The following is a 70,109-nucleotide window of genomic DNA, read 5'->3' as shown; positions in this document are numbered from 1 at the left end:
GCTCCTTCCACTCTGGCACAATCATGATGGGTGCTGTGGTCAATGCCGTCTTGATCTTTTCAAATGCCTGCAAACAATCATCATCAAAAATTAATGTAGAATCTTTTTCAAGTAAATTACACAGAGGTTTTGTGATTTTAGAAAAATCCTTGATGAAACGCCGATAAAACCCTGCATGGCCTAAAAAACTTCTGATGCCCTTGATATTCTTCGGAGGTGGAAGCTTCTCTATTGCAACCACTTTGGCTCGATCCACATCTAATCCATTGGATGACACTTTATGTCCAAGGACAATGCCCTCTTGAACCATGAAGTGACATTTTTCCCAGTTAAGAACTAAATTCTTTTCTTGGCACCTCTGCAAAACAAGAGACAGATTATGCAAGCAATGATCAAAAGAGGAACCAAATACTGAAAAGTCATCCATAAACACTTCCATCACGTCCTCCACCATATCTGCAAAAATTGCCATCATACACCTCTGAAAAGTTGCAGGTGCATTACACAGTCCAAACGGCATCCTCTTGAAAGCAAACGTGTCATAGGGACACGTAAAGGTAGTCTTCTCCTGATCTTCCGGTGCTATAGCAATTTGATTATAGCCTGAATAACCATCTAAGAAACAGTAATAGCAATAACCAGCAAGTCTATCAAGCATTTGATCAATAAAAGGAAGTGGAAAATGATCTTTACGAGTAGCTTTATTCAACTTCCTATAATCTATACAAACTCGCCAGCCAGTTACTGTACGTGTGGAGATTAACTCATTATTCTCGTTCTTAACCACAGTAATCCCACCCTTCTTAGGCACCACTTGAACAGGAGATATCCAACTACTGTCAGAAATAGCATAAATCACTCCCGCATTCAACAGCTTTAAAACCTCTTTCTTAACTACCTCTTTCATGGCGGGATTCAACCTTCTCTGATGATCAACATAAGGAGTATACGACTCTTCCATCAAAATTTTATGCATGCAAATTGTTGGACTAATACCCTTAATATCAAAAATTGACCATCCTAGAGCGGTTTTAAAATTTCTCAGAACTCTCAACAGCTTATCTTTTTCTACAGCAGACAAATGCGCAGATATAATAACAGGACAAGTAGAATTTTCACCAAGAAATTCATAACATAAGTGCGCAGGCAATGCTTTCAGATCATGAGTTTCAGGAGATACCTCTGGTGCACTATTTTCCAAAGTTTCAGATTCCTTAGACCTTACCATTTTTTCTTTCGGAGCGCTGTCTAGGAATACTTTTTGTTCATGTAACTCCCAATCCTCTTCCTTCTCAACCATCTCGTCTGCCACCAAACATCGTTCGAGCGGATCCGTACTTTCTACACATGAAAAAGAGTTATGAGAATCAATAATGTCAATGCTCTTACATGTACTTACCTCATTTGGGCCCCTCATGGTGTGATAAATATTAAAAATCATCGCTTCACCACCAACTCGAAGTGTGAGTTCTCCCTTGTGTACATCGATCAATGCGCGTGCAGTAGCTAGAAAAGGTCTCCCAAAAATTAAGGGAGTTTCTTCATCTTCATCCATGTCCAAAATCACGAAATCTGCTGTAAATATGAACTTATCGACCTTTACCAAAACATCCTCCACAATACCCCGTGGGTATGTGATACTCCGATCCGCCAGCTGTAATGTGATGGTGGTTGCCCTGACTTCTCCAAGCTCCAAAGTCCTGTAAACAGAAAAAGACATTAAATTTATACTGGCTCCTAAATCACATAAAGCTCTATTTACCTTAGAACCACCAATAAAACAAGGGATAGTAAAACTCCCTGGATCCTTCAACTTTTGTGGCAATTTTTTCTGCAGGATTGCGCTACATTCTTCTGTCAAATTCACCACTTCGTTGTCCTGCAATCTCCTCTTCTTAGACATTACATCTTTGATGAATTTTGCATAATTAGGCATTTGTTCCAAGGCATCTGCAAATGGAATATTGATGTGTATCTTCTTGAAGATATCTAGAAACTTGGAAAATTGCTCATCAAGTGCCTTCTTCTTAAACCGCTGTGGATAAGGAAGTTGTGGCTTGTACATCGGTTTAGATTCAGCTTCCTTCTTGGGCTCTTCAACCACAATTTCTTCAGTCACTGGTTCTTCACTTTCTTTTGCTTTGCTCTGCTCTTTCTCTTCTAACTTCTTCCCACTTCTCAACTCAACTGCTTTGCACTGCTCTTTTGGATTTACTTCAGTATTGCTGGGAAACTGTCCTCTGTTTTGATCCTTCAAAGCATTTGCAAGTTGTCCAATCTGTGTCTCCATGGATTTCATCATAGCTCCCAAACTACACATGTGTGTCTCCATGCTATCCATTCGAGTTTCAGTTCTTGACATCCGCTTGTTAGATTCAGTAACAAATGTAGACACCACATCCTCCAACGATGCTTTACCTTCCCCTTGATTTGTATTGAATCCCGGAGGGGGGTTCAACACATTCTTGTTGTTGGCATAAGAAAAGTTTTCATGGTTACGTAAACCAGGATGATAAGTATTAGGAGGAGGGTTACCTCGATAGTTTCCATAGCCTCTGGGATTGATATATTGAGCTTCCTCAGTTGGATGAGATTCATCTATGGCAACCGACACACCTGCAGGTTCTGCGATATTTACCTTGTTCAGAGAAGCCACTTGTGTACTCAACGCAGATAACTGTGCAGTAATGGATGTAAGAGGATCCACACTGTACACTCCCCTCTTGACTCCCGTACGTTCAGATGGCCATTGATAACTATTGATAGTCATCTGTTCTAGCATATCATAAGCTTGAACGGGGTCCTTGGAAAATATAGTACCTCCAGCAGCAGAGTCCACCGACATTCTTGTATGCGTATTTAATCCATTGTAGAAAAACTCTATTTCTTCCCAATCTGCAATATTATGATTAGGACAACGCCTTAACAAATCTTTGTACCTTTCCCATGCCTCATATAGCTGTTCAGAATCATGCTGTTGGAAGGTACTGATCTCAATCTTTAGCTGGGTTGCCTTGGATGGTGGAAAGAATTTCTCTAAGAATTTCACAGCCATGCCCTCCCAAGTTGTTATGCGTCCTAGTGGCAATGCCTGCAGCCAACTCCGTGCTTTGTCCCTAAGAGAAAAAGGAAACAAACGTAAGCGTATTGTATCCTCAGAAACACCATTTATTTTAATAGTATCAGTAATCTCTAGAAAAGTGCGCAAGTGTAAATGAGGATCAGCTGTGGCAGTTCCATTGAATTGGTTCTGCTGAACCATGTTGATTAAGGCCGGCTTCAACTCGAAGTTGGCATTTATTGTCCCTCTAGCGATTCCAGAATAGTGAGCCTGGATCGTTGGCCTGAAATGATCTCTAATTGGCACCAAAGGCAATTCATTGACATCTTCTTCAGCCATGTTTAATTGTTCTTCTCTCCTAGCTTTTCTCAAAGCTCTTGCAGTTCGTTCAATCTCTGGATCAAAGAGCAAATAATTCGCACTTTGAGATCTTCGCATAAACTGTAATTACGAACAATAGCAATTTATTAGTACTTAAATTAAAATAAGAAAAAAAAACTCTAAATTAAAACTTTGACTAATTGGTAACAAGATTAAAAATAATCAAAATTACTCCCCGGCAACGGCGCCAAAAACTTGTAGTGAATTTTCCTCGCAAGCGTACGAGTGTCAAGTTTTAGTATAGTGAAAGAAAGAGTGTCGATCCCACAAGGAGTAAAATGAAAAGATTCAATACTTGTAATTAAAATAGTCTTAATTTTATCTAGAAAATCAAACTTCAAGAGTTTTGCAGAATAACTAAAATAAATAAATAGAAATTATTCAGCTCACACACACACAAATTTTGAGGAATTATCAATCAGAGAAAAATAGTCCAGAGGTTTTGATTTCACTTGGTCTCGACAATATTCAATCCTAATTAATCTATTTTATGAATTTCCTTCGATTAATAACCAAAAACACTTAGAGTATTCTATTCCCCTCTCCCGAGCAATAAATAGAGTGTATCAACTTACAATTCGATTTCAATATCCCTATTTAAAATCTAGATGTAGTGATATGTGTAAAATGATGTTCCTTAAAGGTTCTATTAAAGCTATATACTCTCCCGAGCTATATAAACAATTAACAGTGTAGTTCCTATTGATCCTACTCAAAATCCCCTCTCCCGAGCAATGATTCTAAGTAAATATAACAACTCAATTTATGGCCAATAAATTAAGAAGATATTCAATTCTAGAAACACAATTAATCTATAGAAATTCAATTCATTAAAATCAAAGATTCATGAATAGGTCTCAACTAAGCTACGTCAACCTCTAGACTAGAAAAGTTTAGTTCATGCTCGAATTCAATAAAAACCAAATCATGTTTAATATCTCAAACATAATTCAACAATCAAAGAAACTAAAAAGAAGAAACAAAGCCGTAGTCTTTCTTCCGTGTCCGGTCGAAAAGTCTTCGTCTTCGTTCCAAGCAATCTTCAGTTCTTCAACTCCAAAAAACTCACAGAAGTGCTCTCTCGAATATTGTGTGTATTGGTGGCTGATAGATCCCTACTATGACTCCGAAAAATCCCTTAAATATTACCTAACAATCGTCCAAAAAAATACCAAAGATATCCCCCAAGTTTCCATAAACAATCGGACTCTAAAATTCCAATCAGACGACGGCGCGGGCGCGCCTAGGATAGGGCGGGCGCCCTCTCAACTCGCAAAACATACTTTAAAAATTTCATCGACGGCGCGGGCGCGCCTAAGGATAGGGCGGGCGCGCCTCTTGCTCGTTTTCAGCTTTTTTTCTTCACTTTTCCAACTCTTGAATTTCCTTGTAGACTTCCATCTTGTAAGCTTATTTCCACTTGAACACATCAAAATCCATAACTTCCTATAACCACAAAAACAACAACAATTTCACGCAATATCTACCAATAAATTTCAAAAGTCAAGTAAAACCATATACAAATTAAGTGCACAAAATGCACTTATCATGAGCACCGGAGGGGGGCGGGAAAGAGGCCGATGGAGGAGGGTAAAAAAGGGGGTGAAGTCCTTCCTGCTAATCCTGCGAAGAAACTTCGGGAGGCTTCATCCTCTTCGGCGAGGAAGGCGAGATCCCACCCCTTGATTCTTGACGGGGTGAAAAGGGATGGTGCAGAGTCCTTCTGGGACTCTAGTGATTTTGAGATTGGCCTTAGGCGGGGGGCCAAGATAGTGGGGGATCATTATTTGAACCATTTGATCCCTCGATCCTCCTCGATCCTACACCACTCTATTGCCCTTGGCTCTTGTCAGGTATTCCTGAAGAGTTTATTTCACTTATCTTGATATTATCAATAATGTTCTTATTTATTTTTCTCTATTGGCTTCATATTTTGTCCGCTATACGAGCTCTGGAGGCTCGAGAAGACAAAGCTCGGGCTGACGAGGCCAAGATTCTGAAGGAGTTGGACAAACTGAAGGAAGATGTTGTTTGGCTTGAAGCTTCGGAGGTTAGGGCGAAGGAGGAGATTCTCCGTTTGGGAGGGGAGAATGCTAGCATTAAGGAAGAACTCCGTCAGTGGCCGGAGAAGCTTGGTGTGAAGGAAAAGGAGGGGGAGACTCTTCGTTCTGAGATTAGTGCTCTTTATGAGAGGCACTATACTGAGGTGCAGACTGGAGCTGGGTTTTTGTCTTCCCCTCCGGGGTTGCAGTTGCAGAGGAGTTTGGAGGAGAGGGCTGTTGAATTGTTTTGCGCCTCCGCTGCTTTTGAGGAGGAAGTTTTTCGGCGTGCCTATGCGATTCACGATGAGTTGATACTGGAGAGCCGCCGGATTCTTCGCGAGCAGCATGTTCCGGAGAATGTGGTCAAGATGATTGGCCCTGGTTTTCCAGATCCTGACATGGGACCGACTGATATGCCGAGGGTAGCTGCGCCCCTTGATGATTTTGGTGACTTCGAGATTATAGAGGCTTTGAACTCCCTCTAGGGAGATGATGCTCCTGGTTTTCCATGATATTTATTTCATGTGTAGAGAGTTGTCCTTTAGACGATTTTGCGTTTTTTGGAATTTCTATCATAATCTCTTTCCAGCTCCTGCGAGAGCGATATTCCGATGTTTTTATACTTTGTGTCTGTTTTTTGGAGCTGGTTTTTGTTATATTTTGCTATATATCTTGGTTTATTCTATGCTTGCTTCGAAATATTTCCTTATTTTTATACTCTCGCTAGTACTTGGGAATTGATCAGGTTCCCAAGGTTTGTCGTGTCTCTTGGAAAAGCGTACACCTACCTCATGGGTGGTGGGGGCTTCCTATTCGTCTTGACCTCTTACAGTGTCAAAGTACCTTAGCTGGGCTGGGCTGGCCTCTTATGCTTTAGGTGACTTGTTTTTTTACGACCAGGGTTTAGTGACGATTAAAAATGCTTTAAGTACATGAATAAACATGTGTGATTTGCTCATGTAGTTTTGTGAAGGGAGAAAGCATGATGCGATGTTTTTACAAAAACTTTTATTAATATGAAAACGTATTACAACTACGGAACTATTACTCTTGTTGCTTAGCTAAAAAGGAAAAACAGCTATGGGTTACTGGAAATATTTCTTTAAGTTTGCCACATTCCATGTTCTAGGCAACACCTTCCCGTTCGAATGCTGAAGGCAATAAGCTCCTTCTCGGGCGATTTTGATTACTTTATATGGTCCTTCCCACTTTGGATCCAGATTTCCTACGGGGTGTAAAACATCGGCTCTTCTCATTACCAGGTCTCCCACCTGGAAAGTTCGTTGTTTTACTCGGTGGTCATATGCCCTTGACATCCGTGCTCTGTGCCTTGCGGCTCGTACTGATGCCCCTTCTCTAAGCTCCTCAATGAGGTCTAAGGATTCCCGTAAATCCTACTGGTTTCCCTCTGCATTGTAATGCTTTATCCTTAGTGATTCTTCTCCGATTTCTGCAGGGGCAATGGCTTCGGCCCCATAGGCCAGGCTGAACGGGAGATTCTCCTGTCGAGCTTCGCGGAGTGGTCCTGTACGCCCACAGGACACTGGGTAGTTCGTCAACCCATTTTCCCTTGGCCTCCCCAATTCGAGTCTTGATATGTTGCAGGATAGTTCGATTGGTTACTTCGGTCTGTCCGTTGGCTTGTGGATGCCCGACGGAAGTGAAGAATTGTTGGATGGACAGCCCTAGGCACCATTCCCTCAACTTGGCACCGGAAAACTGAGTGCCGTTGTCAGACACTAGTGCTCTCGGAATTCCGAATCGGCAAACTATATTTTTCCATAGAAAATTAATCACCTCTTTCTCAGAAATTTTCGCAAGTGGCTCTGCTTCGACCCATTTAGTAAAGTAGTCGACAACTACGATGAGAAACTTTCTTTGCCCTGCAGCGAGAGGAAAAGGCCCTACTAGGCCCACTCCCCATTGAGCAAAAGGCAATGGGCTTTCGAGTGGTTGAAGCGTTGTTGCTGGTAGATGCTGAAGATTAGCATGTTCTTGGCACGGCCTACATCGTTTTACTAGCTCGAGCGCATCTTGCCTCATTGTAGGCCAAAAGTATCCTTGTCGGAGTGCTTTTCCTGCCAACGCTTTACCTCCCAAATGGTTTCCACAAATTCCTTCGTGGATTTCCCTGAGTACGTAGTCTGCCTGAGCAAGTGCAAGACATTTCAAGTATGGCTGAGAGTACCCCCTCTTGTACAGTTTTTCGTATATTAGAGTGAATCAAGCGGCTCTTACCCTAAGCTTTCTTGCTTTGTCTTGCTCTGGGGGAAGTTCTCCTTCTGACAGGTACTTGATGATTTCATCATTCCAACTTGGCTCACTCTGATTTGCACACAGGATGTTAAGACTTCCAGTTCCTATTTCCTTTTTATCACATGTGATGAACGTAATTGTCCTGCTATTAATTTCTGTCGCGGAGCTGCCGAATTTGGCCAGTTGATCTGCTATTTCATTTTCAGCTCGAGGAATTTGTTTGATTTCAAAATTCTCTAAACGAACAAGAAGGTCCTTCACTTTTGATAAGTACTCCTTCATACTATCTTCTTTGGCTTCATAGTTCCCTTGAACTTGATTGACTATGAGTTGTGAATCGCTATAGGCGATCAGCTTTTCAGCCCCTGCCGCTAAAGCCAGTTCTATTCCCATGAAAATTGCTTCGTATTCTGCTTCATTGTTTGATGTTGAAAACTGAAATTTGATGGCGTACTGGAACTGATCTCCCTGTGGACTCTCTACTAACACTCCTGCTCCACTCCCTCCGGACGTGGAGGATCCATCTACGTGGATCGTCCAAGTGGGAGCTGAAACTCCTGCGCCATTGGTTTCCATTTCTACTATGAAGTCTGCTAGAACTTGTGCTTTAATGGCGGGGCGTGGGTGATATTCAATCTCATACTCACTTAGCTCGACGGCCCATTTGTTCATCCTTCCAGATGCCTCTGGGCTGGACAATATTCTCTTCAAAGGGTGATTTGTTAGTGCGACCACCTGGTGGGATAAAAAGTAGGGACGCAGCTTTCTTCCTGCCACTGCTAATGCTAAGGCCAACTTCTCGATGTTAGTGTATCGGAGCTCGGCGCCTTGCAATACTTTGCTTATGTAGTACACAGGTTTATGTTCTCGTTCCCTGTCCACCGTCAGAACTGCGCTGATTGATTCAGTCGATATTGCCAAGTAGAGTAAAAGGGTATCTCCGTCTCTTGGTTTCACGAGCAATGGTGATGCCGCTAAGTACTTTTTTAAGTCTTCGAAAGCATGCTGACATTCTTCGGTCCAACGAAAACCTTTTCCCTGCCTTAGGACTTTGAAGAATGGCAACCCTCTGTCAGCCGATCTGGAAATAAAACGGTTCAAGGCGGCCATCCTTCCTGCTAACTCCCGCATCCCTTTTATGCTCTTGGGGGGCGCCATGCTTAGGATTGCTTTAATTTTCTCAGGGTTCGCCTCTATTCCTCGCTGGGAAACCATGTATCCTAATAATTTTCCTCCTCGAACCCCAAAAGAACATTTTTTGGGGTTTAACTTCATTTTGTATTTCCTCAATATCTCAAAACATTCTTTGAGATCTTCCACATGCTTGAGAGCTATAACGCTTTTTATCAACATATCATCGATATAGACCTCCATACTCCGCCGATCAATTTCTCGAACATTTTGTTTACCAATCTTTGATACATGACCCCAGCATTTTTCAACCCAAAAGGCATTACTTCATAGCAATAGATACCTTGATCAGTAATGAAGCTTGCTTTTTCTTGATCTTCAGGAGCTAAACCTATCTGATTGTACCCTTGGTAAGCATCCAAAAAACTGAGCAACTCACATCCGGCGGTGGAATCAACCAACAAGTCGATTCGTGGCAAGGGAAAGAGATCTTTGGGGCAAGCCTTGTTTAAATCGGTGAAGTCTATGCATAGACGTCACTTACCTCCGGGTTTGGGAACAAGCACCACATTTGCTAGCCATTCGGGATAGGAGACTGGCCTGACATACTTGGTCTTCACCAGTTTTTCTACTTCGGCCGTAATATGTTTGTTCTTTTCTGCTCCAAAAGATCGTTTCTTTTGCTTTACTGGCTTTATCCTGGGGTCCACATTAAGTTGATGGAGGGCATACTCATGAGGTATTCCTGGTAAGGGTTCACCTTCCCAGGCGAATACATCTGCATTTTCCCTGAGGAACGTTGTTATCGTCTGTTCTACTTCAGCAGACATCTCCGTTCCAATCTTAAGAGTTCTACCGAGACTTCCTGGAGTTACCTCTATTCTTTTGAGCGCTTCGGTTGCCTCTAAGTGTTTTACTTTCTCGACTTCACTATCGATAGTATGTATTCTATCATTTTTGGGCTCATCTGTCTGTAGATGCCTTCTCTTTTGAGTTGATATCTCGTCCACCCTTGACCTTTTCTTGCAATTGGCTGGGTCTCACAGGATGTTAGCATGACACTCCCGAGCCAACCTGCTATCACCAACAGCCTCTCCAACTCCTTCTGACGTTGGAAACTTCAACTTCATATGATAGGTTGATCCTATGGCTTGGAACATATTTAGACTCGGGCGCCCCAGTATCACGTTATATGCAGAGGATGCATTTACTACCAAGAACTTTACCATTTTTGTAACTCTTCTCGGATACGATCCTAGCGAGAGAGGAAGTGTGATCTCTCCTAGTGCTTCCACTACTTCTCCAGAAAATCCAACTAAAGGGGTGCTGATGGGCGTTAGTTGTGCATTGTCTATCCCCATTTTAACAAATGCATTAAGAAAAATGATATCTGCTGAACTGCCTGAGTCAACCAACATCTTTTTCACCCAAAAGTTGGATATTGTAGCGGAGACAACCAATGCGTCATTGTGCTCAACTAAAGGGTATTCCCTATCTGACTCAGTGAATGTCATTTCTTTTGATATTTTTGATATTTCACACACGACTTGGGCTTGGTTAGGGTGAGGACAGTTATTCCCCCTAGAAGCATTACGAAGAAGAGTCTTCCTTGCTCTATTTGAATCTCCGCAAGCTGGTCCCCCGGTTATAACAGCGATAACCCCTCCAGTCGGCATGTTCTCATGGAAATCTCAATTATGATTTTCTTGCTTCTCATGATTCTTTGGGGGTTCTCTGTTTCGGCGGTCTTCATAAGTCTTGTTGTCTCGTTGTTGGTGGTGAGACTTACTCACGAAGTCTTTTAAATAGCCACGTTTGATCAGCTTCTCTATTTCTGTTCTCAAACTATAACAGTCTTCGGTAGAATGTCCTTTGTCTTTGTGAAAGTGGCAATATTTGTCAGATTTCAGTCGCTTTGTGTTGTATTTCATTGGCCTCGGAGGTTGCAGCAAACCTTGCTTTTCCGCAACCACCAATATATCAGCCAAGCGCGCATTTAGGGGTACCTGCTGAGGACGAGGGCCTTGGAATCCTCGTTTCTCTTCTTTTCGGCCTTCTCTTGGTTTTTCTTCTTCTCTTTTTATTTTCCCTAAATAGCGTGGATCGATAGTCTCCTCAATGCGTGTATACTTCTCGGCTCTTTCCAGTAATTCTTCCAAGGTGCTTGGGGGTTTTCCCGCTATGGATTCCTTAAACTTCCGATGACGGAGGTTTTGTTGCATAATTCCTGCCAAGAGATCATGATTGACATGCGGGACTTCGTGAACAGCCTGAGTGAAACGTTGCACATACTCTCTCAAGCTCTCTCCTTCTTTTTGCACAACCGAGAACAGGTATGATGCAGTCTTAGGGTATTTTCGATTAATGGAGAACTGATGAAGAAAACGTTGAGTAAGTTGTTCCAGGCTTGCAATGCTTCCTGCTGGGAGTTTATTGAACCACGCCAGTGCGCGATTAGTCAGCGTAGTCCGGAAGATTTTGCAGTACGCGGCATCACTGAAGTCATATAGATCGGCTTTTGCATAAAACCTATCGAGATGACCCTGAGGATCTCCTGAACCATCGTACTTTGGCAGACTTGATATTTTTACTCCAGCTGTCAGTACCTCGGCTAAGATAGCAGTAGTGAATGGGCTACGCCGGGCTGGTAAGATTGCTAGAGCACTTTCTCCTCAGTCCGAATTCCGGGGCGCACGGGCCCGTGGCTATTTACCTCCTCCTCATGGAACACTGTTTCCCTTCTTGCACTGGGGTTTGGTACCCTGTTCGTTCCAACTTCTTCTTCTAGTGTGCGTCTCCTTTCTTGGTGTTGAGGAGGAGGTAATTCACCATTTACATTTGGATTGTTTCCCAAGTTATGCTGTTGCATTGCCAAAAAATGTTTCATGGCCTCCGCGACTGTGAGACCTCGGTTCTAAACATCAATTAAAGGAGTAATTAAATTAAGCAAGAAATAAAAGCCAACACACTTTTTTTTTTAAAAGCAGGGCCCGCGCGGCCGCGCCTCATCAGGTGCGGGCACGCACGGCGCCCTGGCTCATGCGCGGCCGCGCATGACGCCCTGCTCAAAAAGGGGCGCAGGCGCGCGGGCGCGCCTCCCTGGCTACTCCGATGCTAGAATCGCCAAAAACAAGGACATCAAGCCATACAATACTCCGAAATATAAACATGCGTTACAACTTGGTTCCTCCATTTAAAACAGGAGTTCTGGAGTTCAACAAACAAACCAAAGTCGAGATCATGCAAAAACAATATAACGATGAAGTTCGATAACTAAACATGTTCTAACATATACTAGATTGACATGCTGGAATCGACTTCTAGACCGAGTCTCACTTCTACATCTTTTCCTCAAAGCTAACCATGTCTCTTCTGACTTGGTCCTGCCCCACCTGTTGCCAAGTACACATACAAACAAATACAACAGCCGGATAATCCGGTGAGAATAATATTCCCAGTAAAAGAGACTAACATGCAATCAAATAAACATATCAAATCATACTATGAATTCATTCCTCATATTATCAATTAATCTATTCAAGTACTAAATTAAAATGATATGCATGTCTTTAAAACTTTTGAATTATCAGACTCAAATAATCAATTGGAATTCTTTTTTCTTTCTTTGGTTTGGGATCCCGAGGTTAAAACATCCTACAATCACACCGACTTCCCTCTCGAGGTGGACGTGGCATGCTTTAATCCTCTAGACTCAAGGGCATTATAGTGAGCTACTCGACAAGGTAGTAAATAGCCTACCAAGCTACTCGACTACAATCCCTAGATCGTCTAATTCAATCTGAATAAATCAAGTTTCAATATGAATGCATATGTAATCTCATGCACTCAAAATAAATTCAATCATATAATCAAATAAGCAGTCAAAATATGCAGTATGTGATTTCTTCTAGGACACTCGAATCAATTCAGATTCAAGTTAATCGTCATATTCCATTCCAAAGTCATCTTATACCTCTTCTTTGACGTTCCAAAACTTCAATCTAAAAACAACAATTCCTCAATCAATATCCAAGTCAAGTTAAATCAATCGATAAAGAAGGACATCGATACTATACCGGCTCAACTCTTCCAAACTGATCAAGACTGCAAGACTCGCAACTCCAAAGACTTCAAATCAATCTATCAGAAGAAGTCATAGCGATCAAAATCGAAATCAAAACTCATACTAAGCTCGGTATAACTTAAAACATCGAAACGATATCCAAAACTCAAACTGACGGCATAACGACTGTAAACTGACCAAACCGAAAATGCAGACAGCTAAACAACAACTCAAAAAACTCATTCCAATCCTCAAATATCAAACCCAACACAATATCAACACATCTCAAAATCAAGATTTTCGAAAATGACAAGAAAAATCATAACAATTCTGTTCGTCGCTCTAATTCAAAACCGACAGATAATAAACGATCAGAACTCTGCCAAGAACAACATACTCGAATCTCTAATGATTCTAACAACATCCAAAAACTATAATGTATCTGATCGGAGAAAAACTTACTTTCAAACGGAGCACTCGTCGTCGTGATCGTAGATATCAAGTCAGAAATCAATTCTATCGGACGGATCGAGCTAGAATCGAAATCACAAAAGCTTGGAAGAAAGCTTTCTCGCCTTCAATGGAGAGAAACCGGGTTGGAGGGGATGATGAAGTGCTAAGAGACTTAGTCAAGCCTTCAATAATATAACAAACTCACTTTTTGCGTTTTAGTCCCTGAAAATTCCCAAAATTGCAAAATAGACCCTGATCAATAAAAAGTCCGGTCTCGAATTCTGAAATCACTGATTATCTCAAATAACATCAATTAAGATAAAAACGGGGCGTTACAATTCTCCTCCTCTAAGAAAAGATTTCGTCCTCGAAATCATCGATATCAACTCATAAGAAGATAATTAAGAATTCAAGAACAGAATTAAGAACTCACATCATACAAAAAAGTCTGGAAATCTCTGCCTCATATCAGATTCTGTCTCCCAAGTCGCTTCTTCGACTCCATGACGACTCCACTGAACTTTCACCAAAGGAATCGTTTTGGTTCTGAGCTGTTTTTCCTTTCTGTCAAGGATCTGAATCGGTCTCTCAAAGTAACTCAGAGTTCCATCAAGTTCGGCTTCATCAGGCTAAAGCACATGAGAAGGATCGGGATGGTATTTCCTCAACATCGAGACGTGAAAGACGTCGTGAATACCAGATAAAGAAGGAGGAAGTGCTAAACGGTAGGCTAGATCGCCTATCTTCTGTAAAATCTCATACGGACCGATGAATATCGGTGCCAACTTCCCTCTCTTTCCAAATCTAACAGTACCTCTAAACGGAGAAATCTTCAAGAATACTCGGTCACCCTGATCAAAAGATAGAGGTCTGCATCGGATATTTGCATACTTCGCTTGTCGGTCCTGAGCAGTCTTCATTCTCAATCGAATAATCTTCACCTGCTCAGCCATATCACGAATCATATCTGGTCCCAAGTCTGGGGACTCAGATATCTCATCCCAGTACAGAGGAGATCTGCACTTCTTTCCGTACAATGCTTCGAATGGTGCCATTCCTATACTCGTCTGGAAGCTGTTGTTGTACAAAAACTCAACGAGAGGCAATGAATCTTGCCAAGTAGTGCCAAATTCAAGCACCACTACTCGCAGCATATCCTCTAGAGTCTGAATCATCCGCTCTGATTGACCGTTGGTTTGAGGATGATAAGCTGTACTCAAGTGCAATCTAGTACCAAGGGCTTCCTGTAGACTATGCCAGAAATGGAAAGTAAACCGAGGATCTCGGTCTGAAACAATCGATCTCGGCACACCGTGCAATCTGACAATCTCTCTAACATACAACTCTGCCATCTGATCGTGTCGGTATGTCATCCGATACGGAATGAAACAAGCAGACTTTGTCAAACGGTCAATCACTACCCAAATGACATCGCATCCTCGAACAGATCGGGGTAGTTTCGTGACGAAATCCATCGAAATATGATCCCATTTCTATTCCGAAATAGACAGACTGTGCAGAAGCCCACCTGGTCTCTTTCTCTCAGCTTTAACCTGCTGACAGTTCAAACAACGAGATACAAACCTCACCACATGCTTCTTTAACTTCTTCCACCAGAACTGACTCTTCAAGTCGTTATACATCTTTCGGCCTCCTGGATGAACACTGAACCGACTGCAATGCGCCTCTCTCAGAATACGTTGTCTTAACTCATCAATCTCAGGCACAACAATACGGCTATTCACAAATAAAACATCATCCCTGACCTGAAACTCAGACTGGTGTCCAGATCTAACCTTCTCTAACGAATTCTGAATACTCTCATCTGATTTCTGTGCTTCTCTGATCGACACAAACAACTCTGGCTCGGCCTGAATCGCACAAACTCTGATCGGATTTCTATCTGACTCAAACTCCAACCCAGAAGTGCAACAGTCGTCTATCAATCGAGAAACACCAATCGTCGAAAGAGATCAAGAGCAAAGCTTACGACTCAAAGCATCGGCAGCTGCATTCGACTTCCCCGGGTAATACTTAATCTCGCAGTCGAAGTCCTTCAATAAATCTAGCCATCTCCTCTGCCTCATATTCAACTCAGACTGTGAAAATAAGTACTTAAGACTCTTATGATCCGAAAAGATCTCAAAATACTCACCGTACAAGTAGTGACACCAGATCTTCAAGGCAAAAACGATAGCAGCTAGTTCAAGATCATGAACTGGATAGCAAGTCTCGTGCGGTTTCAACTGCCTTGACGCATAAGCTATCACGTGCTTCCTTTGCATAAGAATACATCCGAGACCAAGATGAGAAGCATCGCAATAAACTGTGAAACCTCCGGAACCAGATGGAATAGAAAGAATCGGAGCACTGGTTAATCTCTTCTTCAACTCAACAAAACTGGATTCACAATCATCTGTCCATAGAAAAGGAGCATTATTCTGAGTCAGCTGGGTAATAGGATTCGCAATAGAAGAGAAACCCTGAATAAATCTGCGATAGTACCCCGCTAAGCCCATAAAACTTCGAATCTCTGGCACAGAAGTCGGCATGCGCCAATTCATCACTGCTTCTATCTTGCTGGGATCAACAGCAATCCCATCTCCTGAAATAATGTGCCCCAGAAAGACAACTCTATCAAGCCAAAACTCGCACTTCGAAAGCTTGGCGAATAACTGTTCGGTTCTCAAAATCTGTAAAATAGTTCTCAAATGATCTGCATGCTCGGAACGGCTCTTAGAGTAGATCAAGATATCGTCAATAAAGATTATCACAAACTCATCAAGAAAACGCTAAAAGATTCGGTTCATCAACCCCATAAAGACCGCTGGGGCGTTCGTCAAACCGAAAGGCATGACAAGAAATTCAAAGTGGCCATACCTCGTTCGAAACACAGTCTTAGGGACATCTTCTTCTCGAACTCTTAGTTGATGATACCCAGACCTCAAATCTATCTTCGAATAGATACAAGAATCCTGCAACTGGTCAAAAAGGTCATCAATACGCGGTAAAGGATACCTGTTCTTAACTGTCGCCTGATTCAGTTGGCGGTAGTCAATGCAGAGATGCATCGAGCCATCTTTCTTTCTAACAAACAGGACAGGAGCACCCCAAGGCGATACACTGGGTCGAATGTATCCCTTGGAAATCAAGTCTTCCAGCTGCTCCTTCAGTTCCTTCAATTCGATCAGAGCCATTCGGTACGGAGCTTTCGAAATTGGCTGAGTACCTGTCGTCAAATCAATGCTAAATTCCATCTCCCTAGTCGGCGGCAATCCCGGAATTTCATCTACAAACACATCAGGGAATTCTCTAACCACTGGTATATCGTTCAACTCAGGGCTAGACTTCAGAATATCGATCGCATAAACAAGGAATCCTTCGGCTCCTCTCTGTAATAATATAGTCATAGATAAGACAGATATCAAAGGAATTTTAGAACGAGAACCCTTACCAAAGAATCTCCATTCATCTGACATCTCTGGTCTGAAATGGACTATCTTCTGAAAACAATCTACTGTAGCCATGTACTTAGTCAAAACATCTATGCCAACTATAGTCAAATTCAGACAAACCAAGTACAATACAGTCGAATTCGATCAAATTTCCTTCAAAACTCAATCCACAATTTCTAACAAAGTTCTTCGAAACAATTCCTCCACCCAAAGGTGAAGTAACAGAAACTACAGCAGGTAAAGGCTCAAAAGGCAACGCATGCATCGACACAAATTTCTCAGATATGAAAGAGTGAGAAGCACATGTATCTATCAAAATATTAGCAGGACAATCAAAGATCATACAATTACCTGCAATAACATCATCAGGTTCAGCCTGAGCCTGATCCTCATTCAGAGCGTACATTCTCGCCTGCTGTCTAGGAGGTTGGTTCAAACTTTGATTACCTCCCTGACGGTTCTGCTGCTGAGGTTGGAACGAGTGAACTGCAGTAGCCTATCTCCCAGGCTGAGATGACTGTCGAGAGGTATTCCCACTCTGAGTCTGGTCAGAAGCTTTCTGTGGACACTGTCTGGCATAATGCCCTGTCTGCTGGCAGATGTAACAGTTCCCAAAGATTCCTCTGCAATGCTCACTGGAGTGTCGTCCTCCACACTTGCTACACAAAGCTCCAGATGATCCTGAACCCTGTCCAGAACAAAACTGCCTCGAGCCACTCGAGCTCGAAGAAGTGCTCCCCGACTTCTTGAACTGTTTCCCTTTGTGATGGAAATAGTTCTTCTTGTTACCACCACTGCTACTACCCTCGTTCATCGGCGGTTGATTCTGATACTGCATCTGTTGTTGCTGTTGAGGCTGGTACTGATTCTCCCTCTTCCTCATCAGTCCCGCTTCTGCTCCCTTTGCCTGATCCATCGCATCAGAAAAGTTATCTGGCCTCCCAGTATTCACCAGAATAAAGATGTCAGGGTGCAAACCGTTAATGAACTGGTCTGCTTTTGCCTCCTCATTGTCGGCAATATGCAGAGCGAACCTCAATAAACTGTCAAACTTTGCAACATAGTCCTCGATACTCATACTACCTTGCCTCAAATTTGCAAACTCGGCACCTTTATCCTTTCGATAGGAAACTGGAAATAATCTCTTATAGAACTCTGCTCTAAAAAGTGCCCAAGTAATTGTCGTACCTTTATTCTCTTTGGCTCTTTTGGTAGTCATCCACCAACTCTTTGCCACTCCCTGAAGTTGATGCATAATCAATCTAACCCTGCGGTCGTCAGAGTAGTCAAGCGACTCAAAGAGCTGATCAACATCTTCCAACCAACTCTCGCAATCGACCGGATTTTCCTTCCCATTCAAATACGGCGGCCTAAAAGATTGGAACCTCTACAGTAAGGCTTCCATAGGCGTGATCGTGTCATCCATCTGTACCACCGGAGGAGTCATAACCGGAGGAGTTTCTGTCGCAGGAGTAATCGGTGGAGTATTCATGTCTAGCCTTCTTCGAGTACCCATCTAAATTGACAGGGGTTAGAACACGGATAATACAATACACATCTCACCATTTCAGTGTCACGAACCTCTGATCATCTTCCCAATTCGATAGATGGAACTCAGATCAATGCATGAATACAGTTCATATTTCAATCAAGTCATGCTTTATTAATTTGAATCATCAAGTCACGTAATTCAAATAAATTTTCAATTCATAAAGCATGCTTGCATATTCTGTAATCATAGAATTAATCAATCACATGCGAGAATTTAAGGTCAAGCGGACTCGATCTACCCCGCACACTTCTAGAACAATTTCCAGGAACTTATCGCTCTGATACCACTTAATGTGAGACCTCGGTTCTAAACATCAATTAAAGGAGTAATTAAATTAAGCAAGCAATAAAAGCCAACACACTTTTAAAAAAAAAAAAAAAAAAAGCAGGGCCCGTGCGGCCGCGCCTCATCAGGCGTGGGCACGCACGGCGCCCTGGCTCATGCGCGGCCATGCCTGATGAGGCGCGGGCGCGCATGAAGCCTTGCCCAAAAAGGGGCGCAGGCGCGCGGGCGCGCGCTGGAAAAGGCTTGACTTGTGTGCAAGCGTACGAGCGCGACCTGGGTGCGTCGAATGTCGGACTAATCAAGGCAAAATTTCCTACCCAGTGTTGGCCACCTTTTGCTATTTTATTTTTGATTTTTAACCTTCCACATGCCCTGAGAAGATTCTGGATGAGACCCTTCAGCTGGATGGTGCTTCAGATGCCAGAATTTTGGTGTTTCATCTGCCAATCTTTGGCCTTCCATCTGCCCAGCTTGTGACTGTCCGCCTAGACAGTGTGCCCCTATAAATAGAGGCAGTATGTAGTCCTTCAGAACACACAGAATTTCGAGCCCTCAGATTCTCTGCAATTCCTGCACTCTGCTACGCTGCTGCTCTTGCATTCCTCCTCTGTCGTGATACTGTTCAGGTACATTCTCAGTTCGCCGATGTAGTGCCTTCGTGCTAGGTTTCTACAAGGTTTCTCCGTTGTATCCTGGGAGACAGACGTCCGTGTAATCGTCAAAGCACACTCAGGAGGGGACGAATCTGTTTTAAGGAAACTGTACTAGTTACAGGCCTCGGTTTGCTTATCTGGTGTAGTGCCTTCGATCTTACTTCGTTCTTAGTATATTATTTCTGTTATATTCGCGTTTTGAGTTTACATATATTGAATAAAAATATAATTATTTTAAAAAAATCTAAATAGAAGTTTTTGACACTCGATTACTAATTCTAAGAACTAAATAAAAATCAAAATTTTGAATTACAAAATTCATAAGGTTCTAAAAAATGTTTACAAATGTCAATAAAAGTAATGAAAAAATAAATATGCAAGATTATGTGAAAATATCTGTCATTTAAAAAAAAATTATTAAATTTTTGCGATGAATACAATCAAAAGTGCTTAGAGAGGGGCAGAAGATTGTGCATGAGCACATACAAATACACCAATTTTTTATTGAATCGCTATTGGCAGTATAAGCAAACATTACATTGGTGTCATTGCTACGAAGCCATAAATATATTGATACCCCGTGAAATTATTTTAACCCGAATCCGTTCGTTATGGGTTTATGAGGGTTGGCCCAATTATTGAATTATAATCATTAGGCAAGGTCCAGCCCAGTTTTACACCTGTTAGGGCTTGACTTGAACTGGGCTGTTATTTATGGGCCTACCAGAGCTGGGCCCTAATGGGCTAGATAGACTTCTCTAAGTCTCGGATTTACATGCATTGTGGATAAGTTTGACCATCTCCAAATATTCATGAGATGGGGATAAAATTGAAGGCGGTCCAATGGATGAAGAGTCCCAGTACAGGACATGTTATAATTCGACTAGGTAACTTATTATATTTTCTCCTATAAATACAGGTACTGTTATGGTTGTAATTATTCATTATTATTCATTATTCATTACTCACTTTTACGCACTTATATCTCCCAGTTTTCGCATTAATCATACCCTCTGCCTTCAAGACACTGACTTAGGCATCGGAGGGGTCACGCCGAAAACACTTTTGGCATCCCTTTGACCTAGCTGTTGCTTGTGCAGTTTCGTCATACCCGACCCGACCTTCTCTATAAAGGAATTGGAGGATCCATTCTACCAGACCGAACCCGAGGTAAAATTCCGACATCATCAATTGGCGCCGTCTATGGGAATTTGAAGGAAAAGAGTTTCGATGGCTAATCAGAATGGAGATCACCCAAATTTAGAGGAATTAATAGCTCAGGCTGTTCAGAGGGCTTTGGCAGAAAGAGGAGAGGCCAATCCTCTGCACCCTGAGCACAACGCCCACCTCGATGAGATCAAAAAGTTGAAAGAGGAGATGGAGCAGCTAAGGAAAAAACAGGCCGGGTACCTAGCTACTACAACAAGAAACATTCCTTTTACTCAGGAGATATTGGACGCCGACCTCCCCAAGCAGTTCAAATTGCCTCATGTTGGAGAATATGATGGCAAGGGAGATCCTGAAGACCATTTAGCGCGCTTCGAGAATGCAGCTCTGTTGCATAAATATTCTGATCAGATTAAGTGTCGGGCTTTTCTTACTACTCTCATAGGACCAGCCCAGCAATGGTTCAATATGTTACGCCCCAGAGAGATCAAGGAATTCAAGGATTTTAGCAAATCCTTCGTGCACCACTTCGCCAGTAGCAAAAAACATCCTACCACTACTTTCAGTCTCTTCGCAATCAAGCAAAGAGAGCATGAAAATTTGAGAGCATATATCCGCAGGTTTAGTGCCTTGGCTCTTGAGGTACCCACTGCGACACCAGATCTGCTTATCAGTGCCTTCATGCAAGGGCTGGATACAAAAGATTTTCTCAAATCCCTAATAAAAAGACCAGCGGAAACATACGAGGAACTACTCGACCGAGCGGAGAAATATGTCAACATGGAATAAATACAGGTTTCTAGAGCTGCTGTGAAGAGGGAACGACCAAAAAGTCCAAAGGGCAATAGGGTTCCTAACAATAACTCGGGAATGGGACAGCCATTCCGGCCCGTTTTGTTGGGAGAGTTCACTTCTCTCACCCCTTTACGCATGAACAAAGTACGAGCTTTACAAATTTGTGACGATCGTAAACTCACGCAGAGGCCTCCCTGGGCTGAGAAGGGACCTCGTAACAGGGAATCAGATAAATATTGTCACTTTCACAATGAGTATGGGCATACGACGGAGGACTGTCGTCAATTAGATCAAGAAATTGAAAGAATAATACAGCAACACTCTGAATTAAAAAATATATTGACCCGTCAGGAAAGGTATCGCCCGAACAGGGGACAGGGAGGAAGGTCAAGACAAAGAGCCAGGACTGCTCCTCCCCATGAAGATTTCAACCAACCCAATCAAGAACAGTCCAGGGATGACCGAGCTCATCAGAGACCAACCCCGCCCGCTCGAGGAATTATCAACATGATTTCTGGAGGTCCTACTGATGGTGATTCCAACCGAGCTAGGAAGACTAGCAGCAGAAAGTTAATGAATATGGAGATTGACAATCAGATTGTCCATACTGGCCCGACCCTCTCTTTTGGACCGGAAGATATGAAAGGGGTGGCTAGCAACCATAATGACGCACTAGTAATAAGGGCCATGATCGAAAATTATGATGTAGCCCGGATATTTGTGGATTCAGGTAGCTCTGTCAACGTTCTATTTCAGGAAGCAATAAATCAAATGGATTTGGGGCAGTACAGGATAGAACCAGTTGTAACATCACTCTTTGGTTTCACAGGTCATGCCATCCGACCTGTGGGGTTATTGCATTTACCCTTAACTCTGGGTAAAAGCAGCATCCACAAAACCAGGATTGTGAGTTTCATTATTGTTGACGCTCCGTCTGCCTACAATGCCATACTAGGCAGACCTGCCATGACCACTTTCATGGCCGTGGCATCAGCCCTGCATCAGAAAATAAAATTCCCGGTGGGAAATGAGGTTGGTGAGGTAGAAGGGGACCAAATCATAGCGCGCAAATGTTATGTAGAGGAGGTCAGAATAGAGCAAAAGGTTGCCAGGACTGATAATGTTGGCAGACCTGGACTTTCTGGGATGAAAAAAGTCAACTTGATAGAGGACACATCTGTCACCACTGAAGAAGAAATTGAGGAAATCATGATATCACCTCCCTCTGGGGTGGTGAAAATTGCTCACACCCTTGAAACACGGTTGAAGCAACCGCTACTGGAATGCTTGGAAAAAAATAAGGATGTTTTTGCATGGTCGGTTTCCGACCTGACAGGGGTACATCGGGAAGTGGTAGAGCACAAACTCAATATAATAAAGAGTTGTCGCCCTATTATCCAAAAGAAACGACACTTTGGTCCCGAAAAGGATGCGGTTATAAAGGAACAAGTGGATGAATTACTCAGAGCGGGACACATCGAGGAAATCTACTTCCCGACCTGGCTGTCCAATATAGTGCTGGTGCCAAAGTCCTCAGGCAAATGGCGCATGTGCGTGGATTTTCGGGACCTAAACAAGGCATGTCCAAAGGACTGTTATCCGTTACCCAGAATTGATCAAATTGTCGATTCGACAGCAGGACACGAGCTGCTCAGCTTCTTGGATGCCTATCAAGGATATCATCAAATCCCATTAGCCAGAGAGGACAAGGATAAAGTAAGTTTTGTGACGTCAACAGGAACATATTGTTACGTAGTTATGCCATTTGGGCTCAAAAATGCTGGGGCTACATATCAAAGGCTGATGGATAAAGTATACGAGCAACAAATTGGGAAGAATATCGAAGTCTATGTAGATGATATTCTGGTCAAGACCCGAACTACGGACCAGTTTATTACCGACTTAACTCAAACCTTTCAGACCCTGAAGCGCTACAAGCTTAAGCTAAACCCTAACAAGTGTACTTTTGGAGTCCGAGCTGGAAAGTTTTTGGGTTATATGGTCACGCAAAGGGGAATAGAAGCTAATCCTGAAAAAGTTCAAGCTATCATTTCTATGAGCTCCCCTAAGAATATACAGGAAGTACAGAGATTAACGGGAAGAATTACAGCACTGGCTCGGTTTATAAGCAGATCGGCAGATAAAAGCCTCCCTTTCTTTAAAGCACTAAGGAAAATGAAGAATTTTGAATGGAATGAAGAAAGTGAGAAAGCATTCCAAGACTTGAAGGCTTACTTAAAACAATTACCCGTATTGAATAAACCTACCCAAGGGGAAGAATTGTTCTTATATTTGGCAGTTACACCCCGAGCAGTCAGTTCGGTCCTTGTCAAAAAGGATGGAATGAATCATCAGCCCGTATATTTTGTCAGTCACGCCCTGAGGGACCCGAGCTCAATTACCTGACTCAGGAAAAGCTTGCTCTAGCTTTGATCATCACAGCAAGAAAATTAAGGCCTTATTTTCTCTCACATCCTATCACTGTACTCACTAATAGTGCTTTGGGAAAGATTGCAGCTAACCCGGATGTATCGGGTAGACTGGTCAGATGGATCACAGAATTGAGTGAGTACGATATCAAATATGAAGCTCGAACAGCTGTAAAAGCCCCAGCCCTAGCTGATTTCTTGGCAGAAACAATTCAGCTAGAACAAGAAGAACTATGGAAGATCTTTGTAGATGGGTCATCATGCAAGTCCGGGAGCGGAGCAGGAATTGTAATAATCTCACCTTAGGGTGAAGAGACTAAAATTTCAATCAGACTAGACTTCAGAGCCTCCAATAATGAAGCAGAATATGAGGCCTTGTTACTCGGACTAAAGGCAGCGCGGAATTTGGGGGTTTCCCGAGCTATCCTATATTCCGATTCCCAATTAGCTATTCAACAGAGCAATGGAAAGTTTGAAGTCAAGGACGATAAAATGAGGAAATATGCCAATGCATTGGACAAGGCCAAAGAAGGATTCACAGATCTAAAATTAGAGTTAATTCCCCGAACAGAGAACATCAAGGCCGACCACTTGGCCCGTTTAGCCAGCGTTTTGAGCGACCGACCGGATCCCATTGTCACGGGTCGGGAGCTCGTGTCCCAGCTGGAAACTTTGGATGACATGCTAGCCCAAGTACCAGAAGGGGATTGGAGGTATGATATACACAAATATCTAACTACAAAAGAACTGCCAAGTGATAATAAAAAAGCAAGGGAAGTAAAAAGAAGGGCCCTCCGCTTTGTCATGATCAATCAAATTCTGTTCAAACGATCATTCTCTCAGCCTTTGTTAAAATGCTTGGGCCCGGATGAGGCCAATTATGTGTTGCGAGAAATTCATGAGGGATCTTGTGGCAGTCACCTGGGCAGTCTTTCCCTAGCTCGAAAAGCAATTCTGGCAGGATTCTTCTGGCCTACCATGCGAAAAGACTCATCAGCTCTGGTTAATTCATGTTATAATTGTCAGAGACATGCTAACTTACAGTGGAGACCTGCAGAATACATGAAGGCAGTAGTATCTGCTTGTCCTTTTGATCAGTGAGGAATGGATATTGTAGGACCATTCCCTGTTAGCACGGGGCAAAGAAAGTTTTTATTGGTCGCGGTCGACTATTTCTCTAAATGGGTGGAGGCCGAGCCCCTAGCTAAAATTACAGAAAATGAAGTGCTCAATTTTCTGTGGAAAAATATAGTATGCCGTTTCGGAATCCCTCGCAGGTTGGCCTCGGACAATGGGAGGCAGTTCTATGGTTCCAAAGTTCGAGCATGGTGTCAAGAGATGAAGATTGAACAAGTTTTCACCTCTGTTGCATACCCTCAAGGGAATGGACAGGTTGAGGTTACCAACAGGACGATTGTCCAAGCTCTCAAAACACGGCTAGATGCAGCTAAGGGTAAATGGGCAGACGAACTCCCTTCTGTATTATGGTCCTATCGAACTACAACTCGATCTGGTACAGGTGAAACTCCTTTCAGTATGGTGTATGGGACGGAAGCAGTTCTCCCGGCAGAAATTGTACAAGAGAGTGCGAGGATAATGGCGTATGGGGCAAACAATCAAGCACTACGAGCAATGGATTTGGACTTACTCGAAGAACACAGGTCCCGCGCAGCACTTAGGCTCGCAGCCTATCGTAAACGAATGACCCAGGCTTACAACAAAAGAGTATACCCTAAAGTTTTTCAGGAGGGAGATCTGGTTATGCGCAAGATACAACATCCAGGGGAAAGAGGAAAGCTGGAGGCCAAGTATGAAGGCCCATTCAAAGTAATAGGAAAAGCTGGAATTGCGGCATATTATCTGAAAGATGCCCAAGGCAAAAAGGGTAAAAGGCCCTGGAATGCTCAGCACTTGAAAAAATACTATCCCTAAGCAGGCCATCCCGGGTTTCACCACGGTATCTATAACTCATCAAGCTGGTCCTTAACCAGTGGGTTTTTTTTCTTTTTACGTTATGAAAGTCAGTCATGTTTTTATTTATCTCAGGGTCAGTCTTGTTTTGTGTCAATTTTGTTTTTAAAAAACAATCGCGCAGTAGGAGCCAATTTTTCTTATATAACGCATTAGTACTTTTAGACATTCTTTACAAAGCCCAGGTAGGTCTGGCACTCAAAGTCCACTTCAGTGGCATGCAAGGACCACATCAGTGGAACTAAAAGCCCAGGCAGGTCTGGCACTCAAAGTCCACTTCAGTGGCACGCAAGGACCATATCAGTGGAACTAAAAGCCCAGGCAGGTCTGACACTCAAAGTCCACTTTAGTGGCGCGCAAGGACCACATCAGTGGAACTAAAAGCCCAGGCAGGTCTGGCATTCAAAGTCCACTTCAGTGGCACGCAAGGACCACATCAGTGAAACTAAAAGCCCAGGCAGGTCTGGCACTCAAATTCCACTTCAGTGGCACGCAAGGACCACATCAGTGGAACTAAAGGCCCAGGCAGGTCTGGCATTCAAAGTCCACCTCAGTGGCACTCAAGGACCACAACGGTGGAACTAAAAGCCCAGGCAGGTCTGACACTCAAAGTTCACCTCAGGGGCCCACATCAAGGGAATTCATAGCCCAAACAGGGTTGTCATACAAACTTCATCAGTCTTATTAAATGGTCAAGCAGGACTGGTTAAACAACACGGATAAAAAATTCATAGGGGTTCTGATTTCCAGGAATGTACCTGGACCCTTGAAAATTTTCAATCAATTTTATGGTTTCTTATATATATTGGACAGTTCGGGTGTATGAGGTCGGGATTTTAATAAAGTACATTGCATGAGTTCCCGCCAAGCTCTTAACCCGGTCCAGGCACAGGAAGGTCATGTCTTCAAGATTTCATCATTTAATCAGTTCGGTCACATATAGGACGGGTGTGTAACTTCTTACACTTGGTAAAAAATCATGGCGTAACTGTTATTTGCATTCATAGCAAGCATATAAAAAACCCAAGTCGGGCAAAAACATGCATAACAAGCAGAGATGGGCAAAAACATTTCATTGAATAACATTGTATCAGCCCGATCTGGGCAACAACAAAACTAAAAGACCGCGCAGGGTCTACCATATAGATCATGTTTTAAACAGGTATTTATACAGAAATAATCAAGGGGCGGGGGCGTCTTAGGGCTTAGAGCTTTGTTCGGGATCCGAGGGTTTTTCTTGCTCAGCCTCCTCAGAATCCTCTTCGGGCATGCCATCAAGAGCTTTGGAGCAATCCAGGAAAGAAGCGGGGTGCTCGGCCTCGGAATATCTATTAGCCCTGAACTGGGCAAGACATCCCTTGAAGCCCTCGTCAAAAAAGGTTGCCGCCTTCTCAGCTACTGCATTAGCAAAGTCCGCGGAGTCCAAAAACTCCTTTTTTCCAAGCTCCTTGGCAGCTTTCAGTTCTTGGTTCAAGGCCCGCACTTGGACCTCCAGCTCGATCTTCTCCACCTCCAGCTCGGAACATTTGGTGTTGACAGCCTCCAGAGCTGTGCGGCAGGACTCAGCTTCAGCACGGAGACCGAGCTGTTCCTCTTCATACTCTTTTTTCATCTCACGGGTTTTCCGCGTGAGTTTGGAAATCCGAGCTACGAAGGCTTCTTGATTCAGGGCATGGTCTTCTCGTTCCTGGGAAGCTCGACTGGTGATCTCCCCGCCCCAAGCTAAAGCCTGTGATAATATAAAAGGATGAACACTAGCTCGGTGTATAAGCTAGGAATTCAAGCACAGTAACATACCTGCATGAAGGCCAAAGCAAAGTTTTGTTCAGCCTCAAGATGAGTTACAGCTTGTAGAATTTTTACGTCATCTCGGGAGATCAAGTTTTGCATTATGCCCAGGGTCCCTTGGGGATCGGGCTTCGAGAAGAAGGACAGGTCAGGTAGCCCGGGCTGAGCTGCCGTACCCCGGCGCTCCATGTCCTGAAGAGATCCAAACTCCTCTACCGGGCCTTTGCCATGAGGTCGGGATGATAAGGAGGAAGGTGGTGGTGGCAGTTCGAAAGCCGTAGTATGCCCTTACTCCTTGGCCTTGGAGGATTTTTTCTTAGGCGGTGCAATCAGTTCAGCCTCGGGTTTCGAGCTAGCCTCCGCGTCCTCTGATTTTTTCCTTTTCAGATTCTTCAAGGCAGCTCTGAAATTTGCAAGCATGGTGGCGGATCTGATCCTGTCGTCTAAACAAATAAAAGTGCAATGAATAAATAAATTGTGTTTCTCAATTAGTCTAAATATTGGTAGTACGGGAACAGGGGTACTACCTACATCCCCTTCGATCTCTACTTCTTTCCCACTGAAGCCGTAATGGCAGAGCAGATCATCCCCGATCAGGTTCTCGATGTCAAAAATTTGAACAGACATGGTCTTGAGAAAATTGGTAAAATTATGGGATGGTAGAGCTGGGGGGTTAGGAGTGGTGAAATTCATATCCCAGTTACTTCGACACTCCCAGGACTGGGTAGGCTTAACATAGAAATATCTATTGGTCCAACCTTTGTGAGAGCTCGGCTTTCCCCTTAAAAAGGGGTATTCAGGTCGCATGGAAATGTAAAAACGGCCCGGGGCAGTCTTTTTAATTTGAAGGAATTGAATAAAATTTCCTATGTCTAAGGGAATTCTGAAAAAACAAAATAGAACAGCTAGGGATAAGATCGAACTAAACGAGTTCGGGGACAATTGACTTGGGCACACACAAAAATATTGACAGAGCTGAGATACGCAGCTCGGGATTGGAAATCTCAAACCCATTATTACTTGATCTATGCTGAAACTTAAAAAACCAGTAGGTGGTTTGTGAGCTCGGTCTTTACGGCCCGGGATTATGAGCTCATAGCCCTCAGGCATTCCCGATCTCTCTCTAATACTAGGACCCAGGTCAGGGCTCAAGTGGGAGGCCAAGACCTCATACCATTGTCTACCCTTAGCAGATAAACGGGCCTCATCCGACCTAAGTTTGTGTAGTCGCTTTAACTTTTCTATACGAGTCTCCGATATATCCAGCTCGGAGCTTGGATTATTGGAATCAGAGGGCTCGGGGTCGTTAGAAGGAGAGTTGGGTGCTTCGATAAAAGATACTACTTCTTTAACGGAAGTTTCGTCGGGGGAAGACATGTTAATCAACCTAGTGTAAGGGCGGGAGGACTTACAGGTGAGAGAGTTGTAGCCCGGGATTGACACAAACGATAAAGGCAGCTCGGGATTGCGCAGTCCAGGTCGGAGGGCTCTCAAAATTCTTGCAGTGTAACAGTACAAAAGTAAAAGGTAATAAACAAAATTTTTACCGACTCATATATATAGAGATGGTGAATCGATCTGGACCGTTGATTTTTTACTGGATCTACGGCTCGGGACGGGACAAGTCGGGTTTTTGGCTTCGATAAATGAACCGTCAGGGGACATCTGAGCCGTTCATGAAAAACACATCACGCGGATCCTGATCTGGACCGTCCAAAAGAAACACATTGCATGAATAAAATGCTGGACTGTTCTAAGGACACATGTACAGTGCGGGGAACGGACTCCATTCTTAGTCTAAACTCATTCTTCTTTTAGACCAGTTCGGGAGGTACTATTGATACCCCGTGAAATTATTTTAACCCAAATCCGTTCGTTATGGGTTTATGAGGGTTGACCCAATTATTGAATTATAATCATTAGGCAAGGTCCAGCCCAGTTTTACACCTGTTAGGGCTTGACTTGAACTGGGCTTTTATTTATGGGCCGACCAGAGCTGGGCCCTAATGGGCTGGATAGACTTCTCTAAGTCTCGGATTTACATGCATTGTGGATAAGTTTGACCATCTCCAAATATTCATGAGATGGGGATAAACTTGAAGGCGGTCCAATGGATGAAGAGTCCCAGTACAGGACATGTTATAATTCGATTAGATAACTTATTCTATTTTCTCCTATAAATACAGGTACTGTTATGGTTGTAATTATTCATTATTATTCATTATTCATTACTCACTTTTACGCACTTATATCTCCCAGTTTTCGCATTAATCATACCCTCTGCCTTCAAAACACTGACTTAGGCATCGAAGGGGTCACGCCGAAAACACTTTCGGCGTCCCTTTGACCTAGCTGTTGCTTGTGCAGTTCCGTCATACCCGACCCGACCTACTCTATAAAAAAATTGAAGGATCCATTCTACCAGACCGAACCCGAGATAAAATTCCGACATCATCAATGTCATTGCTACGAAGCCATAAATATATTGAGCTTTAGTCGACGTACTATATTTGATAAATATCCATAGAACGAAAAAACGTGATTGCTCACTCGCTCGTACATTTCATTATTTATTATTATTCCCATCATCCTCTTGTTTTGAGAGCATTTAATTTTTTTGTGTTGGTTGGTAGATCTGCCGACAAAAAACTTACTATTGCTTACCAAGACTACAAGCTTTATGGTAAAAAAAAGGGGAAAAAAAAAAAAGAAAGAAAGAAAGACACCCGTGGACGAAAAATCCATAGCCTTTAGAATATTTTGTTTCCCATGTTTAAAGCTCAGGTGTGTCATATAACGAAAAATAGAAACACCCGTAAAAGAAAAATCCCCAATCTTTTGTTCTTGTAATAATAAATAATAGTAAGCATATATATATATATATATATTATAAACTATGGTGTTAATTAAAACAGTAATAATTACAACAATCTGAATCAAAATAAAATACTTTAAAATCCAAAAATCAGATGATGTTAATAAAGATAAAGTGATTTCATAAATCACAAATAATCGAAAATTCAAGAATCATATAATGTTGATTAGAGATAGAATGATTTTATAAATTATCACCAATAAGTGATGAGATATCATCCATACCGTATCACATAAAAAAGATGCAACAAGCTCACGGGGCATAGCGAGCTGGTAAGGTCTGAGGTGACGTGAGAAAAAATTATTCAGCGTTGCGAGTTCGATTCTCGTGTGGAACATATTATCTGCTGAACTATTGTGGGGTATGCTCTGGGGATTGGCCATGTTGCTCTCTCCCTCAAGTCTCTGTCGCTCGCGCACATCCCTCGATTTAACATTGCATGAGCCAATGAACCTCTGACTCATGTGAGATGAGGTCCTCTTTGAGTTAACCCTTGTCATAAAAAAGATGCAACAACTATTTTTTTTAAAAAGATAGATATACGATATATTGCATTTGGATTTTAATTTTAATTTTGAAACACACTGAACCAAATCCTCAGTGTCGTTGTTTTTGTTGTTGGTTTTTTTTTTAAAATAAAACTAACATAAACCATATCGTTAATTGACCAAAATGAGAATAGTAAAAAATAAATAAAAATTTCAAGTGTAATAAAAATTTATTAATCCGAGAATATTTCTTTTTATTATTTTGGCTGCATGACCGAGTGGCAAGGCGTTGATTACAAATCATTTTTTCCTAGTTTAAATTGAGGTGTCCCTTGATAAAAAAAAATGTTATAAAAAATCAGTCGTGATTACCGATTAAATTCTTGGCAAACCCTATATTCTATCTAGGGTCAGTGCCGTACCTATGATTTTTAGGGCCTGAGTCGAACTTAACAATAATTTTTCAACTTTTTAAAAATTATTAAAGAGAGTTTTTGAAAATTAAATATATAAAATACTATAGTCTTATTCATATAATATTCAAAAACTTTATAATGCCATTAAGTAATAAAACTAAAATGTAATAAATAATCATTTAAATAATATTTTACTATTTTATCAGCAAAAACATCAATTATTTGACAATATACGAAACTCAAGAAAATTAATGCATTAGTTGAATAAATTTCTTATACTGTATGATCTGTATCTAATCATGCTAGCGAATAAAAAAATATCACATACATTCCTAAAAAAATCAAAAAAATTAGAGAAAAAAATAAAAATAACGCGTAAGTCGATGAAATTCGAGAATCAATAATAAAAGAGAGTGGTGTAAGTTTTGAAACCCAAGAGTAATACCTTGTTTTTTTTTTTTTGGAAAAATCACGATATTTTAAAAAATTTTATTGCACACATACACTAATAATAGTTCATGTATTTTTTTTTGTGCCCTCTCTTAGACCTGAGTTTGAGGCGGTGGACTCACTCGCCTCATGCAAGGTCCGGGAATGTCTAGGGTGGGTATTCGACCTAAGCCAATTAATTATAAGAAAAACACAAGCTGTTACATTTCTTCAATAATAATTTCATATAAAATATGTGCATATGTTTTTTTCGATTCTCCTCAATTTTTTTTTAAATCTATTTTTCAATAGATGGAATCGGACTTATTCAAAAATGCACTGGAAGTATAATCTCGAGACATTTTAATATTTATATTATTTGTTCATACTAAAAGTACTTTTACTTCCTAAATATTTCAATCATAGTCTTTAAATTTTGAAAATTGTAACGCAATCAGTCACCACTATTATTTCTACAGTTAAATATAGCCACAAAAAAAGGGATAAAATTTAACTAGAAATATTACGAAAAATATACAAACATACATATACTTATTTTTTCTTATAATTGTATTACATGTAATCAAATGTATCGTAGTTTTTTTTATCCAAACAGAAAACAAATACTTCAGAGTTTTAGTTAGTGTTTGAAATTTTATTAAGAAACAACTAACAAGTAATTTCCTATAAAATGAAATAAAAGAATGTACTATTTTTTTATATTTTTTTTGGAAACAAAGAATGTACTATTCAAATAAGGTAAAAATCGCCATCTGCGGATTGCCTTCTGGCCCACGGCCAACGAAACAAAAACATGAATAGCGGCAAATGAAAGGGCATTGCGTTATGATGATATAATAATATTCCGGGATTTCCCTCTTTCTTTCTTATTTTGATTGATGATCTGTGTATATATATATATTTCCCTCCTTTCTATTTTTCACCAAGGGTTTCGATTCCTCCGTCAACTCCCGCTCTTGAACCAGCGAACGGTTAGTAGCCGACGCATCAGCGAACCGTTACCCATCGGATATCTAGGGTTTTACTGGTAAGTGATTCGAAATTAGATGTTTTAAATCCAATTCTACGGTTTCGGGGGAAAAAAAAATCCAATTATACGGAGTATTCACTTCCGTCGAGATATTTTAAGTTTTGAGCCCTGAAGCTCGTTTGCCGACCGCCGAGTGCGGAGTGCAGTGTTGAATCTCTTTGTTTTGTTATTTTCGTCACTGAAAATAATATAACGGATCGATAGTTTCCCTCTTTTCAGTTGACGATTTTAACGTTTCTGAGAAAAAAAAGTCGAATGTGTCAATTGTATGGTTGATTAACCTCTGCATGATTTAGGCAGTGTTTGGAGAGCGTCCAGAAACACTTCTAAGCTTATTCTTAACAAAACACTTCTAAGCTTATTCTTAACAAAATTTCACATATTTTCAAAGTTTTGTTAAGGGAGCTGTCCCTATCACTACCTTAGACTGACAAAATATGGTTGAAAAATACATTATTTTAATTTCAAATGGACAATTGGAGAAATACTCTCACCCACCACTCTTTCGTAGGATGAAGGTTTCATGGGCCAAATATAATGCCTGATGTTAAGGTATTACCCTCTTTCTTTTCATATCCCTTCCATATCCCTTCGACTGTTTATTTTTAAATTACAATTAATTTTAGTCAGAATTTGTTTAGACAATCGAACTTATTCGGTTTAAAGCGATGCTATTATATTCGACGTCCTTTTAAAGGGATGCCTAACCAGATCTATAGAATTGGGACCTCCAAAATGTCCCCTTTGTGTCCTGACTGGACTCCGTTGGAACTCTTGGTGCCAAACTAACTTGTAATTAGTCAGTAAACCAATTTAGAATCAGAATCAAAACAAGCCCATTTCACTTTTGTTATTCCAATGGCTAGCAGCTATCGGGACTTGGGCCAATCTCAACCCAATTATGCATAGTATTTTTCTCCATATTTGTTGTTTTCCTTTTAAATGCTTAGATTCGTTTGTATCTTTTCACACAACGTTTCAGTGTTAATCTATTTTAATTTCTCTATTCGATTCTCAAACAATATTGAATTAATACAAATTATATTACTGCTTTATTATATATGAAATACAATTGTAGGGGTGGGTGTTTTAGTTCAGATATCGGGTACCCAACCCATGTGCAATATATTATATATATCTATACCATATATTAAGTAAGAAGATCTTAGTTGGTCTCTTGCTATGCCCAACCTTAAATAACAAAAAGATTCACAAAATTTTCAAATTGCAAAAAATGACATATCATATTAAAATCAAATATGTACATTTTAAAAATATTATTATATTATAAGCACACGAGACATGATTTTATTATGAAAATTACATTACACACGCAATGCGTGTGCGTCACCGTTAGTTATTATATGTGTGTGTGTATTAAAGTTACACGTCTACTCATAAAATTATAGAAATTCATATATCTTCCGCACAACGTATTGTGCGGCCTACTATTAGGGTTTTCATTTCTTTCAGGTTCTAGGGATCTCCGTCTTTTGGCTCTTATTCCTCTCGGTCTCTCTCACCTCGATTCACTGTAGGCAATAAACCTGAAGTAATGGATCGAATCTTGGCTCTCAGCCCTATCTCTTTGTCGGCTTTGCTCTCTCGGTTTCTTTCTCAAACTGATGATTTAAGGATAAATTATGTGGTTTTAATGCAATCATTTTGAACAATTTTGCTGTTTTTTAATTAATATATGGGGAGAATTTGTTTTGACTAACGGACCGATGGATTTGGGACATTTTCCTAATTTTATGCAATTTTTCTGATTTTTAGTACTTGGAGTCAAACTTTTCTGATTAGGAACAAATTTTGCTAATTTAAGAATTTCAGGTACGAACTACGCAATTTTGCTGTTTTCCTTATCAATATTTGGGATAATTTGTTTCGACTAATGAACCGATGTATTTGTGACATTTTCCCTCTATTTGATGCATTTTTTTTATATATTTGGAGTCAAAACATTTTTCTGCTTGGGATTTGCTAATTTGAGAATTTCGTGTAGTCGATGCTACCCGAAAACGGGTAAAATATTTATTTTCGGGTACGGTTTAGTATTATTTGCTACCGAACTTGTCGGGTACTTGACCCTAACTACAAGAACCCAATAAACCTCACCTGATACCACTCATTCTATACCATTGATACTTAAATTATATATATTACTAAATTTTAAAATGATGCACATGCGTTGTGATAGTTAAAACTCGAGCGATGCAATAGATTGGGTTGAGAAACAGTCATGAAAACGTTTTTCTCGGAATGATGGAACTCATTCGACTAGATGAGTGAATAATCGAAGTGGAAAATTAAGCTAAGCGTGAGAAAATATGACATAAGAATTATATAGGTTGGAATGTGGATGTTTCTACCTTAAAGAATCCACTTTATTATATTTGAAAAGAATTTTTTTTGCATCAAACGCACCTGTGAATTATTAAAAATACAGACTTCTCTCATGTGAAATTTTAATAGACACCCAGTCTTTAACATTTTGTAATAGTTGCATGTTTTACCCTTGTCATGACGAGTTATTGAACACGCGTTGTTGCGGTGCATAAGAAACTATTTTTTTGACAATATTAGGTCTATATAGTACTAAAATGTCATTATATTACTGTAGTATTTTTCATATCTACTGAAATAAGTCACGCGTATTTGTGAATAAAAATTGTGTATTCAGATGTGGGTGATATATTTGAGTAGATATAAAAATTATTACATTAATATAAGGTAATTTTCGTATCATAATCCTAATGTTATGAAAAAATGGTTATTTTGGTGCAAAAACAACGCGTGTTTAACAAATTCGTCGTCAAAAGGGTAAAATGTGCAAGTGTTATAAAAGGTCTAGTGCTGGGGTGCTTATTAAAATTCACAAGTGAGAAATGTGTATTTTCAATATTTGATAAGAGGGTTCGGTGCAAAAAACTCTATTTGAAAATCACTATTTGCATATACACAATATTTCATATCTAGGCTTAGTCATTGCCATTTGGGATTCACCACTCATGAATGTAATGACAACGTTTTCTACAATCGATGCTTGTCACTCACAATTACGCGGTTGGACGGTTGGTACAAAGGGCAAGTCGACAACAATGGAAATTTTACCCTCCACCAACATACCTGTTAAATCCTAGTAACTCGACAACTAAACGAGCTAAATCCAGATTCTAAGTCAAACCAACTTGAGCTCAAAATAAGCCATTTTTCAAGATTTGAGATTTGACTAGGCCAAAAATTGGTTTAGAGTTGGGTGTCTGGCCTTGGTGTGGGCGAAGGTAGGTGATGATGTTTATAATCAAGCCAGATCGGACTAGGAAAACAACGTTAGGTGAATTTTTTCTCTTGTACACCGCACAAGGCTAGAGTTTTGTCCGGCTTTTCAGGAACTTTTCCCATCTTTGTGGTTCATGATCAACCTATTTCCCCCTTTGCTCCGTTTGATACGTCCAATTCTTTCGCTATCACTTGGAATTTGCACTTTCTTCGGGATTTGAGGGATGAAGAGCTAAATGATTTGAGTGTTTGTTGATGATGAGGTGATCGAATCGTGCGTTTTGCTGGGGTCGGTGGACCGATAGGTTTGATTGAAGAAGTTGGTGCTATTAGGAAGTGGGTTCGAGAGTCATCAGGGCTTCTTTTTTCCACTAAAATCTTTCTTTGAATTTTTTTTTCTCGGATAATCCTTATCCTTCATTTCCTCTTTTTCATACTATTTGGAAAGCGTCGATCGCGTCGACTTGCGAGATGATGTGAAAAGGGTTTCCCACTGTTCACTTTGCCCAAGTTGATCTGTGTTGTGTAGGCAAGTGGTGGGACACATGGCCATTTACTCATTCATTGTCCTTTTACGAGTTTTCTTTGGTTAAAAACTTTGGCCGAGTTGGGCATGGTTTGGGTATCTCTGAGATCAGCTAGGGACTTATTCAAAGCAGATCTTAGTCATGATCTAGGTAGGAGTCGTATAATTTTTTGTGGTGGTAGTACATTGTATATGTTGGCTTGGTTTGGTTGGAGAGAAATACAAGGATTTTCGACAATGAAGAAGACTGGGTTGATGATTGCTGGAACATGATAAAATTCAGGTTCCCGGTTCTGTGACTGGAATTCGAAGAATATGAAGTTCAAAAATTTTCCAGTTACAAACATCAAACATGTATAGGGATTGAAGTTTTATTTTGATGCTAAGATGACTCTGGTTTTTACTTCATCTCGCATGGACCTCTAGTCAGCTTTTTGTAATTAATATAATTTATATCTTTATCAATATGATATCTTTTTCCCATAAAAGAAATATAGTTACACCCAAATTTTATCAAAGAAAATAATTTCTCTAAAATATTAAATAAAATACAAAAAATTGCCTATTTGTGAGAGACGAAAAAGATATCTACTCAATATTAGGCATAGGTAATTTATATTTGGACCATCAAAAAATTATGGGTTAAACTGTTAAAATTTTTGGCTTAGTTCTCCAATATTAAGTAAGTATAATTTAAGATATATTTGGATCATTTTAAAATTATACACTGGTTTATTACCCAATGGGCAAAAGCCCAGCTTTGCCCACAGTGTACACCCACCCTTAATAGAGAAGCCATTCGTTAGTTTCATCATTCATGATCCAACTCATGCACAATGATTGTGGGTTTCTCAGAGCTCCTAGGTATTGTTGAATAGAATCAGAGTCGTTAGGTGGTTTTGCATGAAGGGGAAGTAAACCCAAGTTTTCGGTGTGTCAGAACGTGTTTATCTGATGACCAAGATGTTTTAACATGTTTTGTACTGACCTAAAATAGTGCTAAGCAAATGCTTGGTGCAAGAAAATCATGTCCATCCATGATCTTAGGTGCTTCGAGTGAATGAAAAAACCATAAAGACTGTTATTTGCATCACATGATGTTTGTTATGCTTGTATGCGTGAGATGGAATTCAAATGACTACAAGTTGTTTGTTGAAACGAGGGTCTATAAGGCTGTCCAGTGAGTGATTGGAGTTTTTCCCCGCTCTGAGCAATTAGATAAAAGGAAGGTTGTCGGTGCATTCCATGGACGGGCAAAGTTTATCCAAAGTTTACTGCACAATAGTTGTTCAAAGCTTATTATGTCACCTTTATTTATTCTCTGAAAATTCATTTTCAACTCATGCAATGTTGTATATTTTAAAAATAAACCTGTAGTCCTTTTTTGGTCTGATAACTCACCGACATGTTCCATTTCCTTCCAGTCTCCGAAATGAGCACTACTGGTGTCAATTTAAGTAGCATCCATGGTCTTCGAGAGGTAGATCAGAAAGCTGTTAAGTTGGAGCAAAATTTGGTTATAATTTCTTTGCAATCACAAGAGAATAGTAGGTTCGATGCTTTAAATACTGAACACAATGGCTCACATATCTGGGATAATGGGCTGTCTTCAATTGATGATTCGACGCTTTGCTCCACATCATCAATAACTCCAGCACCCATTAGTAGACAGTTTTGGAATGCTGGAAACTATGATGAGACGCTTAATTCCATGTCCACCACGCCGCCTACCTGTGGAGGTGTTATGTTTCTACTTTTTTTGATATTTGATTTGATTTTTGACATTCTAATTTTGAACTTAGACATAAACCATTACCAAACAAGTGTTTTGCTGTATCTGCGTTTAAAATTTTGATCGTGGTTCTATCAATTTCTTATCCTTGCCACCATTAATTGTTTTTCAACTATTCATAGTCTGAAATGTGCTCTTTGATTTTCAACTGGAACAGGTTATCTTCATATTCACCCCAAGTTTCTTCACTCAAATGCAACTTCACATAAATGGGTGTTTGGTGGTATGCACTACTTGTGTTGTTTCCCAGTTTGACTTGAAGATATCATATTGGATATGGCTGCAAGTATATCTTTTTTATATATTTTCTACTTCTTCAATTTTTACAGCTATAGCAGAATTGATCGATAATGTTGTGGATGAGGTGATATTCCATTAACCTTTTATTGCTTCTCTTCCTTCTTTTTACATGTTTGCCTTTTATTATGAGAGGGTGATGTAAAGATAAACCTTGTCATCATTTGTCATTGCACTCTTAGGCTCTTACTAGCTTCATGGTTAGACATGTGAAACTTTTGTTTAATATAATTTTTGATGAGGATATATTGTTCCTTGCCATGGTGACGTATGGATTTTATTTGAATCAAAATTGCCTTGGTGTGGAATCTCCTTTATTAGCAAAGTGAGGGACAAATATCCAAAGCAATTTTCTAAAAAACGGACTGGCTAGTTCGATCGTGAAGCGGTTACAGGTCTGGTCTGGACCATGCCTAAAACCGTTTGAATGGTCAAACTGTTCGGAACCGGTCAAACCTGGTTAAGAACCAGTCGGACTGGCTTTGACTGGTCCGACTGGTTTACCTATTTTTTTTAAAATTTTTCTATGATTGATTTTTTCATAATTTTCTTCCAGAAAAAATTATGTCCACTATTTAAAACTTAAAACATTTATTGTTGGTTTAAAAATATAATTTTAGTATTGTTTGAGCTTATTTTGATTATTTTTTGTTTAAAATATATTTGATGTTTTTATTATATATATATATATATATCTCCTGATTCTATTTCTAATAAAATCGAAATTTATAAATCAAAATTTTGAAAAATTCTATTTTATTTGGAACTCGCTTTCTTTAGCAAAGATCCTAGGTGAAAACAAGATAATTTGTTTAAGAGTAATAGTTAGAGTTATGCTAACTAAAGAAATTAAATAAAATAAATTAAGTTGACCGGAAATAGGATTCGAGTGAAGTCAGTTGATGAATCTTGAAATGAGATATGCCTCACAATAAACAAAGGAAACTAAATACCCTTAAACGTTTGACTGGTCAAACCGTTGGAACAGGTCAAACCCAGTTAAGAACCAGTCGGACCGGTTCATCTATTTTTTTTAATTTTTTGTTATAAATTTTTTTTCATAATTTTCTTCCAAAAAAAATATTTCCACTATTTAAAATTTTAAAATAAAAATTTTATTTTTGGTTTAAAAATATTATTTTAGTATTGTTTGAGCTTATTTTGATTACTTTTTGTTTAAAATATATATTTGATGTTTTTAGTATTTATATATATATATATATATGAATTTTGTTATGCTGCCCAACAACTATGCCCAACTTCGTGCCCAGCATGTACAAGTCAACTCACTTATTGTACTGGTCAACTCACTTATTATACATGGTGGACACGGAGTTGAGCATAGTTGTTGGGCAGCATAATAAAACTCTCTCTATATATATAAATATACATATAAGAATGTGCATGTGCGTTGCACGTAGATAATTAACCATTGAAAACATGAGTAAAAAATTTAGATAATATATTTAAATTAATGGTGGATTAAGAAAGAAGAAGATGAGGAAGTTTCATTAACACATAATATGAAGAAAACGAGGGGTATAAGAAGAAATTTACTATGAAAACTGCATATTTATAGATAATAAAATAAATAATAAATAATAACAATAGAATAATCGATAATAGATATACATGTCTTAAGTTTTTAAAATTTAAAATATATGAATTACTGTATTATGTTATTATTTTATACAATATAACAGTTTTCCGGTTCCACCATCTAGATGAAACAGTTGGACTGGTAGGACCTTAAGGGTTTACTGTCGATTGCCGGTCCGGTTATAAAAACATTGATATGAAGGTTACAATTAACATTTGATTCCCCTGTATTTCGTTTCTTACTGGTAAAAATCAATTGTATTTAGCATTTACGGGGGTTGTGGATTGAGTTTTATTTCGGATAGGATATGATATCTTTTGAGGGATTAAGGTTACAAACTTACAGCAAGTTCTGGATCCTGTTTGTGCGAGTGCTTATGCTTTAGCTGGTTTGATATTCACGTTTGTCTCATCGATTGGTAGGTGCACAACGGGGCCACCTTTGTCGTCATAGATAAAACCTCAAACCCAAGGGATGGAAAACCAGCATTGCTTATTCAAGGTACTTATTTTTGCTTCCATCCATCAAATAAGATATAAATCTAAGTCAGTTGGTTATGCTTCTAATTAACATTCTGTGATTGATAAATTAAAGTCACATAATTGTAAACCGTGGTGATTTTGCTATTAGATGATGGTGGTGGAATGAGCCCAGAAGCAATGCGCCGTTGCATGAGTTTTGGTTTTTCAGATAAGAAGTCAAAAATCACTATTGGACAGTGTAAGTGTGAAAAATAAGGTTTATTATCTATATGGATCCTGGAAAGAAGTTGACTTCTAGCCTTTCAGATGGAAATGGATTCAAGACCAGTTCAATGAGACTTGGTGCTGATGTTGTTGTCTTCACTCGCCGCAAGGACAGGTTGCTCTTTTTCTTGTTTTTTTGGTCATTTTCTTGTTGTTTTGGTCAGTGGTATTTATAATGCACATCTATTTATTTGTGAGTTCTCAAATTAGTTTGCATTCTGTGTAATGTTCTATTGAGACGTACTTGAGATATTTGTATATGGTATTTATGATACAGATCTATTTATTTGTGAGCTCTCAGTTAGTTTGCATTCTGTGTATGTTCTATTGAGACGTACTTGAGGTATTCATATACACTTGAAATGTTTCTGATTGCCTCATATTTGTGAAAATAATGGATTAAGTACCTAGATTTCGGTTATGAATTCGTCGAAAAACTGATGAATTGTGCTTGTGCGGGTGAACGAGCCACATAACTTTGGAACTGTCCTTGTTGGAGACATCAACTGGAGGGATCTTCGATACTGATATCAATTTACCATCGATTGTCTTGTTCTTAGATGTGAGGAGGTTATTGGAATGGAGTGTGTTAAATGTTACTTATTGTGATGTGTTGGGTTCTTGAAAATCCAGAAATAAATAAGGGGTTGATCCTAGTTATTAAAAGCACAAGGTGTGCTTCTAGGCTCAAGACACGAGAAGGATCGGCATTTGTGTCCTAGACATAACGAGGACAACTCTTCAATGCGCCATTGTCCTTTTATTGTTTTATGAGTTTTCTTTGGTTCAGACTTTGACGGGGTTGGGTCTAGTTTGGGTATCCCTGAGATAACTAGCTATCTATTCGCCACAGACCGAGAAGACTCGGTTGGTGATTGCTTTGACAAGATAAAATTCTTGGTTCCCTTCTGGATTTTGAAAGATGCAAAATTCAAAAACTTTTCGGTTAGAACGTTGTACAGGGATTGGAGTCTTATTTTATGCTAAGTTGACTCCGGTTGTTACCTTCTTGCATGGGCCTTTGGCAAAGGTCCAATTTTGTAATTAATATCGTTTATATCTTTATTAATATAATTTTGTTTTCTAGACAAAAAAAGTGAAATTATTGTATATCTATGTGAATCTAATTTAAAATCGGGAGATTTTGAAGATAAAGCGGAATCGGAAGATGTGTTGGGAAAAGATCAGGTTGCGGGCTTCTACGTGGATTAAGAATCATAAAGAGTTTACTATGTTCTCGACTTTAGACTTAATCCGAGATTGGAGCTTAATATATTGTTGATATATAATGGGTTCCAAAGGTTCCGTATGTGGATAACTTATTCGCCTTTTGTAATTATTACATGATTTTTTTAATATATATATAATATGATATGATCTCATTTCTTATATTTAAAAAAATAATCTAAATTAAAATCATACCTTTGCTTTTACAACGAAGAATATTCATTTTATTATTGGATAGTGACTTGTAAATTAAATATTATTTACTATGTGATATAATTTTCTTACTAAATCTAAATTTTATAAATACAATTTCTTTGAGTGCTTCACTTCGATATGTTACATGCTTTGACTTGCGCCTTGAATCTGGCCATCTAGGCTCTACTGCACTTATGTGTCCTAGTACGCTTTGGGCCTTAATAGCTATGGGGTTAATGTAGTAACAATAGACCCTTAATTTGGGTTATTACAAATGCTAGTGTTTTGTTGCACATCTTATACAGAAAATTTCCTCACTCTTGTCAAAATAAGTTGTATTATTTTACTTCAATTTTATCCCCCTTTTTTTTTTCCCAATTCCAATGTGCAAATATTCTTGCAAGTAGTCCAAATTTTGAATTAAGTTTTGATTCATTCTAACTTCGACAATTAGGTTGTTCGATTTTCGTACTAAAGTTATATTTCTTTCCTGAATCCTAATTTGACCTTATTTATATGTATAACCTTTCCTTATTTGTGACCAGGAATTCGACACAAAGTGTTGGTCTTCTGTCATATACTTTTTTAATGCAAACAAGGCATGACAGAATAGTGGTTCCCATGGTGAGGTTTTGTCCTGGTCTAATTTTGTATACAGATTGTTTTAGCTCACAGTTTTGGTTCTTTTTATTTGCAACTGGCAGTAAAACTGGTGAATAGAAAATTGAAAATATTTTTCTCTGTTTTTATTTTTAGAATTTTCCTTTATGAGCAATATTTTTTCTGCATTCTGCCAAACATCTCACGTGTGTTACCACCTGTTTCTTGGTTGAAACGTATGACGGTGGACAAGTCCTTTAATCTGCAATGAAGAAAACAAGAACATCATGGCCTTTACCTCTTTTAACCCCCACCCCCACAACCACCCCTTTTAATTTTAGTTTTTTTGAGAAGTTGATATGATTGGTAATGGATTTGCGTCATGTCTTGTCCTTTAATTGTTGGAAAAATGGAGACAAAAAAGAATTGGTGAGAAATTAGTTTATTTATAGATTTGGTGTGTGCAGTTATACAGTGTTCTGGAAAAATCGAGGAAAAAGTTCTTGAGAAAAGGTTTAGGCAGACAGATATTCACAATAGCAACTCCTGAAATAAAAATTTGTAGAAGATCATAAACAAATAACATCTAAAGCTTCCAAAACGTTCGTAGCCAGCTCGGCTTCATGTTTATTTTTTAAATTTCTTCAGGCGCTGAAATCATTTTTGTTGCTGTGAAATCATAGTAGGCGTATCCTTAATGTTAAGTTCATGAAGTGTTGCTGAATCTTGTGGTTTTTTCTCCTTGTTTCTCGGTAATCAATATTAACATTACTGTTCGCATCGAGGAATGTTTTTCTTTTTCGTTTGTCTTCTTTTTTTTTTTTTTCCCCCTAAGATAAGATAGTAACACATGCTGGATGGATAGTTCACACTTGTAATTATCTTCCATATTTCTATACATAATAATAACATTCGAATTTCTTATATATTAAAAAAAGGTAATACATGCTGGATATGCCTGAAAGGTCTCAGCATCTATTTACATTTGTGCAGGTTGATTATCAGTTTGACTCCCAAAATGGCACTTGGAATTCATTGCACAATGAACGACATCATCAGAATAATCTTTCCATTTTGTTGCAGTGGTCTCCATTTTCCACAGAAGCTGAACTTCTGAAGCAGGTACGCCTAGCTTTCGGGGGGCTAGTTTCCCTCTCTTTCTCTCCCTCTCTCTCTCTCTCTATATATATATATATATAAAGTGCTATTATTTATAACCATGGTTCAGTATCTTCTATTTTTTCTCTGTTGAACAGTGTGACGATGTTGGTCTTCATGGGACCAGGATAATAATCTACAATCTATGGCATGATGATCAAGGAAAAATCGAGCTCGATTTTGAGTCTGATCCAGAGGTTCATGTTTACTCTGAAATCGATTATAATCATATCTTGTGCTCTAATCAATTGGGGGGGTTTTTGTTCCCTCTCCAGGAGTGGTCATATTTTGTAAGTTTAATGTTGATCTTTACCGTGTTCAATGCTGTCAAGGACATTTGCATAGCTGCTAAGGAAACCAACACAAAAATGCATCATCGGATGGCATTAAGTGAACAACATCTGGCTAATCGTCTTCGCTGTTCACTCCGGGTATGTTTGGGTGTTGTGAAATATTTTACTCTTTGTAACGTCTCGATAACATGGCTTAACCTATTAAATGCTTTGTTATTTTACTCATTGTAATTGTAATGTGTTGATAGCATGGCTTAACCTATTTCATGCCTTTGTTTTCTCACCCCTGCAGGCATATTTATCAATCTTATACTTGAGAATTCCACAGAACTTCTTCATATTATTGCGCCGACGAGTTGTTATTTATCACAGCATTGCGAATGATCTCAAATTTCCCGAGTTCATATTGTATAAGCCACAGAATGTCGAGGTTGGGAAAACTTTCATTGTACTCATTATTAGGGGGAGAAAATCATCATATCTATGTCAATGCCCATATACATTGAAGGCAGTTCATTGAAACAATTGGGCACAACCTTTCTGGTTTTTTTTTTGGACTTTGATATTGTTGAACTTGATGAGACAACAATTCTTTGTTTATGAATGCAGGGCCAGGTTGTTACGACAGTTGGGTTTCTGAAGGAAGCTCCGAATGTGAATATCCATGGCTTCAATGTTTACCACAAGAATAGATTGATATTGGTAAATATATTTCAGCTAATTTTGTTCTTTGCCAGTTGTATAATACATCAGAGAATACTCCTGGTATGTCTTGTGAAAAGAACCTTTTTGGAAAATAAACTGTATTTTTTTGAACAAGAGAATGATTGATCGGTCAATATTTTGTCATGTAACACACATTACTTGGCTCACTAATTTTGCGATTATAATTCTGCACACTAGTCATCCTAACATCCAATAGTAGGCCACAGTGAAATCAGAGCAACATCAAATTCCAGGGATGATGCTTTCTGATGAAATGAACGCATGCGAGCTTACATGCTTGACGTTATGTATATGTGTTGAAGCTTTTGTTAATATCTTTCGAAGATGTTGATTCTGCCTTTTGAATGACTTGAGAAATCTTCTTTTGTCCAATTCTGTTTGATTGAGAATGTACTTTCACCTTGTGGACAAAAACCATATAGCAATTATATAATATGAAATTATGAATTATGATGGCAATTATCTTATCTTATTTATTTTTGTATGTCTCCATCCCAAATCTCACCCTCAAACACACAAAAGATGAAAAAGATTTATGTAGCTAGAAAAATCAACCAGACACATGCAAAGAATTCTCTTAGGTGTTTATTAATGCATGCATCTTACACATGCATCTCATATTCTTTGCTTTTGCAGCCATTTTGGCATGTTGTAAGCTATGCCTGCAGCAGAGGCAGAGGTGTTGTGGGTAAGTGTTTTGTATCCTGTTGCTTCTTGCCATATTTGATCTTATTGTGCCAGGTTTCTGTCACCTGACTTGCTATAGGGTGTGGCAGGTGTTTTGGAAGCGAATTTCATCGAGCCGACTCACAATAAACAAGAATTTGAGAGAACTCCAGTTTTCCAAAAGCTTGAAACTCGCTTGAAAGAAATGACTCAGGAATATTGGTAAGTGATTGGCTTGAGAAAACTTGGTGGAGTTGTTTTATTAGATAGTATTGGCTTTTAACTCATCTTCAGCACTTGGAACAAAACGAGTTGAGAAGTATATGTACATCTGCTACTTTTTCACAAATAATGTGATTCTTTAAGAAAAAGAATATGTTCTCCTGTTTGTCTCTGTTATCCATACTATATGTTGTCATTTACAGTGGTTGTATCGCATCTTGAAGAATTCAAGATTTGGTCGTTAATGTTGCTTATGGCTATGGGAGAAAGATGAGATTCATTTGGGCTTATGAACATTCTTGAAGTTTGACAGGGATTATCATTGTGGATATATTGGTTACCAACCTAAGAAACAACCCCGTCCAGCAATTGCACAGTTCTCTTCTGATTCGACACAAGATCGTGGCATGTATCAACCTATTTTGTCGGGTAAAGATTCCTTTGTAGCTGCTGGACATGAAGTAAATGCCTCTTTGAATCACATGGCACCAAATCATGGTAAGGTTTTAGAACTCAATATATGGTGATGCTCGATCTTGAAGGTAGAGGGAAAAAAACTCTGAAGATGGTCATGCTTGTGCCTAACTTGAAGATGTCTTGCATTTTGATTGCACAGGAGTGTTTCTGAAAAGGAAAGGGGACGATCGCGCAGTTGAATCTGAAAGGGAAAAAAAGATGGCTGTGAAAGGGCCCAGGACAGCTTCTGTTGTGCATGGTCAACGTGTACAGGTATGCGCATGTTGAATGCTTTTAGTCATCTATGGCCATCATAGAAAAATCTGGATCAAAGAAATTATTTGAACACGTATTTAATTGAACAATTAAATTGGATAGAACAGTTGAGGGAGAAAATATTGGAGTTGTGGAAAGGAGGTAAGTGGGAACGCGGATTAATTTGTTGGGAATTAGATAGCAAAATGGCTTTATATGAGGGTTATATTTGGAAGTTCACATAAAAATACCAAATTTAGTGAAAGCTTCGATTATGTTGACCTGTTTTACATTATTCATCTGTCACTCTTCATATTTTTTATGAGGAAATATCTTGCCAACTTTTACCTCCTTTTTTTGTAGCATTCTGTTGCTCCTACAAACATTTTGGAACCCCAGGAGGCTGTCAACATAATTCAAGAAAATCAAAAGCGCCTTGCACAGTAAGTATAAATGTTGTTTGATTGCTTTAATGAAATACCTAGGAATTTTACCTCACTAAGCTTAACACCAAGTGGCGAAGTGAAGCCAACCAAAATCTACTGGGACCTATGATTTACACTCTTAGTCCTTACTCTTGCCTTTCTTTTAAAATAACAGATGTGAAGAATATGAGAAGTCTGAGGAAGAACTCAATGTCAAGGTATGCCAAATCACCGAGTGCCAATTGCCTTAAGCCTTTAACCTTCATTGCCTCTTTTTTTGTGGGGATTGGGTGCGTGTTCAACTTCACTTGAGCTCTGTATTTAATTTTGTGGAATCCCAATTGCACATCCATTTCTGAAATAATTTATGGGGAATTAGTTATGAAGAAGGTTAGTTTGTGAGAAATGAGAATCAAGAAATTAATGTGTATGCACACGGAGACTCACATGAGCATGTGGGATGGGGTGTTTTTTAGTGAAAAATGTCAGAGTTGCTTTGGCTATGCTTCTACGATAGTGTGTGTATGTGTAATTAAGTTAAAAACAGCATCCGTATATTTAGGTTCAAGTAACGCAGTAATATGGGGCGTAAAGTCCAAATTCACACAATTTACACGACGGTATATGAAAATAGCGAACCAATTTGGATCGTAGAGTCCAACCTTCAAAAAGCCTGCCCCTAATGACTCTGAAATGATTGAGCAAAACGATAAGGGTCGTTTGCTTGGCTGTTAACTTCTAAAAGGTCTTTGGTCTTTTTTTTTTTTTTTTTTTTTTTTTTAATTATTCATATTGTGTCTTCTTTCATCAGCGGTGAAAATCAAAATTTTTTGTGCGTGTGAATGCAGGTAACGCGTCTTAGGGCAGAGATACAGGAAGCAAAAAGGGAGTATGGCCGGCTGCTGCTTGAATCTAAATTTTTGGAGAGGGTTAAAAGGGAAAATAATCGTCTAACATAGACCAGCCTATTTTTTCAGAAATGTTTTCTTTCCAATTTTTTTTTCTTCCAATCTCCCCGTCTGTATTAACTTCTAATTTTGTTTTCATCATTTCTTGGTCATTTAGTGCTGCTATTTTCAAAATATGCATAAAAGTTATTTGTTTTCTTGTCACTGGTTTCTGAGTATTTCATAAAAAAAACTCCATTTCTGGTTTTGCGAAGAAAATATCATGACCCCAAACCACGTGCATTGTGAAATATAATTCTTGGTTCAAAACGAAGTCCATAAAAACATTCTTCAAAACTCAAGTTTCCTAACATCTTGAGAATAAAACTTTTGGTTGATGCCCTGAAAACAAATACAGCATTAGCTAGTGTTATAAAAATTCTGCAGGATTTGATAGTTTTTGCACATCTGATGAATACTTGTTCCATGTAAAGAATTAAGCCTCGAAAACTACATTATTGTCGGGGAAATTCAAACTGTTCTTAGGGTACTTGTATCTTAAAATAAATATTTAATTATATTTAGGAGATCTGTTAAGACTTAAGAAATTAATTTAATCAATATATATCTATAAATATCTACTTTTAAATTGACTTTTAGGTGATAATTGCTCTTTTATTTTCATAAAATAATCTTCTTTTTAAATCTTGCAATTTCATCTTTTTTTATATCTATAAATTTAGTTTTTTCTTTATCAATATTTATAGTTAAAAAAATCATTATTTTGAAAATAAAAATTATCGTGATCACATAATTATTCAAAATTCAAATTCAAAACTCTTAAAATAAGTGAATATTTTCAAGACTAGACGCATAAAATTAAAAACGCAGACATACATTTAATGAAGAAAAAAACAATAACAAAATAAATAAATACATTATCCTGTCAAAAGCGGATAAAATCTATAGAATATAAGCGTTCCACATTCTTTAAGGTGATACAAGCCATGAGGTATTCTTCAATATGCTGGCCACTTGGCCACTAGTGTATCTAAAAAAATATACATCATCATGCAAGATTAACTGAATCATACAGGAGAATAATTTTCAAACGCGCACATACCACACGAACGAATCCGTCCAAATGTTACAAGCCTTTCAACATATCCATTCCAGCTTTCAAGCCAAAAAAACAAATCTTTCAATTTCCAAGCCCTTTCTGTTCAAAATGTTATATGAACAATTCAGTCCTCACTCCAATACTTTGAAGTCCTTAATTCATTTCACAAATACGAGGAGGAAAAAGGGCATGACGATTCCTTACTCGAAGCATACTTACTATGCATCAAACATAATAGATCAGTGGTCTGTACTCTTTTACAAATCCTTGAAATTGATCAAGAGCTGATCCATCTGAGGCTGGTGCCGCCTTACCTAATCGATCAAGAAACAGTGATTTGAATAAAATCATTAATCATTGCTGCCAGTAGAATGTGCTTGCTAGTGTTGTAGCCTGACATATTGCTATGCAATATGAAGTATTAAAAAGTTCAATGGGGGAAGGGGGATCAAGATCAAGATGATAGCAGAAAACTAAACTAGTTGGCTTACTTTTACACCAGCCATAGATAGAAGCTTGTGAGATGCAACATAGGCAACGTCTGGATTATCCAGTCTCTTCTCCACATAGTAGATAACTTCTGAAACACCTGACTGAATACAAAACTATCCATTACCAAAACCATCAAGCAAAGGTGCTTGGAAAAGATATAATCAAAGCAGTGGAAACTGGAGGGAAAAAATAACAATCTGAAAGAAATTGCTGATAACTACAATGGCGAGTACTAACTTTCAACATCTTTCAAATACGATGCACCCGTTTTAAGCTCTATGCAAAAGTACACCTTGATACATGGGTTTCATAAGAATTGTTTTCATGACTGACAATAGCAGTGGATAACAAAATATTTTAGTTTGGGAAAACACATCCAAAAATAAAGTTATGTTTGCTAATTGATCTGCAGATCACCACAACTAAGATCACCCATCTTATAGGATCAATTGTCACGAGTGCATTATCATCGGGACAAAAACACAATAAGAGAGTGGTGGGTGCAATAATTGCAACCCCCCCGCAAGGAGCAACAATACCATAAACTATAACTTTTGGTAAACGACGAACACTTGAACTTATAGAGCTCAGCTTAAAAAAAGGTTCAATTGGGTAAAAACCCTCTCAATATTAAGCACAAAATGACAATCACTCGTGGAGCTAATGTGAGACATAAACATGAGAAAATGGATCATAAAGATGCAAGAACCCAAAAATCATTTAATAGAACATTGGGCTTGTGCTTACAAACTCCAAAGACGTAGTAGTGCTCACCTGAATAATTATCTTTGCACACTCGTTGCAAGGAAACATCGTGACATAAAGCCTCTGTAGTGGTAAATGACATAAAATATTGTCAGAAATGTCAAAGAAAGAAATTAATGCTGGCGAAAGTAAGATAAGATTAGAACTAACTTGCCCTTCAGCAGATGCATGATTTGTATTTAGAATAGCATTGACTTCAGCATGACATACATAACTGCACGAGGCCACAAACAACGATCAATTGAAACTTTGGGTTTAAGGAAATGACAGAGGAAGAAAACAACATCAAGATTTCAGAGAAAAACACTCCCAAACATTATTTGAGGCAATAAGCTGATTTTTTGAATGTTGTAATGTGGTACTTACGGATACTTTGTTTCGAGGGGATCCCCATTCTTGGATTTCTATTAGAACAGGGAAAAAGTAAGATAGGCACAAACAAGCATATAAATTGGATATATAAAGATAAAGAAAACTACCAACCTTAGCCCATGGAAGCTTTTCGTCTGAACAACCACGAGGGAATCCATTATAACCAATGCCTACACTCAACCAACCATCAAGATTAGCTGAGATAGCTCTAATTTTTTTCTTTTTACTGACTACAGGATTTGCTCAAATAAGATGTTGGATCCACAGTAATCTTAACATGATGTTGTGCTTGCAAAACAATTTCATTCCCCTAAGAAATCTTACCAAGAATTATTCCCTTTTCACTCACCAAGCAAGCACCAACCTGTAGTACAGCGGAAAAGTAAACCAAAAGAGGGTAAACAAAAAAAAAAAAAAAGAATCTGATAAAATCAAAAGTTAATCTAAAAGAAAATATAAACATGATAGACCTGTCTATTTGGATCCTTGGACCTCTCAGCTGATAAAAATGCAATTGCCATAAAATAGTCGTCCCATGACAAATACCTACCAAAATTAAGGGCTAAATAGATTATAGCAAGAAAAAAAAAAAGGCATTGTCCACACGTATTTGCACCTTGTGCCTCACAGCTTGTACTTTGATTAAATCTCGACCAAAAATTCCCTCCTTTCCTATATCTAACTTACCACCAACAAATAATAGTAATAGAGGACGTGATTACGGACCAGTAGCATACCCTTTTCGTTTCGCGGGATCAAATGGGCTCTGAGGCGAAGATTTCCTCTTGCCGTCGCCGTTCTCCGAGCTGTGGTTCTTGGAGGTCCTGGAATTGAAGTAGACGGCGACGGCAAAGGCGGACGCCGCCGCAGCAAGTACCGTGACTGCGGAAGCCACCATTATTTCTTTCGAATTCATAATTTTATCAGACAAAGGTAGGAAGGGTGTGAATTGCAAAAATGGAAGCTGAAGTAAAGGTGGCGGGAAAGAGGAGGGAAAGTTTACTCAAGTTATTGGGCTCCGAATGTGCAACAAAATTTCAGCCCAAGTCCAATTTAACTCCCAAATTTTATTTTATTTAAATAAAATGAAATTCTTATTTAAATTTAAATATTAAAAAAATGACGTTTTAGATATCTATCGCCCCTACATGTCTTACTGCAGTCAAGTCGTTATCTCTCGTATGAATTGACGCAACCTCGTACTCCTTCAGCAAACATGGCTGATCCTACTTCTTCTGACACGTAAGTTTTTCTTCTTCTCATTCTGCAAAAATCCATGTTAGTGTTTTCTTTTTTACTTGCTCGATCATAATTTCTGTTGGCTGATTTTGATATGTTCAAAGGTATTTTTTTTTTTTAATTTGTTCTTCCTGTTGGTGTGCTATGGTGATATGGGATCACGTGTTTTCCTTCTGCTTTTCATGCTGGTGTTTGGGGATGTCAAGGTTGAATTTTTCACCATGGGACATGTTTTTCGGGGAATTTGAGGTTCTTGTTCTTCCGGGGGCAGCGAGAGAGGCTAGTCTGTCTGGATATAAACACAAATTTGTAAATGATGTTGAACAATATCTTGTAAGGTGTAAGATATTTAGAGTTGGGCCATATTGTTTGTATTAATTCAGTGTGTTTTGGGGATAATCTACATTTTTTTTCTTTAAAATGGAAAGCTAAATTTGAATTGAAAAATCCAGCAAAGGTAACAAAAAAGACTATTCTACTGCAATATTGGAACGGAAAAAGTCTCCTAATCGCCTTCTTGTAGACGAGGCCATTAACGATGACAACTCTGTGGTCTCAATGCATCCGGGCAGAATGGAAATGCTTCAACTCTTTCGAGGAGACACGATATTAATAAGGGTGACCATAGTTTTTTCATTTTACCTTTATATATATGCTTAGCCTTAATTTCTTGTATCTGGAGTTACGTTCTTTAAGATGTATGTGTGGTACAGGGGAAGAAACGGAAGGACACTGTTTGCGTTGTTCTTGCAGACGAGCAATGCGAAGAGACAAAAATAAGAATGAACAAAGTGGTCCGAGCAAACTTGAGGGTACGCCTTATGGATATGGTGTCTGTACACCAATGTCCAGATGTGAAGTATGGAACCCGTGTTCATATCCTTCCAATGGACGACTCGGTCGAAGGTCTCACAGGAAACTTGTTTGATGCCTACTTAAAACGTAAGGATATCATCATGTTCTCTTCCCTTATTCAAGTGTGGATGTTATGGTCGATCGTATTTGGGTGGACTTGAATTTTACTAAAACTTTATTCAATTCTGTAATGTGCCAATAATATAATAGTGTAGCTAGTGTGAAAGTAATCAAAATCTGTTGCAAAGCGGGCTAAATATGTTTTGAATTTATTGAATATATGATGATTGACTAGTGATCAAATTGTGCCAAATGAATAAATAGTAGGCTTGCATTAGTAGAATTAATAGAGTTTGAATGAGTGTTGCTTAAATTGAATAGAATTAGGAATTTTCTTAAATTGGGTATGCCAAACAAGCTGAGCTATGTGATTGAACATTTCTCTTCCCAATTATTGCTTAGCCTACTTCATGGATGCATATCGTCCCTTGAGGAAAGGCGACCTCTTTCAGGTCAGAGGCGGCATGCGAAGCGTTGAATTCAAGGTGGTCGAGGTAGATCCTGGTGAGTACTGTGTTGTTGCACCTGATACAGCAATCTTCTGCGAGGGTGAACCGATCAAGCGAGAAGACGAGGAAAGATTGAATGAAGTTGGTTATGATGATGTTGGTGGTGTGAGAAAGCAAATGGCTCAAATCCGCGAGCTAGTCGAGCTTCCTTTGAGACATCCACAGCTCTTCAAGGCAATTGGCGTGAATCCACCTAAAGGTATTTTACTCTATGGACCTCCTGGATCAGGAAAAACTTTAATTGCAAGAGCAGTAGCGAATGAGACGGGCGCATTTTTCTTCTTGATCAATGGTCCTGAAATAATGTCGAAATTGGCCGGAGAAAGTGAGAGTAACTTAAGGAAAGCATTTGAGGAAGCAGAGAAGAATGCACCTTCCATCATCTTTATCGACGAGCTAGATTCTATTGCTCCAAAGAGGGAGAAAACACACGGTGAAGTAGAAAGGCGTATCGTATCTCAGCTCCTTACATTGATGGATGGCCTCAAGACTCGGTCTCATGTCATTGTCATGGGAGCTACAAATAGACAAAATAGCATCGATCCTGCTTTGAGGAGATTTGGGAGGTTCGATCGGGAAATTGACATTGGTGTGCCGGATGAAGTTGGGAGGTTGGAAGTCCTCCGAATTCACACGAAAAATATGAAACTTGCTGATGATGTTAGTTAAATTTACTTATTAACTTACTTGTATACTTTTTATACTTGCATTGAGATCTGATATATGTCCACTTGGTTGAAACATACAGGTTGATCTTGAAAGAGTGGCGAAAGATACCCACGGTTATGTCGGTGCTGATCTTGCTGCCCTTTGCACCGAAGCTGCTCTTCAGTGCATCCGAGAGAAAATGGACGTAATTGATTTGGAGGATGAGTCAATTGATGCAGAAGTTTTGAATTCCATGGCTGTGAGCAATGAACACTTTATAACAGCATTGGGTGCCTCTAATCCATCAGCATTGCGTGAAACAGTACGTCAATTCGTCAAAAAATCCAGCTGTTCGATCTGCAATTAATTAGTTTATAATCATCATCGTATGCTTATCTGTCATTGTTATACTTTACTTTAAAACTGAGAAACCCAATATTATGTTCTTGTTCGGTAGGTTGTCGAGGTTCCTAATGTATCGTGGGAAGATATCGGTGGGTTGGATAATGTCAAACGAGAGCTCCAAGAGGTATCATCGTGTCAATTGTCAATCTTTAAACTTTTTATTGCCAAATATGTTGGTTTGTAGCCGTTTATGCTTCAAGATTCATCTTTATTTTCCTGCCTACTATGTTTTGCATTGTTAAAATGTGTCTAGTTGATGCATCATCATCTGTTACTGGAAATTTTATAAAAAAATTTCTACTTTTGAACAGACTGTCCAGTATCCTGTGGAACATCCCGAAAAATTCGAGAAATTTGGCATGTCACCCTCTAAAGGGGTTCTGTTCTATGGACCTCCCGGTTGCGGCAAAACTCTGCTGGCAAAAGCCATCGCTAACGAATGCCAGGCCAATTTCATAAGCGTGAAAGGACCCGAGTTGCTGACCATGTGGTTCGGAGAAAGTGAGGCCAATGTTCGAGAGATATTCGACAAGGCTAGACAATCTGCTCCATGTGTGCTTTTCTTCGACGAACTTGACTCCATCGCTACTCAGGTACCCCGGCTTGATCTGTTTTTTTCTTCACACGCATCGTGTTATATATGTCCCAACTTATAATCAACATGCTGCTCCTTCCTTGATCAACTTCAGCGTGGAAATTCGATAGGAGACGCCGGCGGTGCTGCGGACAGAGTTCTGAACCAATTGCTGACGGAAATGGATGGAATGACCGCGAAAAAGACGGTTTTTATCATAGGGGCGACGAATAGGCCGGATATCATCGACCCGGCATTGCTCAGGCCGGGACGTCTGGACCAGTTGATCTACATCCCGCTTCCGGACGAAAATTCGCGTCTCCAAATCTTCAAGGCATGCTTGCGGAAGTCCCCTGTGTCTAGGGACATCGATTTATGGGCTCTGGCTAGACACACACACGGGTTCAGTGGTGCAGATATTACGGAAATATGTCAACGTGCTTGCAAGTATGCTATTCGAGAAAATATTGAGAAGGTATACTAATAGTCTAATACTATATTATGTATATTTCTTGGCTCATAAATTTTTTGCCGATCCAGGATATTATATATTTGTTGTTCATGGTGTGGTTTTGCCGATCCAGGATATAGAGAGGGAAAGGAAGAAGAAGGAAAACCCGGAAGCGATGGAAGAAGACGATGCAGCTGATGTTTCTGAGATAAGAGCGGCGCACTTTGAAGAGTCGATGAAGTATGCACGCAGGAGTGTAAGTGATGCAGACATCAGAAAGTATCAGCTCTTCGCTCAGACACTGCAGCAGTCTCGTGGGTTCGGGTCTGAGTTCCGGTTCCCGGACCGTGCTGGCGTTTCGGACCCTTTTACGTCGGCCACCGCCGGTGAGGACGAGGATTTGTACAACTGAGCTTGGGTTTTTTCTCTTTCTGCTGACAAAGCTTGTAACTCTTATTATGTTCCTCTTCATTTTCAAATGATAGTGTGTTGTTAACCTCTCCATGGGTCCATGAAACAATGGGTTTATGACTCGTGGAAAGGTCCTCTTCGGGTCAACCATTTTAAAGATAGTGTTTTGTTGATGTTGTCCTTATTTGCTCTAGTTTTCTGTTTTGAAGTGTCCCATAAATCAGTTAAGAAATACTAATATAATAAAAAAATAAAATAATTTCGAAATTTATTTTGGTGAAAATATAGCTAGTGTTTATTTTTAATGTCAAAATAGATAGGAATTGTTTATAACCTTTATTCCAAATCCAAAACTCAACACCTTTATCAATTTTAAAGGGAATATTGTTAAGAAATTGGACAGTATTTCGGAATATTTATTTAAAATCTGAGTTCCATTTTTAAATACAGTTAACGTAGTGAGCAATTAATTTCTTTAAAGCTTATTATTGATATGATTATTTTAATCAATGAAATGAATATTAATTAGTAAATTATATTACCTTCGGTTCGGTGCGAAAATGATAAATTAGTCTATATATGATTTTTATCCAAACGTTTATCATTATGTTATTTATATATATATTGAATTATCATCTATCTATCTATATATATATATATATATATATATATATATCATTTATCATTTATCATCTCATATTATGGACCAAACGATGTCTATATCATCAATTATTAGATACAATTTACATAAATTAATTTATAAATAAGGAACATTAATTTAATTGGTACAGCATAAAGTAGATCCGATCAAATAGAGCTTCTGTGTGTACGAGCTAGATATCAGGTGGTGAAAATGGTGGAATTAAGACATTATTATAACTTGGCAGAGGGTTTGCACGTTGTGAGTGTGTAAAGAACGTGGGATAGCCTTGTTATATATGCTTTCCAACTCTCCTCATATGGAACTCCACGAGACAATTTATCCTACCAAAAGGATACAAATTAAAAGTGTTTTTGTGTGCGTGCGCGAGTGTACGTCCAACCAAAAGGATACAAGCGTACCCTATGATCTGTATGTGCTTGTGCATTTAATTATAAGGTATAATGTGGAGATTAATATTAGATTTTTTGATGCAGATATTGTGAATATATCAAGGGCAACTTGTAGATAACTCCCTAAATCAAACATAAGTTTCAATTTACTCCATATATTTGTCTTTTCGAAAATGCCCTTGTCTTTATTTTAATCATTATTATTTTTTGAATTATCAAATGTGGAATCGGTTTCAAAATCTGATTCACTTGATTCATCAATATAATAAATATTTTCATCGTCGGATGAAAATTCAATTGTTTCTACTGGATAGAATCCAATAGTATATATTTCTTCAAGAAGTTTAACTTTATTTTTATTTTCGTTTTGTTTTGGACTTTCATTCGCATAATGTCCTTCTTCGTTGCACAACCAACATGCGCAATTCTTTTCTTTACCCTTTGAGAAAGGTGGTTTTTTGTTATCAAATTTTTTATAAAATTTTCTTTTATAAGGTTTTCTGAAGAAATTCTTTTTAAATTTCTTTTTCTTATAAGGAATGAATTTTCTATTAAAAGGTTTAATAGATTTATTAGTTTTGGTTTGTTTATATCTTTTTAGATGTTTGTGTGACTTGTTTGTTTTACAGCCATACTCTTTTACTGTGAATTCCATTTTATCACAACAAAGGTTATTGTTTTGTTTGTAGGATTTAGAGATTCTTTTATTTAGTTTTACTTCATGACATTTCTTTGTTATTATGTCTTTGATGAATTTAATAGCTCCTCCTAAAATTTTAACATAAGGACTAGTTAAAAATTCATCTTTACTGTTTATTGGTATATTAGGTATCTTATTAAAGATACTTAATTTATAATGTTTCTTTTTATCAGCATCTATTAACTGATAATAGTTTGTTTCATAATCACAAATAAATTCTTCTAAGTAACATAAATTGCATAATTTAATATTATCTAGAATAAAAATTGCTTTATTTTGTTCTATGTTCTTAGCTACCAGATTAGCATCATTATTAGATACTCCTAAAATTTTTTGATAATGGGCATCAACGAATAGCTCAAAATATCGATGTCCTGTCATTCCTTGTGGTAGATTAGTAATTACTAGGTTTTCAGCCCAAGTTCTTACTGCTCCTACCAATGTCATTTTTATCATCTCATGAGTTAAAACTTGAATATTCTCACTTTTATCTAATAATGGTGTTAATTGAATTTGTACTGATAGTTCATTTGCCCAATGATCTATCTTTGATTTTCTTTCTTTTAGCTGTTGAACAACCTAAATCTAAAATATTTTAATTTTAGTTTTTTTGAGAAGTTGATATGATTGGTAATGGATTTGCGTCATGTCTTGTCCTTTAATTGTTGGAAAAATGGAGACAAAAAAGAATTGGTGAGAAATTAGTTTATTTATAGATTTGGTGTGTGCAGTTATACAGTGTTTTGGAAAAATCGAGGAAAAAGTTCTTGAGAAAAGGTTTAGGCAGACAGATATTCACAATAGCAACTCCTGAAATAAAAATTTGTAGAAGATCATAAACAAATAACATCTAAAGCTTCCAAAACGTTCGTAGCCAGCTCAGCTTCATGTTTATTTTTTAAATATCTTCAGGCACTGAAATCATTTTTGTTGCTGTGAAATCATAGTAGGTGTATCCTTAATATTAAGTTCATGAAGTGTTGCTGAATCTTGTGATTTTTTCTCCTTGTTTCTCGGTAATCAATATTAACATTACTGTTGGCATCGAGGAATGTTTTTCTTTTTCGTTTGTCTTCTTTTTTTTTTTTTTTTTTCCCCCTAAGATAAGATAGTAACACATGCTGGATAGTTCACACTTGTAATTATCTTCCATATTTCTATACATAATAATAACATGGAATTTCTTATATATTAAAAAAAGGTAATACATGCTGGATATGCCTGAAAGGTCTCAGCATCTATTTACATTTGTGCAGGTTGATTATCAGTTTGACTCCCAAAATGGCACTTGGAATTCATTCACTACAAGAAAAAAAGGCTATAGTGACATTGAGAAATGTCATTATATTCCACTTTTAGTGACATTAAAGTTTTAGTGACATCTCCAAAAGATGTCCTCTATTCTAATGTCGTCTTAGCCTTGCTGACATTATGTAATGTCATTATATGATATTAATGTCAACTTCATAGGTGTCCTAAAAAAAATAATATAATGACAATTTGACATGTCAGGATAATTCATCTTTTAATGATACTTATATTTGTCTTGTTATATTGGTAATAATGACATGTTTATGTCTCCTTTAAAATCATTTATAAAGACACTTACAAGTGTCAGGAAAACCCATCTTTTAATGACACTTATATTTGTCTTGTTATAATGGTAATAATGACAAGTTTATATGCCCTTTAAAATCATTTATAAAGACACTTACAAGTGCCACGAAAACCCATATTTTAATGACACTTATAATTGTCTTGTTATAATGGTAATAATGACAAGTTTATGTGCCCTTTAAAATCATTTATAAAGACACTTACAAGTGCCATGTATTTCATTTATAATGACAATAAAAAATGTCATTAAAGATAGTTTATAAGGTCAATTAAAAATGTTTCGTTATGTAATTTATAGTGACACGTATAAATGTCATTTATACTTATCTATATAGACATTAAACTTTGTCATAAATAGGTATTTATAATGACTTTTAATTTAAAATGTCATCATATGAGTTCTATTATTATATTTTTATATACATGATTTTATACGTTATTGTGACACAAAGAATTGTCATATTATAATACCGTCCAATTCCAAGATTTTTATTATATAATTCACGCATTTAACAAATGAACATAAATACAAATAAAATTTTTAAAATAAAAATCAAAATGACTAATCAATATTTGACATTCATCTTGCATTAATCAATAATGTGCAATATTAATGACAAATTTGTCACCTCAAAAAATATCCAAAAATATTCACACCAACGTACCTAATATTCAGTTTAAGAACAAATAAAAAAACCAAGTCTCAAGAAAAATATCTGCAAACTTGTACTGCATCTTCAACCATCCCATCTTAAACGAAATCCAAAAATTGTCACCTATAATAAAAATTCATATATTTGTTTAAATATAATATAATGTATAAAATATTCACATAAATAAAGAAATCGAAATTTAAATTCAAACTAATGAATATCATACCAAATGAGACACTGATAAGCTGACATTTATCCAAATTCAACTAATAGAAGTCTTCTTGATTAACTTTCAACTGCAAATACAAATGATATTGGTTTAAAAAGACAATAACATGACAATTGACAAGTATATAGAATAAATAGTTAATTGAAAATCAAATATCATACCAAATAACAAGGCCAAGCTATCATTCCTCCAAACGCATCTCCAAAATTCTGTAAAAGATCATATGGCCTAATCAAACTCTCTTCCTTTTCTAAGACAACTAAAACTTGTATTTCACACCAATTTGGTCCTAGCATCTGTCTCCCAACTTCAATATTAGCATCCATGCCACGAACAACTCCTTTTGCCACAATTTTCGTCGAATCAAATAGACTTTGTAACGAGACAGAACATCCAATCTACATGAAAATGCAAAAGAAGGAATTTGATGAAGACAAATAATATGGTACAGTGAATGAATAACAAGGAAGAAGGGTCAAATTAATCGGCATACTCCCAACAAATTCTAAACAAATATTATTTGCAGGGTTAACTGATTGGCTGCCAATACAAAAACAAATATTCCACACTAATGCCAAAGAAATCAGCATGTTCCCATCAAATTTACAATAAACTTTTTGTTGAGAAGAAGAGGCTGTACATAGCAGATTAGTCAAGTCCACCCATGGGCCAAAACAACCAGCCCATATATAATGTCTACACTGGAGGCACAAGGCCTAGAAAGATAGGAAACGTTGGACATTACAGAATTTTATTGAAACATGATCAAATATTAATACCAACTTTTTACCAACTTTGGACATTACAGAATTTACACAATACATGGGTTGATGCATGGATTGTGTTAAATGAATTGGGACCAAGTTGGTAAAAAGTTAGACATTACAGAATTTAGACATGATGTCAAAATTTAGTAGATAGAACAAGAACATAGGCAGGCACCTCAAGCAAACAAAAATCTAGAAAAAAACATAGCAGGCAAAGCGCAAGAGCATTCAATTGATCAAAGAAATGAAAATTATTTATGCATAGAACAAGAACATAGGCAGGCACCTCAAGAAAATAAAAATCTAGGAAAAAACATAGCAGGCAAAGCGCAAGAGCATTCAATTGATCAAAGAAATGAAAATCATTTATGCATAGAACAAGCATAGGCAGGCACCTCAAGAAAATGAAAATCTAGAAAAAAACATAGCAGGCAAAGCGCAAGAGCATTCAATTGATCAAAAAAATGAAAATCATTTATGCATTTAACTGATGTTCTTAACCCGAAATTCATAAAGCAAAAAATTGAAAAATACTTTACCCTCAAAGATAAACTAGCTGGATCAGAAAGTAATGGACTGCTAGATGATGGTGTATGCTGCATATTGTTGTAGTTTGAACCAAGGTCCTTGTTTGGTTGACTCAAAAACTTTGATTCTAACATTGCAATGTGTTGACCTTGCTTTCTAATTTGCTCATCCATTTTTTCTAACAGTGTCTTTTGCTCCATCACTATTCGGTTGCATGTACTACGACTTGGAACTTCTCCCCATAAATCAGTTGTTTTAACACCATCACCAAGCATACGCACTCGGCCAGGTCTATCTGGTCCCATGATCTGAGCAAAAATGTCATTTTGACCTATCTGATCATCCTCATCTTCATGAAGTTGATTTTCCAGTTCTTTCATTGCAGCCTATACCAAAAATTCAAACCAAAATTTATACAAAATGATGATGAAACAAATATATTTGAAATTAATGTACTTTAAATTTATAATGAAACTTACCAATTTTTCTGCCACAATATTGCTCGAGGGACTTCCACTGGCATGAGTGAAGCAGGCATGAAATAATTCAACTCGTGATGGAAGCCGCCCATTTTTTTTTCTCTAAAATTACAATAGGTTATCAATTTATACATTCTAATGCATGAAAAACTAAAATAAATTGAGAAGAGAAATTACCAATTTTTGTTTCATTTGAGCGAAAGATCTTCTTCCAGTTGTCTGATTCATTATCTTTTGCTTTCGAGCAATTTTATTTTTTTCACTTCTCTCCTAATACATTAAATTAAAATTCATACAAAAAAACAAAAAATATATGAAAATTTTTCTAAATAATACATTCTTTTGATACTCATGCAGGAACTGCAACAATAAAACACCCATTTTCACAATCTTTTGGCCTCAACGTTAATGACAGAGGAAAACATTTAAATTTTAAACGCAATATCTCATCATAATATGTATCAATTAACTTTGCTAAGTTCATTTTACACAAATAAATTAATACATACCTTTGATTTTTCTGTGTTCCAGTGAGCAACTAGTTTCACATATTGTTCAGCAAAGGCTCTTTGATCTCTTTTTTGCAAAAGAACTTGTATTGGCAACTCAGGATCATAATACTTTTTTTTTTAGTTCTGACTTCCAGTTTCTCCATTTTTTTGCTATTGAATTGAGTGTCCAACTCTCTGTTCCAGGAGGAAGATCGTACTTTTCCTGTGAAGATATCCAAACAATTTAGCTTATAATAGAAATTAAAGTAATAATTAAATTATGCAATAACATTTCAATTACCTTTATTACATCTAACATTTTTTTCTTAATATCTAATGGCATTTTATGCCAACCTTCCACGTCGATCGGACAATATTTACCATTTCTTGCCAAAGTACCCAAAAAGTCAGTAAATTTATTTCTTCTTGATCCTATAGGACGCCCCATATCATCACATCGAATCTTAATGCGTGGAAGCGTACTAGGTCGACCCCAAATTTCTTTCATAAATGTAGGGCCTCTAATCTTTTTCTCAGCATCATTAGATTCACTTTCACTATCAACATCTAGATAGACAAAGGAAAATAAATTCTTGAATACATATAGTGAAACAAATTATTACATTCTTCTTATAATTTACCTTGATCATATTCTTCATCCATAAAATCAGTTTGGTCTTGAATCGTATTTTCAAAATGTCGGTTAATGCTGGATGTGATCTTAGATGTCAAACCTATATATTTGAATATATGATAAATAAAATATGAAGTATTATACTAAGTTACATCTAAATTTCAACATTGAAACTAAAAATCTATAATTTCATGTCTTTCTATGTAACACCCGGTATTTTTAATTACTTAAATCCGCCTGCATAATTAGGATATTTAATTATTTAAATTTATGATTTATGGGTTAAATAATTATGTGAATTATTTATGCATGATTTAATTTATTTTTTAAGCATTTAACCCATAATTAGTGATTTTTATGATTTTTAGTATTTTTATTATTTAATCGCGTAGACGGGACCGTGGACGGACGAGATGACAACTTTCCATCCAAATTATTTTATGAGTCTTTTTAGAGCCTTAAATTATTATTTTGAGTTTTATTATCCCAAAATTTTAAGTATTTAATTTTATTTAATTTTAGGGGTCATTTTTATCCAAAATTTGTCAAAATATTGACTTTTTGGTATTTTTAAAATTCCCCTAAATTAATATTTCGAGATTTATTTTATGTTTCAGATTTTTTTTAGGTTTCTTTTAGAGTTTTAGTTGAGTTATATTTTATATATATATTATATCCTTAATTATATAATTAATTACCCTATTTCTATTAAAATAAAACCTAAATCTACCCAACCCCACCCAAAAACCTCACGTCACTCTCAATTTCAGCCGCCACCCCCACTCACTTTCTTCATCCTCTCGACCCAGCAAACCCAGGAAGCCATAGCCAAGGATCGTGAAGCTCCAAAAGTCCCGTATTTGCGTCCCGTCGTCCCGGAACCGCCCCACGCTCGTGTTTTCTCGTCATCTACGGTGAAAGGCATGATTCCTTCGCATATTTTCGTACCATATCAGTTATTATTCGTGTGTGTAGTGTTATGCATCAGAAAATTTCTTGAAACTACAGGGAATTGTTACAGGTTGCTTGTTTATGCATTATCTTCCTTTGTTTCTTGAATCATGGCCACGTTTTTGGTTCACCATGGATGACAGGGCGGCTGGTCAGGGTCCTAAGGGGTATGTGGTCGGCCTGGACTCGTGTGGCTCGAAGAGCTCGAGCCAAACGAGCCCAGGGTAGTAGGTTCAGTCATGCGGCCGAGAAGGATGCAGGTTAGGGTTTGGGATGAAGTGGCTTCGGGTTCGACGTGCAGTCGTGCATGGGGCTGGGGCTGGGGCTGGGCACAGGTTAGGTCCGCCCGGACGTGGGCTACGTCCGGGCGGCGGCGCTCCGGCCAGGGGCGGCCGGAGCCGGCCGGCAGCAGGCCAAGAGGGCCTGCTGCTCACGGCCGAGAGACTATGGGAGAGGGGGGATCGGGTTGGGCTAGGTTGGGGGTCTGGGTCGGGTCTGGGTGGTCCGGGTCGGGTCGGTTAGGTAGTGGGTCGGGTTAGTGAGTCCGGGTCCGAGTTTGGTGAGCCGGGCTCGAGTATTTTATTTTTAAAGTATTTTACGAAATTATGTGTTTTTGAGTCAAATAAATTGAAATAAAATTATTTGGACTCCCAAATAATTTTATTTGAAATTTTAAAATTTTAATTAAGTTAGTCCATTAATTTTATGGGTTTTTGAGCCCATAAAAGTTATTGGGCCAGTCTATGGGTTTTTGGGCCCATTGGGCCAGTTTAAGTGTTATTGGGCTTAGCAAAAATATTAATGGGCTTAATTAATTTAATTGGGCTTAGAATAATTGTTGGGCTTAAGTATGTTAATGGGCCAGATTTAAGTTAATGGGCTTTAGTGTTAGGGCCAGCAGTCCAGAACCATCCATGAGAAAATTTCATGTGTCCTGATTATATATTTAATTATTTTTATGCATTTAAGTTATTTTAATATATATATGTTAGTAAGAAAATTAAATTAAATATATATGAAGGACACAATGTATTTAAGTACATGCATTCATGAAATAAATTTTATGCTATGATTGAATTTCTATGGTTGAGCAAATAAAATATTTTAGGTGGAAATTGAAGTAGTGTGGCCATTTATGTATGGGCAGTTTCTGCCATTTATGTATGGGCAGTTTTCTGCCATTTATGTATGGGTGGTTCGCCACCAGCCTCGTACGATGGTTTCCTAGACTGATCAGTCGCACTATGGGTCACACTTACGGATAGGACCATACGATGTTCAGAAAACAAATGCTCAACAACTTATGTATGTATGATATTATGTATGTTTATTTATGAAATTTATGTTATTAATTTTTAAGCATGCTCATTCATGCATACGTATGTATTAGTAGTAAATTGATTTAAATTATTTTAAACCCTTGTTAGTATGCATGTTGGGCCTCTAGGCTCACTACACTGATATGGTGCAGGTGAGTACGTAGAGGAGCAGGTTACTCCTACCGGTGGTGAGGATCTATGAGCTGTGCTGCAGTAGCCCCGTGACCGTGACAGCTTCTGAGTCACCGTGCTTGAGTGTCATGAAACCTTTTATTATTTTTAGTGGTTGAGGTTTATGGAAATATTTCATTAAATATTTTTAGTGCATGCACATTGCTATTTATTTTATTTATGCAGTATATTTTTAATTCTAGGGTTGACTCAGTTGTTTAATTATTTTAAAGAATGCATTTTTATTTAAGTATTTAAATTGTTTATTTATTTAGTCATGAATTTATTTTTAGTATTTTTATTTGGTGCATATATGTATGGGCATATATGTACTTATATTTATTTAGTAGTATAAAAAAAAAAAAATTTTCCGCATATTTATTTATTAGAGAGTTAGGGTCGTTTCAGTTGGTATCAGAGCACGGTCCTTGGAGGGGTCACTACTGCTTTGCGAGCTCAGAAATCCACGCTACCGGTCTGTAAGTTTTAATGTTTATAGTATGATTTAAATTTCTAGAATTTAAGTTAGCCTTAATTTTAAAACACTTAGTTATGCATGGCGATTTACGTAAATAAATATGTGGTGGTGCAGAATGCCTCCCAGACAGGTGAATCGACGTGGGAGACCTCCACCTCCACCGCCACCTCAGCAGCACCCTATTACAGCACTGGAGCAGGCCAGTGCCACTATGATGGCGGGTATTACTGCCTTGCTGGAGCAGCAGGCTGCCCGTCCCAGACTTTCCCACGAGGAGGACGTCGCAGAAAGGTTCCAGAAGAAGGGGCCTAAGGAGTTTTTGGGGACCACCGATCCTTTGGTGGCTGAGGGATGGATTCGCTCTCTTGAGTCCATCTTCGATTATATGGGGATCACAGACACCGACAGGGTGAGCTGTGTGACTTACATGATGCGAGGCGATGCAGCCCTTTGGTGGGAGGGTGCAGTTAGAGGGGTCCATCTACCTACACTGACGTGGGCCGAGTTCAGGCGTATCTTCTACGCCAAGTACTTCACTGAGGATGTGCGCAGTCGCATGATCCGTGAGTTCATGAGTCTCCGTCAGGGGGACAGGTCGGTTGTGGAGTATGTGAGCCAGTTTGAGAGGGGCTGTCACTTTGTGCCCATGATTGCTGATAGTCCGCAGGAGAAGCTGCGGCAGTTTGTGGAGGGCCTGAAGGCTGAGATCAGGCATGACGTACGTATGGCAGACGTCTTTACATATGAGTCTGCAGTCAGCAGGGCCTTGCGTTCCGAGAAGGGACGGAGGGAGATACAGAGACGTCTTTACATATTGCACAATGAACGACATCATCAGAATAATCTTTCCATTTGTTGCAAAGGTCTCCATTTTCCACAGAAGCTCTTCTGAAGCAGGTACGCCTAGCTTTCGGGGGGGGCTAGTTTCCCTCTTTCTCTCTCATTATGTATTTACATACATATATATATATATATATATATATATATATATTATCATGATTTATTTTTTTATTATTACAAAATAGGTGGTTAAAAAAAATAATATGGAGAAGAATGTGAGAAAGTGGGTAGTTATATGTTGATAGGGGTAATTTGGTACAAACATTAAAATGACCAAAAACGGTTAATGTTGTGAATTTATATGTCTACCCTTTTCTATTAATACTACATAATTAATGTATTTTTTCAATTATCTATTTATGTGTCTCTTCAACTAATTAAGTAATTCATTTAAAAAATTATATCATTCACTTTTTCAAATAAAAAAAATTAAAATTTTGTTCATCTACTATTTATTATTTTGCCTTGTTTTGATATGCACTGTTTCAAATAAAAAATGATAATTTTGTGAATCTACTATTTATTATTTTATTTTTATTATTTTATTTAATTTCTCTATTATATATCTCTAATATCTAATCTAATACTATAATCTATACTATAACTATAAATATATGAGTTTCATTTGAGACCAATTTTATTTTACCCTTATGCCTACCATTTTCTATTAATATATTACATATATAAATATATAAGTTTTGTTGAATCCGACATTTTGGTGATAACAAACAACAACTCATTGTATAGGAATGTGCTGCCAATCTTTTGTATTTCAGGAATCTACTACAACTCCTACCGCAACCGTCTAAACCCTTCAAGTTATCTACCGGAAGCTTGTCAACCGCCTTTGTCTCTCGACCGGTTGCAGTCACAAGCCTATCGACTGGTTATTCAAACCAGCAGAGGATAAATCTATCTACCGGTAGAATGCCAACTGCTTATCAAGATATGTCAAGACAAATACTTGAGACAAGACGTTCATTGCAAGATCTTTTATCAAAAGCAGAACCGGCATATCAGAAGATCTGTTGACTCTTGCATCGAGACAACAGGTTGCACTAAAATGGCAAAAACGCAGAATGGCTACAGATAAAGCATTCGACCGTTTATACCAGTTTTGAACCCTGAAAGTTGTCTGCATTTAAAGAAGTGTACGATCTTCATGCAGAATCATCAATGCATTTATGAAGCATTAAATGTGCATTCAATGCAGCATCAGAACGTTCAAAATAAAGACGTTGATGATTGACCTATATAAAGGGAAGATTGCTCAAGAAGTGAAAGAGAAGACAAGCAACACGAAAAATCTCAATCAACTCAATCACTTGAATACTATCAGAAGTCCTCATCTGATATACTGAAGCAATACTTGAGCATACTTACAAGACCATTCACTTGCTGCTCAAATAAACCCTCGCCTACAGTTTACATATCTGATCTTCAAGGATCATCCTAGGGTTTCCAAGCCTCTCGACCGCTCTGCAGTTTGAGAAGCTCAACCGGACTGTATTCATTATTGAAGAGACTTGAAGCTACTCTGAAAGCTTCCACCAGTCTGATAAGAACTGAGAATCTTATCTGTGTAAATCTAGGAGTTTCGGATTAGGCATTGGATAAGTCCTAAGTCTGAAGTGGGTGTATTGCAAGACGTTGTAATAACCAAAGTCTTCTAGTAAATTCCTTCCTAAGTGGAAGAAGGGGATACGTAGAAGGATTAAGCCTTCGAACTTCCATAAATCGTGCCTTAGTCTTTACTGCATATTTATCTTATATATTGCTCATACATCGTGTTATAACTTGCCTTTGCATCACTAAAACCTCTGAACTATTTCCGCACTATTTAAGTTGTTCAAACCGTTTTAGAAGTTGAGAAAACAGATTAAGTGAACTAAACTTCACTTGATCATTTTGAAAAGAAAGAAAATAAGTTTCAGAGTGTATTCACCCCCCCTCTACCCTCTGAACCGATCCCAACAAGTGGTATCAGAGCGGGTTCATTTCTCAACTGCTGATCTAAAGTTTTAAAATCATGACTTCTTTCAACAAAATTCCTATGTTTTCTAAAGAAGATTATGATGACTGGAAAATTCGCATGCAGGCACATCTTGCAGCACAGGACGATGACATGCTATATGTCATAACAGACGGTCCTATCAAAATCATGAAGGTCAACCCAGCTCTAACCGATGGTGCAGGACAAATGATTGAGAAACCAAGAGCTGAGTGGACTACTGAGGACAAAAAGAAGGCCAATCTTGACAATGTGGCCCGGGACATCCTATACAAAACACTGGACAAGAACATGTTCAGCAAAATCAAGTCATGCTCCACAGCAAAGGAGATTTGGGAGAAGCTCACTCAGCTGTGTGAAGGAAATGACCAGACCAAGGAAAACAAGCTCACCATGGCCATTCAAAAATATGACAATGCCAAAATGAAGCCAGGGGAAACCATGGCTGAATTTGATGAACGGTTCAGTAGTATCATTTGTGATCTTATTGCTTTAGGAAAAACTTATACTAACCGTGAAATTGCTGTGAAGGTTATGAGAGCTTTGCCCAAAGAATGGGAGATCAAGACAGTGGCCATGAGGGAGTCAAAAGACTTAAGCAAGGTTGAACTGCATGATCTCTTTGCAGATCTCAAAGCCTACGAGTTCGAGCTCAACATGAGGATAGAAGATGAACCATCTACCTCTCAACCAACCAAGGCCTTAACCTCAACGGTGATGCGTCCACCGGTCGAGGAAGCTCCAAAGAGATCAGCTGAGCAAATCAGCAACGAAGCCATGACACTCTTTTTCAAGAAATTTGGTAGATTTATGCGTAAAAACAATTCTAAATTTAAAAATTATCATAAATCGGACCATACAGACGATGGTCCTACTTGTTTTAACTGTGGCAAGCTAGGCCACTTCATTGCAGATTGCACCAAGCCTAAGAGCAATGATCAGAAGCAAGTCTTTGAAAGAAGAAGGGGCAAGGAGGACAAGAGGACGTTTAGAAAAGGAAGAGACCAAAGGGTTCTAGTAGCAGACGAAAGCAAAAGCAAGTGGGCTGAGTCTGACTCTGACAACCCCAATACCGGAAGCTCTTCAGATGACAGCAATGATGAAAAGGTGGAATGCCTTATGGCTGACATCGAAGAAGAAGCTGAGGAGGTATTTGACTTTGGTTCACCTGAATTTACTCACAGTGATCTAGT

At 38.3% G+C, this 70,109-nt stretch overlaps 5 protein-coding genes and 1 non-coding gene across 15 annotated transcripts; 4 read left to right on the top strand and 2 right to left on the bottom strand.

Annotated features, from left to right (window-relative positions):
• The first annotated feature begins 2,900 nt into the window (after positions 1-2,900).
• On the top strand, positions 2,901-3,006 carry LOC140876938 (small nucleolar RNA R71). Its single transcript, XR_012149164.1, has one exon. It is a non-coding gene; the product is annotated as a small nucleolar RNA R71 (small nucleolar RNA).
• A 17,556-nt stretch (positions 3,007-20,562) lies between these two features.
• On the top strand, positions 20,563-21,288 carry LOC140867979 (uncharacterized). Its single transcript, XM_073272899.1, has one exon. The coding sequence runs from the start codon at positions 20,563-20,565 to the stop codon at positions 21,286-21,288; it is 726 nt and encodes a 241-aa protein (XP_073129000.1).
• Positions 21,289-32,496: 11,208 nt separating this feature from the next.
• On the top strand, positions 32,497-48,291 carry LOC140878846 (protein MICRORCHIDIA 6-like). Of its 2 annotated transcripts, XM_073282488.1 has the most exons (21): positions 32,497-32,738; positions 33,253-33,293; positions 37,974-38,288; positions 38,499-38,564; positions 38,671-38,705; positions 40,661-40,739; positions 40,869-40,958; positions 41,027-41,099; positions 42,952-43,030; positions 44,000-44,128; positions 44,263-44,361; positions 44,497-44,595; positions 44,750-44,887; positions 45,067-45,159; positions 45,820-45,871; positions 45,960-46,071; positions 46,385-46,569; positions 46,688-46,800; positions 47,146-47,225; positions 47,383-47,425; positions 48,056-48,291. In XM_073282488.1, the coding sequence occupies exons 3-21, from the start codon at positions 37,982-37,984 to the stop codon at positions 48,164-48,166; spliced, it is 1,983 nt and encodes a 660-aa protein (XP_073138589.1). In that variant the 5' UTR covers positions 32,497-32,738; positions 33,253-33,293; positions 37,974-37,981; the 3' UTR covers positions 48,167-48,291. The 2 variants fall into 2 exon arrangements, 1 of the variants encoding a protein (XP_073138589.1); XR_012149359.1 differs by lacking the exons at positions 47,146-47,225; positions 47,383-47,425; positions 48,056-48,291 and having other exon boundaries at positions 46,377-46,569.
• A 754-nt stretch (positions 48,292-49,045) lies between these two features.
• On the bottom strand, positions 49,046-51,841 carry LOC140879126 (uncharacterized). 6 transcript variants are annotated; one of them, XR_012149375.1, is made up of 10 exons: positions 51,581-51,841; positions 51,314-51,389; positions 51,168-51,207; positions 50,955-51,013; positions 50,838-50,875; positions 50,622-50,685; positions 50,481-50,534; positions 49,706-49,807; positions 49,419-49,528; positions 49,046-49,313 (listed from the first exon to the last, which is right to left on the bottom strand). XR_012149375.1 is itself a non-coding variant. In XM_073282870.1 (10 exons), the coding sequence occupies exons 1-9, from the start codon at positions 51,757-51,759 to the stop codon at positions 49,472-49,474; spliced, it is 669 nt and encodes a 222-aa protein (XP_073138971.1). In that variant the 5' UTR covers positions 51,760-51,841; the 3' UTR covers positions 49,046-49,313; positions 49,434-49,471. The 6 variants fall into 6 exon arrangements, 3 of the variants coding, with proteins under 3 accessions (XP_073138971.1, XP_073138912.1, XP_073139014.1); XM_073282870.1 differs by having other exon boundaries at positions 49,434-49,528; XR_012149393.1 differs by having other exon boundaries at positions 49,289-49,313; positions 49,434-49,528; positions 49,706-49,803.
• A 140-nt stretch (positions 51,842-51,981) lies between these two features.
• On the top strand, positions 51,982-56,199 carry LOC140878751 (cell division cycle protein 48 homolog). 2 transcript variants are annotated; one of them, XM_073282434.1, is made up of 9 exons: positions 51,982-52,085; positions 52,535-52,700; positions 52,796-53,024; positions 53,400-54,166; positions 54,255-54,476; positions 54,612-54,683; positions 54,871-55,152; positions 55,249-55,608; positions 55,718-56,199. In XM_073282434.1, exons 1-9 carry the CDS (start codon positions 52,060-52,062, stop codon positions 55,994-55,996), a joined length of 2,403 nt encoding a protein of 800 aa, XP_073138535.1. In that variant the 5' UTR covers positions 51,982-52,059; the 3' UTR covers positions 55,997-56,199. The 2 variants fall into 2 exon arrangements, with proteins under 2 accessions (XP_073138535.1, XP_073138490.1); XM_073282389.1 differs by lacking the exon at positions 51,982-52,085 and adding an exon at positions 52,246-52,420.
• A 3,693-nt stretch (positions 56,200-59,892) lies between these two features.
• Positions 59,893-63,253, bottom strand: LOC140878987 (uncharacterized). Of its 3 annotated transcripts, none has more exons than XM_073282736.1 (9): positions 63,154-63,253; positions 62,814-63,079; positions 62,527-62,735; positions 62,199-62,288; positions 62,022-62,123; positions 61,554-61,928; positions 60,409-60,645; positions 60,245-60,314; positions 59,893-60,141 (listed from the first exon to the last, which is right to left on the bottom strand). In XM_073282736.1, the coding sequence occupies exons 4-8, from the start codon at positions 62,247-62,249 to the stop codon at positions 60,285-60,287; spliced, it is 795 nt and encodes a 264-aa protein (XP_073138837.1). In that variant the 5' UTR covers positions 62,250-62,288; positions 62,527-62,735; positions 62,814-63,079; positions 63,154-63,253; the 3' UTR covers positions 59,893-60,141; positions 60,245-60,284. The 3 variants fall into 3 exon arrangements, with proteins under 3 accessions (XP_073138837.1, XP_073138737.1, XP_073138787.1); XM_073282636.1 differs by having other exon boundaries at positions 62,199-62,291; positions 62,531-62,735; XM_073282686.1 differs by lacking the exon at positions 62,814-63,079 and having other exon boundaries at positions 62,199-62,291; positions 62,531-62,735.
• Positions 63,254-70,109: the final 6,856 nt, after the last annotated feature.

This window comes from Henckelia pumila, chromosome 1 (assembly GCF_033568475.1).
Source record: "Henckelia pumila isolate YLH828 chromosome 1, ASM3356847v2, whole genome shotgun sequence".
Lineage (NCBI taxonomy): Eukaryota > Viridiplantae > Streptophyta > Magnoliopsida > Lamiales > Gesneriaceae > Henckelia > Henckelia pumila.
Note: the sequence above shows the minus strand (reverse complement) of the source record. Positions and strands in the feature narration are given on the sequence as shown.

What these genes read in the sequence shown, in the direction of transcription:
- LOC140878987 (XM_073282736.1), bottom strand. Translation starts at nt 62,249, where the DNA reads ATGAATCAGACAACTGGAAGAAGATCTTTCGCTCAAATGAAACAAAAA. An exon ending in CTCAAATGAAACAAAAATTG is followed by an intron (nt 62,124 to 62,198) that starts GTAATTTCTCTT and finishes TTGTAATTTTAG; the next exon opens with AGAAAAAAAAATGGGCGGCT. An exon ending in CAGCTAGTTTATCTTTGAGG is followed by an intron (nt 60,646 to 61,553) that starts GTAAAGTATTTT and finishes ATTTTCATGTAG; the next exon opens with ATTGGATGTTCTGTCTCGTT.
- LOC140879126 (XM_073282870.1), bottom strand. Translation starts at nt 51,759, where the DNA reads ATGAATTCGAAAGAAATAATGGTGGCTTCCGCAGTCACGGTACTTGCT. An exon ending in GTGCAAAGATAATTATTCAG is followed by an intron (nt 49,808 to 50,480) that starts GTGAGCACTACT and finishes TTTTGTATTCAG; the next exon opens with TCAGGTGTTTCAGAAGTTAT. An exon ending in TATCTATGGCTGGTGTAAAA is followed by an intron (nt 49,529 to 49,705) that starts GTAAGCCAACTA and finishes TTGATCGATTAG; the next exon opens with GTAAGGCGGCACCAGCCTCA.
- LOC140867979 (XM_073272899.1), top strand. Translation starts at nt 20,563, where the DNA reads ATGGCTAATCAGAATGGAGATCACCCAAATTTAGAGGAATTAATAGCT.
- LOC140878846 (XM_073282488.1), top strand. Translation starts at nt 37,982, where the DNA reads ATGAGCACTACTGGTGTCAATTTAAGTAGCATCCATGGTCTTCGAGAG. An exon ending in TCGATAATGTTGTGGATGAG is followed by an intron (nt 38,706 to 40,660) that starts GTGATATTCCAT and finishes ATCGATTGGTAG; the next exon opens with GTGCACAACGGGGCCACCTT. An exon ending in ATTTTGAGTCTGATCCAGAG is followed by an intron (nt 44,362 to 44,496) that starts GTTCATGTTTAC and finishes AATGCTGTCAAG; the next exon opens with GACATTTGCATAGCTGCTAA.
- LOC140878751 (XM_073282389.1), top strand. Translation starts at nt 52,281, where the DNA reads ATGTCAAGGTTGAATTTTTCACCATGGGACATGTTTTTCGGGGAATTT. An exon ending in CATCAGCATTGCGTGAAACA is followed by an intron (nt 54,477 to 54,611) that starts GTACGTCAATTC and finishes CTTGTTCGGTAG; the next exon opens with GTTGTCGAGGTTCCTAATGT. An exon ending in TTCGAGAAAATATTGAGAAG is followed by an intron (nt 55,609 to 55,717) that starts GTATACTAATAG and finishes TTGCCGATCCAG; the next exon opens with GATATAGAGAGGGAAAGGAA.